The sequence below is a fragment of the Phaseolus vulgaris genome, chromosome 6, assembly GCF_051622355.1.
Source record: "Phaseolus vulgaris cultivar YP4 chromosome 6, ASM5162235v1, whole genome shotgun sequence".
Lineage (NCBI taxonomy): Eukaryota > Viridiplantae > Streptophyta > Magnoliopsida > Fabales > Fabaceae > Phaseolus > Phaseolus vulgaris.
In genome coordinates, this window is record NC_143503.1 from 15,115,800 (window position 1) to 15,187,888 (window position 72,089).

Consider the following 72,089-nt stretch of genomic DNA (forward strand, 5'->3'; position numbering starts at 1 on the left):
ATCGCCAGATGATGGCACAAAAAGTCGGGATCGATCCCGGGCATGTCCGAAGCGGACCAAGCAAACGCGTCCAGATGCCGCTCAATCACCTTGGCGATCTGGTCCTGGAGATCGACCTCCAGAGATCTTCCGAGCTTGAAAACTTTTCCCCCGATCTCCTTCTCAAGCCATTGCTCGACGGGTTTGGGCCTGGATTCTCTGGCGATCACCGCCTTGGCGATCCCCAGTTCCCTTGCTTCCTCAGGGCGATTCCGCGGCTCTTCTTCCTCCAGGCCAGCATTTCTCTCCCCCAGCTCAGCATCCACCATCTCTACATCCCTTCCGGCGGCCTCCTCTATTACCGGCGGTCTGGGCTTCACACCGGGAGGCGGGGTGGTCGTTGCATAGCTCACTGATCTTTTATTTTTCAGGCTATTTTCATAGCACTTTTTCGCTTCTTTCTGATCAGACTTTATCGTGATCACCACCCCTTCCATGGACGGCAGCTTCACCTTCATGTGCCGAGTCGATGGAATTGCGCCTATCCTGTTAAGAGTGGGCCTTCCCAGCAGGATGTTATATGCTGAAGGGGCGTTTACGATGAGGTACTTGATTTTCTCCGTCCTCGACCCAGCCTCATCGGTAAACGTGGTTCTCAGCTCAATGTACCCCCTGACCTCCACCTGGTCGCCAGCGAACCCATACAAGCACCCTCCATAGGGCCTTAGCTGGTCAAGGGGCAATTCCAGCTGCGTGAAAGTCGGCCAGAACATTACGTCTGCCAAGCTTCCTTGGTCCACCAGAACTCTATGGACCTTCCTTCCCGCCGTGATCAACGAAATAACAATGGGATCGTTGTCATGAGGCACAACGTCCCGAAGATCCTGCTTGGTGAGCGTGATGTCCACTTCCGGCGAGTGATCTTCAAACATGTCCACTGACATCACCGATCGCGCGTACTTTTTCCTCTGCGATGCGGTGCACCCACCACCTGAGAAACTCCCTGCAATGGTGTGGATCTCCCCATGGATAGGCATCTCGTGTTGCTGGGCTTCTCCACCTGCCGGCTGGGAACTCGACGCTCCTCCGGTCCTTCTGTCCAGTAGATAGTCGTTTAGGAACCCGCTCTTAACCAGATCGTCGAGCTGGTATCCTAAAGACAAACACGAGTCCAGGTTGTGGCCAAAGCACTGGTGAAACTCGCACCAAACGTCCGGCTTCGACCCCAGCACCTTGTTGCCCACCTTCTCGGGCGCCTTCAACCTAGCAGATATGTTAGGGATAGCGATCAGGTCCGCTAGTCCCATGACGAATTTGTGCTTAGGCGGGCGATTGTACTCTCGGCGTGCTGGTTGTTGGCGTGCTAGCGGTTGGCGCGCTTGGCTTCTTCCCTTATTTCTCCTATCGTAAGGATAGCGAGTCCTTTGGTCTTTTCTGGCCGCCGCTGCCGTTTCCAGCACCCTCTGTGGCTGGATCCTGGTCTGGGCGCGTGGCCTGGCGGGAGCCACGCTGCCTCTCTTCTCGGCGACTTCACTCTCGTCGGCGATATGGGCCACCGCAAGTCGCCTGACTTCAGCAAACGTCGCTGGGTGAGCCCTGATCAAGGCCTCGCAGAATGGCCCTGGCTGCACGCCCTTCTTGAAGGCATAGACCAGCATTTCTTCATCCTTGGCCGGCGATCTGACCATCTGCGCTCCGAAGCGATTGAGGTAGTCTCTGAGGGACTCCCCATGGTACTGCCTTATATCAAACAGATCATAGGACACCCTGGGCGGTGCCTTGTTCACAATATACTGCTCGACAAAGATTTTCGAGAATTGTTGAAAATTAGTTATGTGGCCATTAGGCAGGCTCACAAACCACTCCATCGCCGTTCCCTGGAGCGTGCTCACGAACATCTTACAGTAGACGGCGTCCGACCCTCCCGACAGCATCATCTGCGTGTGGAACGTGGTCAGATGAGCCTTTGGATCCTCCACGCCCGTAAAAACAGCTTTAACCGGAACCACGCTCGTGGGAATTGGCGTGTCAGTAATTGCCTGAATAAAAGGCATTGGGAAAACACGAGGTGGCGTCGACGATGCCACCTCTTCAGCTGAAGAACGACCCTGCTGCTCCTGAAGAGCTCGACGCAGCTCCTCAGTTACCTTGCTGAGCTCCTCGTTCCTGGCGCGAGAGGCGACCAGGTCTTCATGTATCCTTGCCTGCTCGACGCGCGAGGCTTCTACAGTCGCCTGCAACGAGCGCATCATTTCTGCCATCTGCGCCATGGTCATGGCGGCGTCGCCTTCAGCTGCGACGGGAGCCACGGGACTGGAACGATTGCTCCTCATCTTTCTCATTAACTTCAGCGAACCACAGAAATACAACAAATAACACTTCAACCACGAACGAATCAGCGATCAATCGGGGAAAACTCAAGAAACTGCGCAAGAACCCAAGAACACCGCAAACCTTCGCAGAAAACCACCAAAGAACTCGAACCTCCACCAGACGGATTGCGCGCAAGCAACAAAAGACCTCACTCCACCGATTGAAAGACAAACGAACGGCACAAAACACAAACTCACCGAACGAAACTCAAAGAAACTGCCGACGACGGTTGCACCAGCACACAACTGCGCAGAAAACCTCGAAAACTTCCACGAACTCACGCTGTGGATGGGAGCACGTTTTACACGGCCCCACGGTGGGCGCCTGATGATCCTGCCTGTTGACCGGAGCGCTGGAGAATGCCTCGTCAAGGATCGACGTGCGCGCCGCTTCTCACTTTCCGCTCCTCCTCTGGATCTATCTCAAGAACCTGCAAAGAAACGATACGGCGCCGCTGCGGCCGATCGCACTCCGACGCTCAAGTCAGTGACGGTATCACCAAATACTAAGAACTGGAACCGTGCAAACTCTCTCTCACAAACAGCTCTGTCACTCGCAAGCGTAAAGTGTATGAACTGAACGCGCGTACCTTAGAAAATCTGTTAAGAACTCTTATATACCTGGTGGTTTTCTCTCTCCTGGCAGTTACAGACCTGGACACGTGGCTCGCATCCATCTGTACACGTGCCATCATCTGGAGGCTCCCTGACTTGGCGCCGCTTCTACTCTCATTTTGGGCTAAGTTACTTATGCATGGTACTGCCCAGTGCATAGCTAACTTAGGAGTGCGATCTCTACTGAAACTGGCGAGTTAGGGCCTTCATACACCTTCCCTGTGGTCTCGCCGGTCGCCTTCATAATCTGCTTCTCCTTCGTCTTCGGCGATGTGCTTCTTCTGGCGATCTCCGACTGCTTGGTCGCCTGAGTCTACATCTGGCGACTTCATCTTCAACCTGGCGATCGCCTATTCTGGTAAACTGAAAATCGGAACACGCCAACTTAACAATCGACGACTACACATGCCTCCCGACTTCCTTCCTAACTGCCAACCTGGCGCCTTGTCAACACGCCTACACTGTAGCAGGGTGCCACGTCATCGCACCCGACCACCAGGGCGGTACAAGACTTAATACGACTTGGTCCCCAAATGTCAGAGTGAACTAAGGCAAAAGGAGATGAAGCACGTTGTGAGACACTACTAGGAAAAGAACTACGAATGTGCTTCCCTAACTGACATGACTCACACGATAAAGTAGACACATTGGACAAACTTGGAACAAGCTGCTGCATCTTGGCAAGACTAGGATGACCCAACCGAGCATGAATGAGAGATGGAGAATCCATAATTGCGCCAACATGTGCAGAGATCTGTAGTTGATAAAGTCCATGAGACTCACATCCGGTGCCAATCATCCGTCCCGAACTCCGGTCTTGTAAAGTAACAGAATCTTTGGTAAAAGAAATAACACAATCAAGGGAACGAGTGAGACGACTAATGGATAATAAGTTAAATGGAGACCCAGGGACATAAAGAACATTATCAATAGATAAAGAAGAAAAAAGATTTATTACCAGTAATGTGATCAGTGGCACCTGAATCTAGAACCCAAGGGCTATGGGAAGTGGAGTGAGTGAGGCCAACAAAAGATGTACCTGAATGTGCAACAGAAGCCGTGGAACTAGGGTTCTGACGATCCTCATACCATTTAAGAAATTCATTGAAAATAGGAGGCTGGTCTGGGGTATCAATTGAAGTATGGTCCTTGGTAGAAGGTTGCACAGGGGCAATTTGAGCAACCGCAACAGATCTAGGAGGACGACCATGTAAGGCATAACATTTGTCAATTTTTTACCTGGCACGCGCAAAAGGGTAGAACAAGTGGAAGTAAAATTGGGCACAATAGGAGATCCCAAAATTTGATCACGAACGTGAGAATAATCATCAGGAAGGCCATGTAAACCCAATAACATGAAGAACTTGGATCTTTGTTCTAGTTCTTGAGAAGGAGTAGAGGCAGGAGGTAATAACTCATTAAAATCATGAAGAAGAGCATCAAGTTTACCTAGATATTCTGCCATTGTACCATCAAGACGTTTGGGAGCAACAATTGTGAGAAGATTTTGACACACACCATAAAGACGTTGAGTATCATTGGTGTATAATAATTTTGCTTGTTCCCAAACTTCTAAACATGTCTCATAGGTACGAAAAATTTGTTTTAAAGACGAGTGAATGGTCGATTTGATAACAATGCATAATTGAGCATCAATTTTCAACCAACGGAAAACCTCATTTTCAGCAAGAGTAGGATGAGTAAGATGATCAACATAACCTTGACTCTTAAGCCATAATTTAATATCTGATGCCCAAGTGTCATAATTGGTTCCATCCAATTTGTCAATGGAAAGATGAACATTGACGTAATTAGTATAAATAGATGAATCCGACATAATGACTGCGGAAGAAGCCACAGTGGTAGCGGCAGCGGAAGAAGCCATAGTGGCAGCGGAAGCGGAAGAAGCCATAGAAGATAAGGACAAATCCAGTCACTGGTTAATTGGCAGGAGCAACAAAGATGAAGGCTCCGACAGAGATTCCGGCAACGTCTCTAGCGGAGGCTCCGACGATGGCTCCGGCGAAATTCTGGCGAGTTTCCGGTGACGACACGAGATTCCGGTGGCGGCTCCGGCGAGATTTTGATGGCGGCTCCGGCGAGGGTCCGACGGATACTCCGACGAGGTAGTGGTAGCTCCGGCGAGAGAGTGAGGCGGTGGCTGGAAAATTCTAATAAATAGTGAGTTCACCAATAAAAATTGAATCCTAAACCCTAAACACTAACCTTATGCTCTAGATACCATATTAAAGGAAAAGAAAGAATAGGGTAAATCCCTTGTGTATATTGAACACATAGGGTTATGTCTATATAGGAAAAGAAACATATGGGCTAAGCCCATTACATAAATATGAGATATCTAACAATATCTATAATATATCATAATATCTAATTATATATAATAATATCTAACACTTTTAAAGAGCCTTTATTTTGGTTCAAGATTGGTTGTTGGGTACATTATTTTGAAGTGACTAATTAATATAAACTACTAGAATTTTACATTTTGTCGGGCTGTGAATTTTGTATAAAAATTAGTAAGAAATGAGTTTTCTAATTTGTCAGTGAATAAAGAGTTATTTAAGAATTTTTCCTCTTGCAACAAAATGTGCAGAAAATCTTCCAGTGACTTTCTTGCAGAAAAGATCCACGGTAATTTTCCTGCAAAATTTTATGCTGCAAGTTAGTTTAATGCGAATTATGAAAACGCGGTAAATTTTCTTATGAAATTTTTATTCGTAGGTAAGTTTTCCGCTAGTTTAATTTGAAAACAAAAGTTCACATGAGATTTTGCATGAATTTTAAAGTATAAATATACATAATACTTGCTTTCAAAATAATTTTATTTTGTAACAAATAATTTTATATTTCTCCAATTTTTATTTTATTTATAAATTCCACATGAAATTTTTTGTATGAATTTTGAAATATACATATATATAATTTTTTCTTTCATTTTTTTTATATTTGACCAAATAATTTAAAATTTATCTAATTTTTTATTTAATTTATACATAATATTTTCATTAATATGTGTTTGAAAACATAAACACTTTAGTTGAAAATAATATATAAACTAATAAATTATATTTTTTGTTCTCGCCGGCTGACTTCGGTTGGGTTTGGAAGTGAACTCCTAGCTGAAGTGACTTTGCTTGGGTGTTGAACTGAGTTGAAGACGTTTTGTGATGAAGGGGACTCCATCTATTGATCACACTCCGACGATCAAGTTAGTGAGAGCATTCAAATTAAAAATTTGTATCAGTATCGAATTCAGAAAAGCTTACCTTTACTCGGGGTCTTAAACCTCTTTTATAGACATTCTTTCAACGATTTTCATCAACCAGAATATTGTTTCAACAACAAGAATATAATCTCAACAACAAGAATATAATTTCAACCATAAGAACATTCTCTTAACGTGCACCTTTATTTTCGGGTGCAATGCCACATCATCCCTAACAACTTTTATTTGTGTTTAAAAGATATATACCCTTTTACTAATTCAGCTACTCCTTCTGTTATTTTTTCTTTAATTATCTTTTTCCTATAGCATACACAACATCTGGGTCGACCCTATAATGTGTCATTGGGCCCATACCTTCCCTAAACCGAGCTGGTTATAACCTGTCTAACCGAGCTTACTACGCTTAAGTGTTTGGGTTGAGGACCCGAGCACGTTCGACCAGTACACAAGCTCCCCAGGCTCAAGCCGAGCTTAACAAGGTGAAGAGGCTCTCCAGTACTGGTGGTTGACATGAAGTTTACTCAGTGGGTAGTTGGGCGCAGTTGCCAAAGCGTCTCGCGAAAAGACATCTTACCTTACTAACGTGGAGTGTACACGTGACACCTGCATCAACAGTGGGGGAACATTGTCGCTTCATCTTCCTCTTTCGAATATACATTCCTTTCTTTTCATTTTCATCACATTACCCCCAACTTTCTTCATCGTTTTGCCTCTAAACCTTCTCTGAAACTTCCGCACATCACTGTCACACCAGGTATTCTTTTCCCACCTAACTCTACCGATAATCATCATTTAGCTTATTGATTGCATTACGAGAAATGCATTTTTAATTTACGTCGATTCCATTCATTATGTCTGCCTTGAATTGCATTTGTATTCTGCTCATGTTTATGCTTTAGTTGCTTCCGACGATGGATTATAGTTCTGCATACCCTTGGGCTAAGAAAGAAATCCTTAAAGAGACCTCTTACTATACCACCCGTTTACATATTAAAGAGTTAAGGGAAGGTGGGTGTGTTCTGACTAAAAACATGAGGGTCTCGTAAAAACAATAGAGTGTAAGGAAGGGGAACCAATATATTGTGACGAGTCATCGGACCCTGATGGTCCCTTTTGTTTTTTCTATGCTACGCTCTTCAAAAAGTGTCCATTTTTGCAAAGGAACTATTGACCGAGCTAAATGTAGCTCCTGCCCAGCTACATCCAAATAGCTTGACATTTCGCCAACTGTGGAAGTCTTCTTATACTTTTTTTAGGCCAAGCACTCAGGACACCATTTGTGGGTTTCCCTAAACGGTGCCCCAGGGAGAGGTTTACTTACCCTCTTCCAGTCGTCCTACAAAAATTGTAAAGGTCGATTTCTCAAGATCTGAGCTTCAACAGGAGATTCGTCCCTACTGAACGGTTTTCCCTTATATTGGACACCAAACCCTAGATTCTAGAGTGCTCGACAATTGGAAGATCTGTGTCCAAAGGACTAAGGAATTTGCGAATTTTTGACAAGTTTAAAAGTCATCTTTGATACCTCCACTCTATTAACCCAAAAATACCTCTTGGTGTCCTGAAAGCCCACACTTGTACTCCTTTTTTCCTACCTTTGGCGAAAAAAAACATATATCATTGCCACTAATCCTTTTTTCGTTTTTGCAGATGGCATGCTCTCCAACATCAGTCAGGCTGAGCTGGCTGAGCTCACTAGGAAGATGAGGGCGGTTGCTAGCCTGCCTAAGGAGTCTTTGGTGTAAAAAAGGAAAGCTCCAACTGTGATTACCCAGACTCCAACTAACCCAGACGAGTAGACTACTTCAGGGCTTGTCTTTAAAAGGAAAAGACTCGCGACCACTCCATCTACTGAGCATTCACATTCTAATGGTCGAGCTCCACACCAAGAGGTTATCACAATTCAAGAGTGCGAGGTTGAGAGCTCGCGGGGAAAAAGCTTGTGGAACCCTGATTTTGATGTCCCAGCCCATGGTGAATCCTTCTTCTTACCCAGCGAGGATAGAGTCAGGCTAATGGTTCATGATGAAGATCACCTTCGTCATGATACATTGAAGCTACTTGGACAAGCATTTGATATGGCTTTCCCGGTCGACGTTAAGGATAAAGATCGCAAAATATCTGAGGACCACAAGATTAAGGAGAACATGGAGCTCCACAAAGAGGTAGAATGCCTCCAAGCTAAGATTAAGCGCTTGAGTGACCAGCATCAAGAAGTCGAATGACTCTGAGCAGAGAAGACCCAAGAGGCATCAAGCTTACCTGAAGAGAAAAACAAGCTTTTTACTGAAGTTGAAGAGTTGAAGAAGGAGGTGACCTGCAAAGGGGAAAACCTCATCAAGGCCATCGATTCCTTCAAGCAAGATGGTTCTCAATCCTACCTCCTAGGACTTGAGGCTGCTTTGGAAAAAGCGGTGGTCATTCATCCCACCAATGATCTTTCAGAACTTGACCCGGGTAAAACCGTGGTTGATGGCTGACTAATGGGGGATTAACTCAAACTCTTTATGGACTGTAATAATATTTATATGACTGTCGAACTTGTTTAACACTTCAAACTTTTTGCTTATATTTATTCAATACTTTTAAATTTTTGGGTGCATACTACTTTTGAAATTAAAAGGTTTTACTTGCATCACTACAAATGCATGCACCAACGCTTGACCAATTGAACTAGCTCACCCTTTCCAACCCTAAACATAATATAATTAACACAACTGGTTCTTGCTAACTTAGGTGAAACTAAGTGTAGAGAGTAATAAAATACTTCTCTTAATAGAAAGTCTAACCTTTGATGAATGACATCCTCATGGTTATGACAACCTCTCACTTAATTCGATTTAACGGGAAACCATGACCTCCGTGTTGGGTTGTCTTACAGTGTAAATACTAGATCTATTCCATGATGTCTTACCTCGCAAGGCGCCTACTCGAATAGTTGCACCTACATCGTCTTATCATGCGCTATCTCAAATGATTCACCTTGTTAACTAATACTTATTGTAGGGTGCCTATACTCGGGTAGTCGCGCTTACCTTGTGCCACATCAAATAATTCATCAAATAAACTCATCTCACAGGGTGCCTATACTCAAGTAGTCGTACTTACACCGAGCTAGGTCGTCTTACCATGCGCCAAATCAAATAACTCATCAAATAAATTCATCTCACAGAGCGCCTATACTTGGGTAATTTAACTTACATTGAGTTAGGTCTTCTTACCATGTGCCAAATCAAATAACTCATCAAATAAATTCATCTCACAAGGCGCCTATACTCGGGTAATCGTACTTACATCGAGCTAGATCGTCTTACCATGTGCCATCATTGCTATTCAATTCGAGTTGTCTTATTTCATACATCATCTTCCAAGAACAAATTTATTACTAGGTGACCTCGTTAAAAAACTCCTTTAAGGGAAAAAGAGTGTCACCTCAAACATCATAATGTTCAAAGGAAAATAATGAAAATCTAGGTGTCTTAACTGAAATAAAACTTGAGATTTGCCACGTTCCACGTTCGTGGAGTGGCTCTTCCCTCCAGGGTTTCCAACTTATATGCAATGTTTCCTAGCACCTCGACTGTGCGGAACAGACCTGTCCACTTTGGAAACAAATTGTTCTTAATCTGGTAGGGGTGGGCCTTCCACATCACCAATTTGGCAACCTTGAACTGTCAAGGTTTTGTCTTGGTCTTGTGCTTTAATTCCACCCTTCTCATTAATTGGGACCCTTACATACCTGAGATACAAGGCCAGTTGTGGGTCCTTGGCCTGATAATCACCTGTGACTTGCCCGATTACGAGCAGTGAGTCACTTTTCACCAACAAGCTTTGAGCTCCCAATTCCTTTGCCAGCAACATTCCTACTATCAAAGCCTCATACTCAGCTTGATTGTTGCTTGTCTTGAATGCAAACTTGAGGGCTTGTTCGATTAAGATCCCATTTGGTCCTTCTAAAATGACTCTAGTTTCACTCCTTTGTTGGTTGGAAGACCCATCCATCGAAAGGACCCATTGAAAATTATTAGGATTTGGCTGGGATTCCTTGGATGAAAGCTCTATCATAAAGTCTACATATACCTGACCTTTAATTGGCCCTCGTGGTTCATAATGTATGTCAAACTCGGACAACTCAACAGCCCAACGGACCATCCGACTTGCAATGTCGAGCTTTTGGAGAACCTTACGGATGGGCAGGTCGATCATTATGATCACAGTGAAGCTTTGAAAGTAATGGTGAAGCCACCGAGCTATGAACACCACAGCTAGGGCAGCTTTCTCGATAGCTTGATATCGAGTCTCTGTTCCCTGCAGCACCTTGCTTACAAAATAGACTGGATCTTCTCCTAATTTTGCAAAATGACCGAGTTGATAGTCCAATTTGTTATAAAAAATAAAGACGAATAGGGATTCTCAGGATTGGTTTACCGAGAATGGGAGGACTAGCCAGGTATTCCTTTAACATGGCGAAGGCTTCTTCGCATTCACTAGTCCATGCAAAGTGGTTGTTTTTCTTAAGGCATTGGAAATAAGGATACCCTTTATCTCCACTGACTAACAAGAAACGAGACAAGGCGGCCATGCGCCCAGTTAGCTACTGCACTTCCTTTACAATAGTCGGGCTTTTCATGTTTATGATCACTGCGTATTTGTTAGGATTTGCCTCTATACCTCTTTTAGTCAACAGAAAGCCAAGAAACTTCCCTGCTTCTACCCTAAACACACATTTATTAGGATTAAGCTTTAGATTGTACCTTGTTATAGTTGCGAATAGTTCTTCTAGGTCATCAACATGTTGGTCTTCCCTTTCTGACGTGACAACCATGTCATTCTCATATGCTTGAACGTTTCGTCTGAGTATTGGTGAAAGGATCTAATCTATCAGCCTTTGCTAGGTCGCCCTAGCACACCTCAACCTTGTAGCAATAACTAGCGACCTCGACCATAAAAGTTATCTTACTCTCGTCCTTCGGGTGCATACGAATCTAATTGTACCCCGAAAATGCATCTAGAAAACTTAACAGCCAATTTCCCGAGGCGCTGTCTACCAGGATTTTATGATCGGTAGAGGGTAGAAATCCTTGGGACAAGCTTTTAATTAAATCGGTGAAGTCAACACACATCCTCCACATTCGCCAACTACTGAGGGTAGTGTATCTCCCTTATGTGGCCAGCAACAAAAAGTTTCTGATTTTCTTCTCAGATGACAAGGTGTTTCTCTTCATTAAATTTCCTTTGTCTCTAAACCATAGGCTTGACATTTTCATCCATGGTAAGCCGATGGTATAAAAAGTTTGGATTTATTCCAGGCATGTGTTGGGTTTATTAGTGTCTAAGTTCAAGAGGGGGGTCAATTGAGCTTATAAAATTTTCAAACAGATTCGGGTTTTTAACAATACAAAGCAAAAAAATTGATTTATTTTGGAAATAACAGATTTATTTTTTCTGCTTACTTTATCAAGACAGTGTTTTAGTTATATGCTTTTTAGATATTAAGAGAATTAAGCAACAAGCAATGTATCACATTAATATGCAAAAATGAAAACTAAGAGTTGAATCGAGAAACAATCTTTGATTATTAAACCACACACTTGAATAGAACGTGTCACTTAATTGGCTTTGTTTTAACTGAGAAGTTTACTTCTGATACAACCAAAGTAGAGACTCAATTAACTAAAAGTTATTTAGATCAGCTTTAAAATATAAAAAACAGTATGAACAGACCCAGAAAGAACAGATTCAATTTTAATTGAACAAATTTATTTTCTGGTAAATCAACACAAGAAATCGTAAATGAGTGCAGAGATTGATCCTTCATCTTTCACCATGAAACACAAGTTTGTTTCTTCATTTTCTGTTGAGGAAACTTCATTCTCTTCCCAAGAGATATACGCTCTTTTACCCTTACTCCTTTCAACCTTCTTGCTGGTTGGTATTTCTTTTGTTTGATTGTTTGCACAATCAATCTTTATGTGACCTATTTTACCACAACCAAAACAAGTGTAGTAAGAAGAATTAGATTCATTTGGTTTAGGATACCTCTTCTTTTATTGAGTCCTATCTCTGCCTTTCTTCTTCAGAAATCTGTTGAACTTTATTGTGAATAGACTCAATGTTTCGTCATGTTCAACATTCTCTGCTTCCTCACGGCTATCATTCTGTACACTTTTTTTCAAGGCAAGTCCTTTAGTTTTCCTTTCCAATGTCTCTTGCTCTTTCAGCCTTTTGAGTTCTAGCTCATGCTCCATTAATTTTCCAAACAATGCAGCAGTGGACAACTTAGACAGATCTCTACTTTTTGAAATTGCAATAACTTTGGGTTGCCAACTTCTATCAAGGCACTTCAGGACTTTTATATTGAGTTCTTCTTTCTCAAACACCTTTCCAAGTCCAGTAAGATGGTTTACAAAGTGGGTAAACCGTTTATGTACATCAACAATGCTTTCTTCAGGTTGCATCCTGAAAAGCTCATATTTTTGGATGAGTGAATGTTTCCTTGCTCTCTTCACATCATTCGTGCCTTTGTGTGTTACTTCCAAAATTTCCCACATTTCCTTAGCCGAATTGCACTGAGATATTCTGAAGAATTCATCCATTATCAATGCAAAAGTTATGATGTTCTTAGCTACTGAGTCATATTAAGCCCTTTTTTCTTTCACTCTCACTCCATTCAGACCATGGTTTCCTCACTGTTTCTTCTTTGACAACCTGCATAGGCATGAAAGGTCCATGGACCACAGCATCCCAAATACCAAAGTCAATAGATTCCTTAAAAAATTTCATTCTTATTTTCCAGAATGCATAATTCATTCCAACAAACATAGGGGGTCTATTAATAGACGAACCCTCAACAAAAAGCATGTTAAACTCAGATATATTGCACACAAACTTGAGTAAAATACAAAGTCCTAGCTCTTGATACCAATTGTTGGGTTTATTAGTGTGTAAGTTCAAGAGGGGGGGTGAATTGAGCATATAAAATTTTCAAACAGATTCGGGTTTTTAACAATACAGAGCAAAAGAATCGATTTATTTTAGAAATAACAGATTTATTTTTTCTGCTTACTTTATCAAGACAGTGTTTTAGTTTTATACTTTCCAGATATTAAGAGAATTAAGCAGCAAGCAAAAGAGTTGAATCAAGAAACAATCTTTGATTATTAAACCACACACTTGAATAGAACGTGGTACTTAATTGGCTTTGTTTTAACTGAGAAATTTACTTATGATACAACTAAAGCAGAGACTCAGATAACTACAAGCTATTTAGATTAGCTTTCAGAATATAAAGAACAGTATGAACAGACCCAGTAAGAACAAATTCAATTTTAATTGAACAGATTTATTTTCTAGTAAATCAACACAAGAAATCGTAAATGAGTGCAAAGATTAAGAGAGATTGAACATCACACGTTTATACTGGTTCACTCACTAAGAGCTACATCCAGTCTCACCTTACCCAAGGTGATATCCACTAAAAATAGTACAAATCAATTACACAACCTTATGTTCATTAACCCTACAAGAACAAGGCACGCCAAGCTAAAAAATATTATTTCAGCACTACCAACACTATCAAGAAGTGTCTTACAATCACTGTTACAAAGACAAGAATGATGGAATCGAATACACCTGGAAAGAAAATGCAGGAAACTGAAAAGACCAGTAGAACTGATTGCAGCACACTAGTGACAACACCTCCACCAAGCTTAGGGCACACAAGAACAAGCACACTTTTATTTCTTTTGAAAACTCTTTCAAAAACACGTGTAAATCCTTTTCAACTCACTGAAAAAAAATTAATCTCTGTTTAAAACTTGATTGCTCAGCATACTTTTCAAGTGAGATGTGTCTCTCTTTATATAAGAAACAATTTATAACAAACTTTCAAAAAACAGTAAAAAAAACTGTTATAAAAAAAACAGAATGAAAATAAAATAAACAGATTTATTTTCAAAAGAAAAGCAAAGAGAGATTTTCAACTGTGCTCACTATTTTGATAGCATAAGAGACTAAGCCAAGCTTCTTGGTGCAAAAACAAAGCTATTAAAAAAACTTTAAAAACAAGGCACTAGTTTAAAAAAAAAATTATTCTTTTAAGGAACAACAAATTCATTTTTTGTGCAGTAAAGCATATTTTGAGAAAAGACATGAGAAAATTGTAAGAATTGATGGCTTTAAATAAGAGGGGGATGAATTGTTTTATCAAATATTTTTGCAAATACTTGCTTCAGAATGAATCCTTACCAAACAACTCAGATAAGCACTTAAGGAAGGCAATCAAACAATCCAACAAAACAGTTATCAAAATTTCAACAGGTTAAAGTCACTATTTAATCGGTTGTTTATAGCAGCGAAATATCAAACAGTTAGAGAGTTTGAGGGAAAGAGAGATTTACACATAGAGATTATACTAGTTCACTCAATCCCTAAGCTACATCCAATTCTCAGTCAAACCACTAAGTTCCACTAGCAATCAATCACAGATTACAAGTACACACCACAAAGAGGTGACTTTGAATCCCACAAAGCCTACTCACCCCCTTTGCACACATAACACCTTAAGACAGAACACCCTCTGTCTTTACAGGATTTCAAACACAAACGATATGTAAAAGATGTACAATTACAAGATACTAAACAGGATAGAAAGCACCTGGATTTACAGAACCAGAGATCCTATGATCAGCACTTGTCACCACAACAAAGCTTAAAGCAATCTTGCTCTTTTTGAAAAAAACTTTCAAAACCAAATCTCTTTCTCAAATCTGAATCAATACTTGTTGTATTTCTCTTTGTTATTGATTTGAAAACGAAGCTATATTTATAACCTTTGAAAAGCTACCGTTTTAGGAAGTTTTGATTCACTAAATCAGTTAAAACATGTTTTCAAAATACTGTTATGAAAACACACATTTAACCGGTTGAAACTACGATTTAACCGGTTGAATGAGTCAAACAGTTACACAACTGATTCAAAAAACTGTTCAAAACTTCCAGCCAGCTAAGTGACAAACAACCGGTTATTTCGATAAATCAATTGGTTGTTTTCCCTTTGCTTGGAAAAACACTTAGTTGTTTAAAACATATTTAATCAAGCTTTGTGTAGGCTTCAAGGAGTGATCTTACAAAGATTCTAAACACCCTAATCTAAACCCAAACCTAGAAAGCAGCACAGCTTCAGGCTTTATATGGATTTAATAGATCAAACCTCCCATCTTCAACAAAAAGGATTAAGAAATATTTGTGCTTGATCTTATCACCTTGATTAGTGTCATGAGGTGGGTCACGAAGCAAAAAGCTACCTTAAACACACTTTACCCTATATATAAGACCACCCAAATACAATTTGACTAGCTTCAAAGCAAAGCACACACTTTGCTACATCAAACACATATATGGTCTTCAAGGAGCATCATCCATCTTCAACAGCATGCTTGCGGACGACCACACGAAAGCGTTCATATTCTCTAAAATGACGTTGGCTATTTTATCCTCTATCTTTTTGCACAACGAGGTGTCAAGCTTGAATTTCTTTCCCTTTATCTCCCTCTTCTGAACCTCTCCAGTAGGCGCAGGTTGTCTTTCATTGCTGATGTCTGTCTTTGCTATCCACCCTGGCTCTCCTCCTTGGATTGTGACTGCGTAGGTTCCCCTACGTTTTTTCAAACAACATAGCACTTTCGTATCATCTTCTGGACGACCTTTATTTTAAGTATCCCTCATTCTAACAAGGACAACTTCATCTTCATATGGGTGGTTGAGGCTACAACACCCATCCTATTCAAGGAGGGTCACCTCAGAAGTAGGTTTTATGCAAAATATGCATTGACGATGATGTACTTTACAGTAATCGTTCTGGTTACATTTTCGTCTGAGAAGGTTGTCCTCAACCTAACGTATCATCGTACTTCCATCTGGTCTCTTGCAAAGCCGACCAGACAACCATCATAAGGCCTTAACTGATCAAGGGATATTTGCAAAATTGTAAACATTTCCCGGAACATCACGTCGGTCGAGCTTCCTTGGTCGATCAATACTTTGGGCACATTTCGTCCTACCGTGACAACAGATATCACCATTGGATCATCCTCATGGGAAAACACATTTTCCAGTTCGGAACTTATGAAGCAAAGGGAGGGCTCTATAGGGCAGTCAAACCTCCTTGTATCTAGGACATCACCGCTCGCGCATATCTTTTGCGTTTGGAGACCGAGTTTCCACCTCCATAGAATCCTCCTGCGATGGTGTTCCAATCCCCACGGATTGGAGTTTCATGTGTTTGGTCCATGGTCCTAGCCTCTCCTTTTGGTTCCTCCTAGTTGGCCTCGAGATATTCCTTCAAGAAGCCCTCTTTGACCAAACTAACCAGTTGGTAACTTAGGGCATGCATCATTTGATGCTATGATCAAATGCCCTGTGAAAGTCGCACCATGTATCTCTTTGTGATCTCAAGAATCGATCTGTCTTTTGGGGAAATTTTAGCTTATGCGCTACCCATAGCATGCTAAAAAGCTCTTTACAGGATACACGGAATCTAGGTTCATCCTTCTTAGCGACATATGGGACATACCTCGGATCCGTTCTCCTCCCTAACCTTTATCTTAGGTTCATCCTTCTTAGCGACATATGGGACATACCTCGGATCCGTTCTCTTCTCGGTGGATGTTTCATTTCTCCTAATGGAACAATCTAGGCTATTTTCCTTGTGCTTGGGTTGCTTCAACCGCGAGCTGGCATTTTTCCTGAGCACGACCTCTTCAGCCTTGATATGGGCGGTAGCTCCTTCACGCACCTCGAATAACGTCTCTGCCAGATTCTTGATTAGTGAATCACTGAATGGGATTGTTGTTATCCCTTGTACGAAAGCAACGACCACCATCTCTTCATCCTGAGTTTGAAGTCTTACTGAGACTGCACAGAATCTATTCAAGTATTCTTTGAGCGACTCCCCTTCGCCCTGTCTGACATTGAACAGATCACACAATCGTGGGGGGTTGACCTTATTGTTAGAATATATGGCTTTAAACTAGAGGAGGGTGAATTTTTTAAAGAGGGTTTTCGAAAACTTTTAAGTCAAGAATGAAATTTCTTCGAGAATCAATTGATAAAGAAAATCAGTTTGCCAAACACAAAGCAAAAAGCAACTGCACCAGAAAAACAATCGGTTGTTTCGCAGAAACAATCGGTTGTTTATACCAGTTTGCAAATATAAAACTGAATTTAAAGAGTTTAAGGATAGAAAGAATGCACACAGATGTTTATACTGGTTCACTCTAAACCTAGAGCTACATCCAGTCTTCTCAGAAATCACTGAGGAATTCCACTAAGCAATCAAACCTAGATCACTTACACCACAACCAAGAAAGTGGCCTTGATCCCCTCAAGACTCACACTTCTCTTGGCCAACACACCAACACTAAGAATGCTGATCTTGATCCCCTCAAGAACACACAACACTTCTCAGCAAACACACAAAGATACTTGTTCAACAAATACAAGGATTACACTTGTTACAGAAGAAAATCTGAAATCAATACAAGCATAAATCCTATCTCACACACTTTGATCAATCTCAATCTCTAAGCAATCTTAACTCTTTGAAAAACTCAAAAACTTGTGTTAATTGTTATTACTCAAATCTGTTTTTCTGAATATATTCAAAGATGTTGTTTGTTATCAAATCTTAACAAACTTATTCATTGCATTTAAAAGATTGGTCAAAGCATTAAAGACTAGAGCGTAATCAGTTAAAACATTTAAGGCTCAGTCAAAAACAAAAACCACTTTTTTGTTATGGTACCAAAACAAACAATCGGTTGTTTCCTCGAATCAATCGGTTGTTTTGGTTTTAACAGCTCAACCATTTGAAAAACAGTTTTCAATCTTTTCTAAAAACACCTAAGTATAAAACAATTGGTTGTTTCGACAAAACAATCGGTTGTTTTTCACTTAGTTTGAAAAACACTTTTCTTTTAAAAAGATTGAGAATGCCTATGCTTTGGATTCGATCAAGGGTGAATTACAAAACTCAAACTACCCCAAATCCTATCTAAGACAACACAACAACAGCAAGCACAGCCCTTCAACATCCTTCAAAGGGTTTTGGATTCTTCAAAGCTTGAGCACCACTTGGTTCAACACTTATTAGTTGAGAACTACTCTTTAAACATTCTAGAGAAGTGAGGAAAAGAGGTGATGTGATCATCTAAGATCGCACTAAACCATTGTAGAGTTGTCCTTGTGAATGTACCCATGAGCATCTTACATCGAATTGCATCAGACCCCCCAGAGATGATCATTTGAGCCCTGAACGCCTTTAGATGACTTTCAGGATCTTCTACACTAGAGAAAAAGGCGATATTGGGTGTGATGTAATGGGGTGTCACAGGCTCGTCTATGATTTGCTGAGAGAACGGCTTGGGGTCATCCCTATATGACAAATCTGGGGCCCGAGCGGGATGTCGGCCTTGTCGGTGCAAGCTCCTTCGCAGTTCCTCATTGGTCTTATGCAACTCCTCAATGGCTTGTGCGTGCTCCTCCATAGTTATCTAAAGGCATCAATTTCTACCATAAGGCGGTCTGGCTCAACCGCGTTTTCTCTTGAAGACGCTCTTGGTCGGCTCGGGCTTCATCTTGTAGCCGTTCTTGCTCGACTTTGGCTTCTTCTCAAATTCGCTCTTGTTCACGTTGGTATTCTTCGTTTTCCTCCTGGACGGCCCTCATGGCCTCCATAAGTTGTTTCAAAGCGGGATCCTCGCTTCCTTTAGATCCCATCGGTACTTGCCTCGTGTTCCTCATCATGAGGAATGCTCAGTCACAAATGTGGGTGAGATCAAGTTTTATCAGACCCCATGGTGGGCGGCAATTGTTCTCGCCGGCTGACCTCGGTTAGGCTTGGAAGTGAGCTCGTAGCTGAAGAGACTTTGCTTGGGTGTTGAACCGAGTTGAAGACGCTTTGTGACGAAGGTTGGCTCCACCTGTTGATCACACTCCGACGATCAACTCAGTGAGAGCATTCAAACTAAAAATGTATCAGTATCGAATTCATAAAAGCTTACCTTTACTCGGGTCTTAAACCCCTTTTATAGACATTCTTTCAACAATTTTCATCAACTAGAATATCGTTTCAACAACAAAAATATAATCTCAACAACAAGGATATAATATCAACAGTAAGAACATTTTGTTAACATGCACCTTTATTTTCGGGTGCAATGTCACATCATCCCTAACAACTTTTATTTGTTTTTAAAAGATATATACACGTTTACTAATCAACTACTCCTTCTGTTACTTTTACTTTAATTATCTTTTTTTGTATAGAATACCCAACATCTGAGCCGACCCCGTAATGTGTTATTGGGTTTTTACCTGCCCCAAATCGAGCTAGGTATAACTTGTCTAACTGAGCTTACTACGCTTAAGTTCTTGGACTAAGAACCCGAACACGTTCGATTTGTACATTTTAAAAAATAAGTGCCATCAAATTTATTGTAATGATTTTTAAAAAAAATTTAACTATTTCATTTTAGTTAATAATTGAAGGTATAGATTAGAAAAGTATTCTCAAATCCCACACTTCTTCGCATACCAACAATTTTCACGTATACATTATGTTTAATTTTATTTAGATGTTCTAATAGAGAGAATATTTTAGTGTAGTTGATGAGTTTATAAATGGACAAAAAAATAAGATGAGTAAGAGCATATCATTCCTAAAAGAATCACAAAAAGCATGACAAGAGAAATTGTGTGTGCTCAACAAAATATTCTTTCTTCTATTATTGTATTTTTTTTTTTACTTGTTAATGGTAGGTTTTTTATTTATTATTTTTGGAGGTATAAATAGTAGAAATATAATAAGGTTGTTGGTTTTCTCAAGCCCGAGAATATAATAGAAGGATATCCAAATTTAAAGTGAGGAGTGCAAATATAAAACAATAAGGCAAAGCCTAGATTGGAAGTCAACATAGAAGGAAGGCGTGTCCAATGGGAATCATGCCTTCCTTTTTTGCTAATGAGAAAGCTTCCTTATTTTTATTTTCTTTTATCAATTTTAATTCTCTCTCCTTTTTCTTTAAATTTTTTTGTCAAACATGTGTGAATTCAAGATCCATCATTTGCATGTAATTAAAGGCAAATTTTAGCGTTATTAGGTTTAAAATTTTTTACTAATAGGCATGGATGACAAATAAACCTATCAACGTGAATATTTTCTGAACATATCTAGATTTTGATGAAGAATTCTTATATGGATTCAGTATGGATATGAGTATGGATTATATCCAAATTTTAAAAATGAATATGCTATCATACTCCTCTCCTGTCTTAAATTATTAAAACAACCATAATCTATTATGTAACCTAGAAAAAATTATCTTCATTGTTCTCTTTAGTTTTTAGTTCATTTCATTTTGAAAAATTCTTATTTTTTTTCTTTCGCTACAAAATTTTTGTTTTCTCTCTCTCAATTGTTCTACTTGTTCAATATTCTCAAAAGTTCACTTTAATTTCTTAAATATTTTTTTTATCACGTAATGCATTTCACAACACACAAACATAAATTTCATTGAATACACATTTCATCATTTCTCTTCCTTTTTAATATTTGTTTTATTGTTTATTTTTTCAAGAATATCTAATTCTCAATTTCAAGTGTTCAATAGCGTAAATCCTTAGTTTACTAGGTAACATAAAAACTTATAATTTTTGTTCTCCTTAACCCTTAGTTTTGTTTTATTTGAAGAACATTTGTTTCAGAACAATTTTTTTCATTCTCTCTCTCAACGGTTTGACACCTTTGATATCCACCAAATTTATTTAGATCTTTAAGATATTATTCCACTCATCACAACTTTGATTACATATTTTTTCTCTTTGTGTGATTTTGTTTAAATGGTGTATTGCATTTTAAGAAATGCAATCCTCATGATTTTGTTTCTAGGGCATCCATTACTAATTTTTGTTTGTTATTTATTTTGTATCATGTACGAATGTATGAGTGTCAATTTCTAATAGAATAAAATTGAACTGTTTATGGTTTTATACAACCCACCTTACAAATAGTTCAATCTTTTGATATAATTATTATTGTTTTCATAGTGCTTTGCTTGGATTTTGCAATGTGTGATGGCTTTAGTTTTCTTTCTAACCTTTTTCTCGTAAGTGTTATTATTATCATTACAATAGTAAGGATGTTTCATTTACCACAATATAATAAGTTATTGTTAAGAATCACTTTTATCAGCATTGACATAAATCTAAGTTCAAAAGATGAAAGACGAATTTCAAAATTCTAATGATTTTTAGTTTAATTTTCCACTTCGTGATATTTTATTTAGATAGTGTGTTATAATATTTATTAGTATAAAGAACAGCAGGTAAAGGTAGATATGGGTATACTCTTTAGCAGATGAGGACGAGGATAACACAAAAATTTCATATTTATTGAGTATAGAGATGAGGATGAATTTTTACTTTGGATACAAGGATGGAAAAAGTCAAACCTACACATGCCCTACCCAATTGTCACCCCTACTCATTAGATATAAAAGGAAACACTCTTACTTGTAATATTAATTTGAAATTTATGAGAATTTGAGCTTGTAAGAAAACTCTTATATGAGTAATCATATACTTGTGATCTTATATTGAAATCCTACTAGGCAAGTATAGATTCTTCCTTGAGCTTATCATGAAGATAAAGACATCTTCAAGTGATACTTTTCTTTCATTCCCATTAATCTCTTCCACCATTTGCTTCTTTGTTTGTTCTTAATTGTCTTTCTTAGTAATAAATATTTTTTTTATGTTCTTCTAATTTCTTACAATTGTTATCTATCCATGTTCTTTTGTGAAAAATAGATAAAACACAAGAAGGGATGATTAATTTTTGTTTTAAAAAAATTTAGTAGTTTTTTTTGCAAGTATTGCATGAGTATGTGCAATCAGTTTATGATAGTCATACAAAATTGACAAATTTTTCACAAATTGAGTTTGAAAACTTCATCTTCTTAAATTAGTGTAGAACATACAGCATGCAATGTAACAAGATAGGGAAAGGAAAAAAATTACTCAAGATGTTTTTATACTTTCAGTTCTCAATCAACCGATTAAGTTCCACTGAGCATATTATTGCTTAGTGAAAACATTACTCTTAAACCCTACAAGAACAATACATTACACCAGTAACACCCTGTTACTGAGCTAAGCCTAGAAACACTATCCAGAAACAACAATCTTACAAAAAAAAAATGGAGAAACACAATTAAAACAATGTCACCTAAATCAACACGAGTACGAGGAAGAAAAGTTGTAGGTGAACACATGGATTTCTCATTTAGCCAAGAATGATCTTGAAAATCCTAAAAGAAAGCTTTAAGAAAAAAAATCATTTTGACTCAGTGCAATTTCTCATATTGAAAAATATATGAAACTTAGATTTTAAAATTTGTTAAATGAGATTAAGACGAGTTATATAGAATATACTCTATTAATTTTAATGAATTAAAAATATATTTTAATATATCGATTCACTTATTAATGAAAAATAAATAAATTAAATCATACTTTCAACTTCTTAAAATAAATTAATAATATTTTTCTAAATGCATAAGAAATTCTAATATATTAAAACCTCATTTTTAACATATTAAATTCTCATGATTTTAAGTAATATTAATCAATTAAAATAATAATATAATCGATTAAAATACTTAATTTACTAATTTTAGACTTCAAATAAAAATATTTTAATGGATTACAACATATTTTAATCAATTAAAATTATTTTTAACCAAAAATAAGTTCTAAATAAGATTTAAAATAGTTTTCATGTAAGTACTTAAAGATCAAACTAATCAAAGAAAAGTAAACATACAAATCAAAATTACAACACACACCAAACACATTTAAGTCTTCAATCTTTAAGGATTTTTTAAGGATGAATTCATTAAATAATAGTAGCACCAACAACTTTAACTTTATCCATGTTAGAAGGATAACTTTCAGTCATTGCATGTTGTTTGTCGTCCCTTATTTTCTATATCTATAATGAGACATAGATTTACTCCATCTACATTTAACTCCAAGGTCTAATCTTAAGTTTGAATGATCTTATTGCTCATTCAAATGTTTCTTCTTTATCCTTTGGACAACTTCACTTCATGCGTCCTAGTTTTTTTTTTTTTTTTTTTTCAGCAAATGACCTTCTTCTATTTACGATATGTTGTTTTAAGCTTGTTGTGTTTAATTTATTCCTTTAGCCATTATAAGGCACTCAACCCTTTAGAAGTTAGCTCTGATACCAACCGTAAAAAAGCAGGAAAATCATAAGGAAGGATTGAATTGTGATTTAATTAAATTTTAAAAAACTTCACAAATATGGTTTGAATGGTGATATTCAGTTGATGGTTTAGTTTATCAAACAAGTTGATGGTTTAGTTTATCAAACAATAAGACTGTAACCCCTTTCGTCTGATGTATTATGTCAGATGCAACTAACTGACTCTATTGAATCATTTGTCTATGATATTTTCTCATTGACTCTAACATATGATCATATTGTTGTAGTTTTTACATTTGATAGATCACAACTAATGAATGTTTGAGTTGCACAATCACTACAAAAAATCGTGTATGTGACGGTTATTTTCGTATAAAGTGACGTTTATAACCGCCACAATATACACTTGTGACGGTTTTTCAAACCGCCATAGAACCAGCCGCCACAAAGTTTAATGTGGCGGTAACACCCGTCATTTTAACACTTTGTATTAAGTGACAGTTTTTATATAAAAGTAGTGTTATTTATAACTGTTGCAATTTACTTCATTGAAAAAGATTTCGACACCATTATATAAGGTATAATGTAACGTATTTAACAATGAATATTATAATAAAATTATAAAAGTAATACGTCAGTTTCAACTGGCGTAATTTTAATTCTAAATAAATGAAATTTAGCCACCACTTTTTTATAATTTGGTTTGCACAATTAAACTAAAAATGATATATTTTCATAATAAAAAAATAAAATACTAATAAAACGAAATAATATATAAACTTATAAACATCCATTCATTGCATTAAAAATTAAAACAAACATAATATTGTTCAAAAGTTGATATATAACTGAAAATTAAAACACAAATAATTGTTCAAAAGTTGATACATAACTAAAAATTAAAACACATCATTGTTCAAAAATTCATACATAATTTAAAATTAAAACACATCCCTAATTAGTTTTTCTTCCAGCACTTGATCCTATTATTTGATAAGGTGATGGAGCACCATTTCCAGTATCTGATGCCTGAACTAAATAATTTTAACTTAATGAATTTGAATGTTTATAATTATAAAATAAAAAACACCAATAAATATTTAAATATATTAATACCTCATTGATGGATGCATGAACCAAATTATCTGTTATTGCAGCAAAATGTTCTAGAATATCTTTTCTCGAAGCTATATATGCAAGCAAAGTGTTCATTTGATTTTTCACAATTGCAAGCTCAGTTAAATTACTTAACTAAAAAAATAGTTAATTGGGTTGTAAAAAATAGTTTATTCAAACAAGTAAGCAATAAATAGTTCAATAAAAAGCAAACTTACTTGAAGTGACGATTGTCAAAACTGAATAAACATATAAACTGTGAAGTTGCTAGATGATTGTGAAGCTGGAAAATGTCCATTAGACACACCAAAGATAGATGTTATCATTAGATTACTTCACCGAAAGAAAAAAGCATACTGTAAAAAAAAACAGCTTATATATTGACTGCTGCTACTACATTTTACACTCTACAGTAATATGAAGCGTTAAAGTGGATGTAGTATATTAAAAATTTAATACACTCCTACTTCATTTCACTCTCTAATCATTTAATATTATAATAATTTAAATGGTCTAGTATATTAAAAATTTATCGTGATATATCAACTTCGTGTTACATAATTCTATATATAAGTGTGTTTAGATATTTTCCACCTTATTTGATATTTCTAGACACTATTAGTTTACACCTTGATTTAGTTTACACCTTGATTTGAGTTCATGTAATACCAAAATTCGGTTTATAAGGTTATATCATATGTTGTCCTAAACCTTCTCAAATTATATCGTACAGTACATTAACTTGACAGTGTAATACGATAAGTTAAAAAAAAATCTTTATTAAACAAGACAATTTTGGGTCCATGTTTGAAACCAGTGAGTGTAGGAAGCAAAATTTGTTGACATCGGTCAAGGTGAGAAAGGAATAAGAGAGAGAGTTGTCACATAATTATTAAATATTACAGTTGAAATAATTGTGTTCAACAAAACGTATTAAATTAAATCAATTTTCTGTTTCTCTACTTATATTGTCGTTATACATAATAGATTATTCTTTTTTTCTCTTTATTAATAATATTATTAATATTAAATTGAAATTGCTATGTTCGTTTATTAAATTTAAAATGTTATTCATCTAGTATCTATACTATAATGTGTGAGAAGCAGATTTGAAGTTTATTTGAAGTTTTTAAAATGGTATAATTGATAGAAAATTCAAATTTACAATAATTATGGGATATAAACAAGTGCTCTTAAACATATTTAATGAAAATTAAATTACAGAAATTAATATTATTTATGTATAAGCTTAAATAATTAATTTTTAATATTTACTTAATAAATTTAATTTTATTGCATGATTTTATTTTAATTATTAACTCAAATAAATGTTAAATAATTACTATATGTTTATATTATTAATATTTTTATTTATTTAAATTATAAATAATAGGAATTGGTAAGTGTACAAACAAAAGCTAGAAGAGTAGAAGCATACAAGGTTATGGTAGCTGAATCCTATGATCCAAACAAAAACAGAATTAACCTATAACATTAACTTATAAATATGCTTCAACTTATAATAATCAGAGGATTGCTAATTGTCATAATGCAGTTAAGCAAAAATTTTGCTACTGTTTATAGCAATGCAAGATATAACACATTTAAATTACCAAAAACTTTGCATATAAGCTACTAACCAGGTAATTACATACTTCATATCGCAGACAGAAAATGCAAATTTATACCTTTACCCATGACTGTAAGGCATTATATGCAAATTTAGAAATGATGGTATGTGGAGGCAGCCCCCAATCCCATAGGGAAAATGTAGGATGAATTGATTATGTTGAAAGGTGAAGGAAAGAAGAAAACAAAAACTAGAAACAGCCCTACACCTGTTGGTCTATTCAGTTTGTGGTTCTCATTATTTATTATAAGCATTAGGATTGAAACCATTCTATGTTGACACAACCGAAGTACAGAACACTGAAAACAACACAGCTCGATAAGTAAATAAAATAGTTATGTTTAATGTTGTCTTCAAGTGAATATAAAACAAAATGCAAAAGAATCAGAAGAAAGATGAAAGCTAAAAGCAACCAAACTTGAACAAGTCACAATCAAATAGAGGTTTAAAACCACCCCAAACCATTACTGAATAGTTTATGATAATAAAATGTTAGATAAAGATACCTGCATAAATTCACAAGTTAAAGATCGACAACTATTCTTATAATGGATTCGGAAGAAATAACTTTAGCCAGCCACAGGAGTAATAAATATGAACATGTAGATAGCCAAATTTTCCTTTCCGAAAAGAGAAAATATATATTAGACTCAAAAACCCTGTCCCATTGAATGAAACTGCATTTTGCAAAGTAAACTGCAAAAAGCATTATGTGTAATAATATTACCTTAACCAAGGTTGACATGAGAAATTCAACCAGTTCTGGCACAACAATTATCTATGCACCCTGTTCTCCCTGGATAACAAAGGTAAACAAAGTCTAAGTTTCCTAAAATATGTGTGGGCTGCTGTACATGCACACTAGAGTCAAACAACACAAAATGGTAAAATAAAACTTAGAATGAATGCAAATAAGAAAATGTAATCCAGGTCATGTTTATAAACTTAACTTGCAATCTACTAGCCAGTCAAATTAAACAGAACTACAGAGATCACACTTGTTAATATTGTTTTCTTTACAGATTTGACTCTTTTTCTTTTTGACACATGATTTGATTCATTGTAAGAATAATCTTTCTATTAAATGCAGTCCATTGATCTAATTAGGAAGATAATAAAAATATTGACTCATCAAACAACAAAGACAAGTTATTAACTTTAGAGATCAAAGCAGCATTAAACAAAAATCTTTTAATATGTACAGGCCAAGAGAAGACAAGGAAATTAGAGCAAAATCAGCAAATTGAAAAACCCATACGATGAAAATGTCATGTAACAAATGGCAGATTATGATGTACAAGTCCATCAGAAGCAAATAATGTCTATACAAAAACCTTAGCACTCATCTGTGGACAGAGCAAACTTTTAAACAGAACCTTCCTGAAATAAATGTAATTAAAGGAATGCCTACAGTATAATATCCCCAAGTTTCTCCCTAACATATCCTGTACCAAGGATTGAGCCAAGGAAGTCACCGTGTGAGCAAGGTTCGAACTAGAAGTTCCCTTTAATGCTGAAAAAAGTCATTTTATGTAAATATTAGAAAACACTTCTAGAAACATCAATAATGAATCTAGAGAGTTTGGCAATGAAATTAGAAGATTTAACCTCAATGCTGAAATAATATCTGGATCACTAGTCAGTTCTTCTGGATGTCCAACAAAAATCTGACAATGTTCAGCCTACAGAAAATACAAGTTTTATGTCAACACAAAAATTCAGATGATTTTAGTATCGAAGGACTGAAAAGCATTTATCTGGATATTTTACTTGAGGGTAACCTCCTTGAGAAATTGCTTTCACATCTGGTAATTTTTCCAAAACTAGCATAGATTCCTTTAGCACTTAAGGGGTTAGCAAATCTGTATGGAGAGTCTCCCGCTTCAGTGATGCCCATCTAGTCTACAACAAATGGACAACAACCATGTCAAGGATTAAATAATGATATATAGGGTAGGATTTTATGACATGCAATGGTCCAAGGGCATCTATTTTTGACAGAGAATCAACATCAAACTTCTTTGTTATCACCCATTTAGAATGATACAACATGAGCATTTTGCAAACAGCATAGATTCCAAACAGCATGAGCATTTTGCAAGTAATCAGGATGCTTACTCAAGAGGAGGATTTGATGTATGCAGGGTTATGATCAAGATATGTATGCAAGCAGTCCAATATATCATCATGATCAATACATCATCATCAAAGCAGGAAAAAAAACATATAGAATATGTAAAACTAATTCATGTTATGTAAGCAAGATCAATGATTACGATTAATACAGATGCACATTTTCAATTATGTTCAGTGATTCTAAATCACAGTAATTTGTAAAATTCATATTACCTAAGTTTAATGAATGAGTCTTGTTGATGGTAACTGATGCATGTAACCATCACTAATATGATACAGGTATTAAATCAGTATTCTGATAAAAATTATATGTACAAATAAAGAACCATCTTCACTTTATTTACTAGCTTTTAAGATTAAGTTAGATTTAAACTTGATATTGTAGTATAATCAAAATAACATACACAAATAAAAGATCTTCTACTTTTCATTTAGTAGTTTGTAAGTTTAAATTAGATTCAAACTTCAAATTTAGTATGACATCAAACTTACCGCAATGGATGTTGTTTGGTCAAATAATTTGGAAATCTCCAACTTCTTCAACAAACCAATGAGCAAACTTGGAAGATTGGAAAGCATGTGGACTCCATGTCACATCAGCTTTATGATCAGGCTGCTATAAGAGACAGAGCATAATTAATCAAACTCATAATAAAATTGTAGTGCAGAAGCAGAAAATAAAACACTTGTCCAAACAACTATATTTTGAGTCAAGCAAGTATCTCTCTTTCACAAATATTCACCAGTTGTGGTATATCTATTTTTATAACCCCAAGGACACGAGACATGGTTGAATGAAGATGATAAGTTCAGTTAACGTGTTCTTGACATTGCTAGAAAGAAATTCAGTAAGTTCCACAACAATTACCTCAATAATACTAGTAGATTTGTCACTATCTACTGTTGAAGCATTACCAAGGTAAGTATCTCTTTTTCACAAATATCCGACAGTTATGGTTTATCTATTTTTATAACCCCATGGACACGAGACATAGTTGAATGAAGATGATAAGTTAACATATTCTTGACATTACTAAAAGGAAATTCAGTAAGTTTCACAATTACCTCAATAACACTAGTAGATTTGTCACTGTTTACTGTTGAAGCATTACCAAAAAGCTTGTATAGAATAGAATTTGAATTGTCTGGATTGAAAGCTCCCACAGCCTCCTTTCCTTTTACTTCAGCATTGAGTTGAGATGCTTCCAAGACTTCTGAAAGAGCAGATCTCTTCCTCAATTGATCACCTGTTCCAATTGTAATGCCGGGAATATCCAAAACTGATGATAAATTTAAAATGTTATCTTTCACATGGTTAATTGAAATATTAAGATTTGTGCTTTGAAGATTCTGTTGATCATTATCCATTTTCTTGGTTAATAATTCTCCTTTATTTCCAGAATTTATACTGAATACATGGTTACCTCCAGTATCACTAGGTGCAGGTTGTCCAGCCTATGCAAGCATCAGGATAAGAAAAAAAAAAGTATTAAAAAAGAGTCAAGAATAATAGCACATTAAAGCACACTTCATTTGTAAGTGATAAAGTAACATAGCAAGCAAAAGAACTATAGGCCACGTTTTATAAATAACATGTATGATTGTAAATATTAGCTAAGTAAAAATCTAGGAAGAAATTAAACTTCTCATGTTAAACTGAGTTCTCAAGTTCTAGGCTTTCAGTCTTTAAGGAGAGAATTATGTCTGCAAGTAAGAAATAATGCAGCAAAATCCTACAATATCCTCCTTCATATCGATACAACATCCAATAGGAAAAAAGAGGCAGAACCCTAAACAATGAAGGTAGAGACTGTACTTATGTACCTTTCTGGTTATACAAATTTTGAATGTTAACATTGGAGTTTGATAATTGGACATTAAAATTTTCAGCAGAATGTTGTTTTAAACAGAATATCCCAATCTAGTATCTTGTATCATCTCTTACAATGTTATTAGGGACAATCAAATTGCAGATCAGTACCATGCACTCTTCCTTGATAGGAGGTTGCTGTATAAAAATCTTGAAATCTCTAAAAGTATTTTGTATTTTAACTAATAATTAGACATGAAACCAACATTCAAACTAGATAACATCAAATCAAAATTGGTTGCAAAGACGGAATCTAAGTTGTGGTGTCTTGAATAAAGCCATCATTCACTTCAAACTATTTAAGTTTATTAGACAAATGTCACTCTTCAAACAGCCAGGACATTTTATAACCACAACAGTCCAACCATCACTTTGAAATAATAAAGTCCTTTAGTGATTTCTAACAATTTTATGTCAGTAGAGCAGTTATGGTTAATTAAAAATACAAAATTTCATCTATGATTCCCATCTCAAAATATCACATAATAAAGGACTTAGTTCTCAAACAAGAAATACCAACTTTATATCATAACATTAACAGCAACAAAAACAACAGATTCCCTACACAGAGAAAACATTTAAAAGAAAGATATCAAAATTAAAATTAAAATTTACAAATAAAATCAAGTTGAATGCCCAATTCAAGAAATTAATCTTTTCGCTTAATATTTGAAATAAAAGCTTCTAAGAATAGCTAGACTACAAAAGATTACAAGTAAAATATGAATAAAAAATGTTAACTAGTTACCTCTATTGAATGACTGCTAAGGGATGTTTTGGTTGCAAAATTTCGTTCCAATTTTGTACTTGCAAAGCCAGGGGTACAAGAGGTCTAGCTGCTGAAGGAGTCTGTGAAAGGGAAGAAGATTTCTCATCATTGCTTAAAGATGCTAGAGTCACATGAAGCTCCACAGACTCATTGCTCCTACTAACTAGCCTTTTCTCATCGTCTTCAACAAGTGAACTTATGTCAAAATCATCGTTATTCTTGTCCGAGTTCAACTTATGCTTATCTTGGAAAGCTTTATATTGTTCCTTTCTCATCAATTCAAAAGAAGCTGGCAAAAAAGTAGTCATCCATTTAATAAATAATTCACTAAACATGAACTTAACAATGATCCTAATAAATGATTCACTAAACATAACCTCGAAAGACATAAATAATAAGAAAAAATACTGAAAACCATAGTATCTTCTAGAAAATAATAGTTTACCTCTTATTTTTCTTTCCTCTTCAGCCCTGTCCTCACTTGTATACTCCAAAGAACCAAATGTTTCATCAGTAGTCTCCCGCTGTGAGTGAGGTGCCTAGAAAGCACCAAAAGCAAACGCAACACCAGGCGTCGAAGTTAATAAAATTAAATATGAGTTCAATATTATCCATGGTCACATAATCGGTCAAATAGCATTAGATCACAAACTGATTATTGTTTTGGCAAGTTGTTAGGATTAGCTTTTTTGTTATTTATTAAAGGAAAAGAAAGAATAGGGTAAATCCCTTGTGTATATTGAACACATAGGGTTATGTTTATATAGGAAAAAGAAACATATGGGCTAAGCCCATTACATAAATATGAGATATCTAACAATATCTATAATATCTCATAATATCAAATAATATCTAATTATATCTAATAATATCTAATTATATCTAACACTCCCCCTCAAGCTGGTGCATATAGATCATATGTACCCAGCTTGTTACAAATGTAATCAATCCTAGGTCCTCGTAAGGGTTTAGTAAAAATATCTGCTAATTGATTATTTGAATTAACAAACTCAGTCTTGATATCTCCTGATATAATCTTTTCTCGAATGAAATGACAATCAATCTCAATATGTTTTGTCCTTTCATGAAAAACTGGATTTGAGCTAATATGAAGAGCAGCCTGATTATCACATATCAGTGTCATTTGAGTAACCTCTCCAAATTGCAATTCTTTAAGTAACTGTTTAAGCCAAATAAGCTCACAAGTAGCCGAGGCCATAGCTCTATATTCTGCTTCTGCACTAGATCTTGCCACAACACTTTGTTTCTTGCTCTTCCAAGAGATCAAGTTATCACCAATGGAGACACAATAACCAGAAGTTGACCTTCTATCAGATGGAGATCCTGCCCAATCAGCATCTGAATAACAAACGACTTTAGTATGGTTATTATGACCATATAACAAACCTTTTCCAGGAGAGCCTTTAATGTACTTCACTATACGAATGACTGCATTCCAATGATCTTCACATGGAGAATTAAGAAATTGACTCACCACACTGACTGCAAAGGAAATATCAGGACGAGTAACAGTGAGATAGTTCAATCTTCCAACTAATCTCCTGTACTTCTCAGGATCTGAAAGAGGCTCCCCCTGATTGGGTAGAAGCTTGACGTTGGGATCCATGGGAGTATCAACAGATTTCGAATTCATCAACCCAATTTCCTCCAAAATATCTAATGCGTATTTTCTTTGAGAGATAACAATACCAGTATTGGATTGTGCTACCTCAATCCCCAAGAAATATCTGAGTTTGCCAAGATCTTTGGTCTGAAAGTGTTGACAAAGGTGTTGTTTTACTTGTGAGATGCCATGGTGATCACTGCCTGTAAGAACAATGTCATCAACATATACTACAAGATAGATACACCCAGCACTCGAGTGACGATAAAAAACTGAATGATCGCCTTCACTGCGAGTCATACCAAATTGTTGAACAACATTGCTAAATTTTCCAAACCAAGCCCTAGGAGACTGCTTGAGGCCATATAAGGATTTGCGAAGACGACATACCAATCCAGAAGACTCCCCCTGAGCAACAAAACCGGGAGGTTGCTCCATATAAATTTCTTCCTGCAAATCCCCATTAAGAAAAGCATTTTTAACATCCAGTTGATAAAGAGGCCATTGTTGAAGAGCAGCCATAGCTATGAATAAGCGAACAGAGGCCATCTTTGCTACTGGAGAAAAAGTATCACCATAGTCTAAACCAAAAATTTGGGTATAACCCTTAGCCACAAGACGAGCTTTGAGACGATCAATAGTACCATCAGGACCAACTTTGATAGCAAAAATCCACCTGCAACCAACAACAGATTTCCTAGATGGTAAAGGAACAAGTTCCCAAGTTCCATTATTCTGAAGCGCATTCATTTCATCAAGCATGGCCTGACGCCAACCAGGATGGGCTAAGGCATCACCTACAGATTTTGGAATGGATACAGAAGAAATAGACGAAAGGCAGGTATAAAAGGGTTGAGATAGTCTATGGTAACTCAAAGCAGTATAATGTGGAGAGGGATTACGAGTAGAACGTATACCTTTACGGATAGCAATAGGAAGATCAGGTTCAACAGTCGGAGGTTCAACTATAGGAGCCGGAGGGGGATGAGGTGTTGGCACCAGAATAGAGTCTGCTGATGGACGATGAGACGGTTGACGACGACTATACACCTGAAGAGTTGGCGGCGGTGGTGAATTGTTAGGTGCACTAGGCACAACAAGAGGAATATTAACTTGATTAGATGAAGAAATTGAAGGAGAAGGACAAGACTTAAAGTAAAGGGAAGATTCACTGAAGGTGACATCTGCTGAAATAAAATAACGGTTTAAAGACGGTGAGAAACATTTATATCCTTTTTGTGATCTAGTGAACCCTAAAAAGACACATTTGTGTGACTTAGGAGATAATTTATCAAGACCAGGACTAAAATTATGAACAAAACATGTGGACCCAAAAACTTTGGGAGGTAAAGAGTGGAGAGGGTCATGTGGAAATAAAATAGAATGAGGAATTTTATTATCTAAAACTGAAGATGGCATGCGATTAATGAGATAACATGCACTAAGAACAGCATCACCCCAAAAACGCTGAGGAACATCACCATGGATTAAAATAGTACGAGTTGTTTCAACAAGATGTCTATTCTTGCGCTCAGCTACCCCATTTTGTTGAGGTGTATAAGCACATGAAGTTTGATGAAGAATACCATGAGAAGCCATAAAATTTTTAAAAGAATGAGAAAGATACTCACGTCCATTATCACTGCGCAAAATTCGGATGGAAATTCCAAATTGATTTTTAATTTCATTGTAAAATATTTGAAATATAGAAAACAACTCAGAACGGTTTTTCATTAAAAATACCCAAGTACATCTTGAATAATCATCAATAAAAGTAACAAAATACTGAAATCCTAAATTAGACTTAATACGACTTGGTCCCCAAATGTCAGAGTGAACTAAGGCAAAAGGAGATGAAGCACGTTGTGAGACACTACGAGGAAAAGAACTACGAATGTGTTTCCCTAACTGACACGACTCACACGATAAAGTAGACACATTAGACAAACTTGGAACAAGCTGTTGCATCTTGGCAAGACTAGGATGACCCAACCGAGCATGAATGAGAGATGGAGAATCCATAATTGCGCCAACATGTGCAGAGATTTGTAGTTGATAAAGTCCATGAGACTCACATCCGGTGCCAATCATCCGTCCCGAACTCCGGTCCTGTAAAGTAACAGAATCTTTGGTAAAAGAAATAACACAGTCAAGGGAACGAGTGAGACGACTAATGGATAATAAGTTAAATGGAGACCCAGGGACATAAAGAACATTATCAATAGATAAAGATGAAAAAAGATTAATAGTACCAACACCATGTGATGGTACCCTATATCCATTGGCCATGGTAACTGAAGGTAAATAACCCGTAGTAGATAGGGAAGAGAAAAAAGATTTATTACCAGTAATGTGATCAGTGGCACCTGAATCTAGAACCCAAGGGCCATGGGAAGTGGAGTGAGTGAGGCCAACAAAAGATGTACCTGAATGTGCAACAGAAGCCGTGGAACTAGGGTTCTGACGATCCTCATACCATTTAAGAAATTCATTGAAAATAGCAGGCTGGCTTGGGGTATCAATTGAAGTATGGTCCATGGTAGAAGGTTGCACAGGGGCAATTTGAGCAACCGCAACAGATCTAGGAGGACGACCATGTAAGGCATAACATCTGTCAATTTTGTGGCCAAGTTTGCCACAATGGTCACACTTGTGACGCCCTTTGCCCGGCTTGTGAGGGCGAGTACGATCATTATGCTGAGATACTAAAGCAGAAGAGTCATCAACATGAGACGTTATATCAGCGGTGTGTTTACCTGGCACGCGCAAAAGGGTAGAACAAGTGGAAGTAAAATTGGGCACAATAGGAGATCCCAAAATTTGATCACGAACGTGAGAATAATCATCAGGAAGACCATGTAAACCCAATAACATGAAGAACTTGGATCTTTGTTCTAGTTCTTGAGAAGGAGTAGAGGCAGGAGGTAATAACTCATTAAAATCATGAAGAAGAGCATGAAGTTTACCTAGATATTTTGCCATTGTACCATCAAGACGTTTGGGAGCAACAATTGTGAGAAGATTTTGACACACACCATATAGACGTTGAGTATCATTGGTGTATAATAATTTTGCTTGTTCCCAAACTTCTGAACATGTTTCATAGGTACGAAAAATTTGTTTTAAAGATGAGTGAATGGTCGATTTGATAACAATGCATAATTGAGCATCAATTTTCGACCAACGAACAACCTCATTTTCAGGAAGAGTAGGATGAGTAAGATGATCAACATAACCTTGACTCTTAAGCCATAATTTAATATCTGATGCCCAAGTGTCATAATTGGTTCCATCCAATTTGTCAATGGAAAGATGAACATTGACGTAATTAGTATAAATAGATGAATCCGACATAATGACTGAAGAAGAAGCCATAGTGGCAGCGGAAGCGGAAGAAGCCATAAAAGATAAGGACAAATCCAGTAACCGGTTAATTGGCGGGAGCAACAAAGATAAAGGCTCCGACAGCGTCTCCGGCGAAGGTCCGGCGAAGTTCCGACGAAGGTCCGGCGAAGGTCCGGCGGAGGTCCGGCGAAGGTCCGGTGAGACAGTGGGGGTGGTGGCTGGAAAATTCCAGTGAATAGTGGATTCACCAATAAAAATTGAACCCTAAACCCTAAACTCTAACCTTATGCTCTGATACCATATTAAAGGAAAAGAAAGAATAGGGTAAATCCCTTGTGTATATTGAACACATAGGGTTATGTTTATATAGGAAAAAGAAACATATGGGCTAAGCCCATTACATAAATATGAGATATCTAACAATATCTATAATATCTCATAATATCAAATAATATCTAATTATATCTAATAATATCTAATTATATCTAACATTATTGAATAAATCTCCAAATTATTAGGAAATTAATTAGTTTTGTTTTAACTACTGGTTTGTTACCAGATTTCTTTCCTGTTTTTTAGAACAATCTTTGTTCATTCTGTGTATAAATACATAGCTTTCCAGCTTTAATAAATTATCTTCCTCTGATTTATTCTAAAAAACCAACAATTGGTATCAGAGCTATCTTCTTGAGGGATCTGTGAGGTTAGTAGAGTGCATCAATGGAAGGAGGTTTCAATTTTTCAGCAATGGCACCACCTGTCTTTGATGGAGACAATTATTAAATGTGGTTTGTTCGTATGGAGACCTACCTAGAAGCATTGGATTTATGGGAAGCTGAGGAAATTCAGTCCCTTCCAGAAAACCCTATTGTGGCACAAATAAAATCACAGAAGAAAAAGAAGATGAAAAGATCAAAGGCAAAAGCAAGGATAATGTCCTTGAAGTCAGCAAAAGAAATTTGGGATTACCTCAAGGCTGAATATGATGGTGATGAGAGGATCACAAGTACTGAATCTAATCAGGGAGTTTGAACTGCAAAGAATGAAGGAGTCAGAATCCGTAAGAGAGTACCCTGACAGACTTCTAAGCATTGCCAACAAAGTGAGCTTGCTTGGATCTGTGTTAAAAGATTCAAGAATTGTGGAAAAACTGCTTGTAATGGTTCCAGAGAGGTTTGAAGTCACCATAACAACCCTAGAAAACACAAAGAACCTATAAAATTTCTCTTGCAGAGCTCTTAAATGTTTTACAAGCACAAGAACAAAAAATAGCCATGAGACAAAATGGAGCAATAGAAGGAGCCTTATGAAGGTGGCTAGATCTAGCAGAACCAGCAAGAAAATGGAGAAGTTGTTACACACAATAACAACAATGGAGTAGTTCTGTTTTAACTACAAGGAGTGTAATTTCTCCTTTTCTTGTTATTGTGTGCAACAACTTCTCCATTTTCTTGTTGGTTCTACTGCCACCTTCATGATTGGCTGTTAAGGCTCCTTCTATTGCTTCATCTTGTCTCATGGTTCTTCTTCATGGTTCTTCTTTGTTCTTGTGCTTGTAAAGCGTTTAAGAGTTCTGCAAGAGAAATTTTTGATTGGTCCTTTGTGTTCTCTAGGGTTGTTATGGTGGCTTCAAACCTCTCTGGAACCGTTACAAGCAGTTTTTCCACAATTCTTGAATCTTTTAACACAGATCCAAACAACCTCACTTGGTTGACAATGCTTAGAAGTCTGTCAGAGTACTCTTTTACGGATTCTGACTCCTTCATTCTCTGCTGTTCAAACTCCCTGATTAGATTCAGTACTTGCATTCCACGAATCCTCTCATCACCTTCATATTCGGCCTCCCAGATTTCTTTTGCTGACTTCAAGGACATTATCCTTGTGAATACCATAGGAGATACAGCTGCAAATAGACATGCTTTTGCCTTTGATCTTTTCATCTTCTTTTTCTTCTGTGATTTTATTTGTGCCACAATAGGGTTTTCTGGAAGGGACTGAATTTCCTCAGCTTCCCATAAATCCAATGCTTCTAGGTAGGTCTCCATACGAACAAACCACATTTAATAATTGTCTCCATCAAAGACAGGTGGTGCCATTGCTGAAAAATTGAAACCTCCTTCCATTGATGCACTCTACTAACCTCACAGATCCCTCAAGAAGATAGCTCTGATACCAATTGTTGGTTTTTTAGAATAAATCAGAGGAAGATAATTTATTAAAGCTGGAAAGCTATGTATTTATACACAGAATGAACAAAGATTGTTCTAAAAAACAGGAAAGAAATCTGGTAACAAACCAGTAGTTAAAACAGAACTAATTAATTTCCTAATAATTTGGAGACTTATTCAATAACAAAAAAGCTAACTTGCACGATGTTAAACACATTATCTATGGTCACATAATCGGTCAAATAGCATTAGATCACAAACTGATTATTGTTTTGGCAAGTGAAGGATCACAAACTACATATTAAATTTATTATAGCAACAAAGTCATACACAATATTTGTTTCACAAATTAAGAACCACAATATATTGCACACGGTTTCGAACGATAGGTTTCAAAGACAGAAATTTAGGGTGCGCGAGCACAAACCTGAACAAACCTTGAGCGGAGGCGGCGATGGCAGACAGTGAAGGGCGCGAGAGTGAGCGTTAGGAAGGCGATAGTGATTGAATGGAAGAGTTAACTTTGTAGCAACAAACTGACATGATGGAGTATATTTTCATAAAATATTTTCAACATGTTACGTCGAATGTAATACCGATGATAAATCCCAACAAAGAAAGACAAATATTGTCAGATGGAGATATTTCCAAAATATGATTTTGGACTCAGCTTCTTTGTCTGATAGGTCAAGAAAGACCCATATTGTGCAACTCATCTAAATCACATGATTAATGATTCACATGTTATCAAATCATGGTTTCTGCATTTGGTCAAACACTACAAGTCAAATTAATAAAAAGTTAGAAGAAGTTTTGATTAAAACATTTTCAATATGTGCTCTCACAATGACTCTCCTTCTTGAGTTAGTGCAAATGACAATAACATGCAAAATAAAGGAGATAAGGGAAATAAAATTCACACACCACTTTATACTACATCTAGTACTTGACCAACAAGCCAAGTTCAACTAGGCAGAATAATGTTGCGAATTACACTAGAGTATTCTTTGGGCTCATAGTCACTCCTAGCTAACCCCTTGAATATTCTTTCCTCAAGCCACTCCTATTCTTGACTTCAACCACTTCTGGCTTAATGAGTATTTGACTCCAATCACTCCTAGCTTAATGAGTATTCTTTTAGCTCTCAACCACTCTTGATTGACCCCGTCAAGGAGTATTTTTTCCCAAGTCACTTCTGACTTGACTGAGTATTATTTACCAAGTTATGGCTTAACCAAATATTCTTTAACAAGAAACTCCTGACTCGACCGATTATTCTTTGGGCACCTAACCACTCCTAGCTACTTCTTTGACTATTATTTGCCAAACAACCGTTCTTGACTAAGGTTTGAAGGTTAGGCTCGTTTCAATGATTAACAAATCATTGGGTTTGATCACCAGGGAGGATTACGTCTAATGAGAAGTACAAGGTTTAAGTTTTCTCTCTTAGTTCAAATCTTTTTAAACTCTAGAAAGGGATTACATCTTTCAACGAATACAATATAAAGATTCACTTTCCTAGGTGATTAAACAAACACTTTCAATGTTCTCTTTTAGGCTCTAATGGATCCATATATTTGATAGTGTTCTTGAACTAAGCTTTAGGAACCTTTTATGAAGCTTTGAGGATTACTCTCTATCTAAATGATGTTTTGGCACGATGCAATCTTTGCTCTCTATTTCTACTTCTTGATGGTAGAATTTATATAGGTGCTGGAAGAAGATAGTCGTTGATAAACCGTTTATAGCCGTTGAACAACTTCAGTTCTTCTTTCATGTCCACCTTGCATTTGTCGAGCTTGAATATGATTGTTACATTGCATGTACTCCATGCAACTTTAAATGCTCTACTTCTTTATGCAACATCCTGGATGACTGGCAGTACACATTTCCCTTAGTAACAGATCCTTTTGAACCATCTCATGGTAAAAGTGCACACCGTATAGGACAAGTAACTAGGCCAAATTGAAAATAGTTATGTTAGGAGTGTTGGTGGTCATTGCAACTTTAGCTCACATCCCAAGAGGTATTTGAACATTGTTGTTTGGTGCAGATCTTCTCGGGGATAGATGGTATAGATTCAGGCTTTAAAAATATTCTTTGATCTTATGTCAACGTAGAGTCTGTGTTGAGCTTATCATGTGATCATCATCACTTATTTATCAGACGATTTGGCTGGTCTTTACGATGCTCGTTTCATCTAACGTTCATCAACACTTATCAAATGAAGTGAAAGATCAACTTAGAGCTCTTTTGTTTGTTCTTCACTCCTTAATTAGCAAACATTGTGGTTGGTCAGTAAGCTCTTATCATCTGACAGATGATACGTTAACTTGATTTGATCTTTGTCTTATTAGACACTACTTCATGTCATATTGGTTTAAACACTTAATCAAAATAATATCAAGGTGTTAAACTTTTGCTCTAACAAACACAAATTCGTACGAAACATTTAGACTTTTCCAGGTTGACAAAGCAAACACATAATAGTTATCGAAGCAAAGTAGCTTTAACTCACTTTCCAGGAGATCATTGATATGACATATGCTTTTGTGGATTCTCTTGGTTAGACATAAGAAATGGACATACCTTGCAACATAAAATAAGCATGTGAATATTCATGAAATACGATGTTATCCCAACACTATGTGTATATTGTTTGAGAATATCAATTCGTAACAAAATGTAGAAGCAAAACTACACACTGCTAAATCGTTTAATAAATGAAACAGTTGTGTCTTTCATGATTTATTGTTTGAGCAAAAACATTCGTCTTTTGGATAAAGTATGATCATATTTTATGTTATGTTATTTTCAACACTTAATCAAAATCATGGGTGTTAGATTTTTCTCTAACAACTTTCCATACCTCTTTTACATGTGTTTTCCTTTCCCTTATTGACTTTCCTTGTGGTCGAGATTTGACTTTTGAAATTGGGTTTCATTTTGCCTTGCACAAAGACATGTTTCCTTCTTCTCTACCCCATCTTCGTTTTGAGTTTAACCAATATTTTTTAACAATAATTGGGCTTGAAAAGGACCAGTTAAACCTATTTCTAATATTACTAATTGCACCTCAATACAATTATTGAATTCCACAAATTACAAGTCCAACAAGTACAAAATAAAGATAAAGAAGGATTATTTTAGTGAGCAAGAACAACTTATCCTAACATGCTTCTTGTGATTCTTCTGCATATGGTGTATTCTTACTCATTTCCTTTTTATCATTCATGCACTCATTAACTATATCGAGTGTGAATCACACCAAAAAGAAATTTTGAACAAAGAACACACTAAAAAAGATAAAAGCAAATAAGTGTTACAATTTGATACTTTATTGATTCGCATACAACAAGTACAAGCTACTTTTATATAACGTTAAAAAATGGTTGTAAAAATACCTGAGTTTTGAACTTGACTGATAATTACTTTTTGAGAATTCAGTATTAAGTAAAGAGATCCACAGAAAGTTATGAATTCACCCTGAAATAGTATAAAAAAAAAACCCTTCAAAATAATAATAGCAAAAAAACTAGAAAAGGATCCTTTTTTCCTACACTGCATCATGTCAACATATAAATATGCCCCGATTACAGCAAATCGCAATGTGTTCACATGGATCAAGCTACAAACATGAAAGTATCATTGCTCAAGAGAAGATAGAAAAAGTCAAAGGGTTGTTATATAACAACTTAAAAAGAATGGGTAGACCCAACCGGGTTTGAGCTTGATGAAGATTAAAGTGGGAAAAAAGGTAACATTCTTATCCACATCTAAATGAACTCAAACATGCAATGCGATGCCCGGGTGATATTGAAATGTGATTGCACTAGCCCACCCACCACAATGCAAAGCCAAAGACATTATTTAGATAATCTTTAATATGATTGGAAGAGGATTGTCAGCATAGCTTCATGATATAAAGTTAAAAGAGGAAGGAAGATGAAACTACCCCCCGCCCCCCCTCCTCCCCATACCCAATATAGGTATTGCAAACAGTTGCATAAAACTAACATTGTTATGAGAGCAATACATATCCAGAACTAAAAACAATTTCCTAAACAGCACCAGCACCATGCTACTAGTGATCCTAATATTCAAAAAAATGTTTGAAGGAAAGACGTGACCACAAATACCTGCAAGTTCCTTTGAAGTTCTTGAGTCTTTCTTTGAAGAGCTGATAATAGCAAACAAATCTTCTAATCTTTTCCGCTGCTCCCATTCAAGCAGATACCATTCTCCCTTGGGAGCTTTGATACTAAATTGACAAAAAACCGAATAAAAAAATAGAAGAAAACAAGAACTATGTATTGATAAATTCTGTGGTACAAAGAACGAGTCCTCTTTACAAGGAAATATCAGTAGCTATGAAGGAATTGAATAACAATTGAATGGATCTATGCCCCATGTAAAATGATTGAAACAGAGAAATTTCACAATTCTGAGATAGACACTTCTCTACTCTCAACCGAAACCAATCACCAATTGCTAATTCTCTTCCCTTCTTTCAGCTATCCCTCACCCCCTAATAATTTTTTCAGCCTGATTTGTTTTAATCCCTTCAACCAATTTATCTAGACCACCCGCCCATTCTGTTATCTTTGCTGTCTCTCCTCCCTTTCCACTTATTCTGCTGTCATCTGCCTCTCCACTTGCATATACTCAAGAACCTTGAGCGTCCAGCAGCCCATTTATTTCCTTCACTTCTCCCTCTTATTCCTTCACTTCTCCCTCTTATCCTTTTCCCTCTTGTAGGCTTGTAAATTGGGCCTATCAGATGAATTCACATTTCTCCCCAATAGATTTTTTTTCCCCCCACTGTGATAGAAGTTATAGTTCAGCAACCTGAAACATGTACCTTAGCATGGAAAACATCAGAAAGCAAGACTACCATACATTATTTGCATAAATACACCATCACTGAAAATGGTGTAAAGACCTTGCAATGCTGGTGTAAAAGCATTACCTTTTCCACCTGCTAAAAGCCACATAATATGCAAGAAAGGATTTAACAACTAAAATATGTTAATCCTTGACAAAACAAAACTGTTTATCAACCCAAGGGCTAGGATATTAATGATTGACCCAGTGAGATTAACAAAACAAATTCACTATAAAAGTTTAGATTCACGTAAACCCTTCTGCAACAGAAGAATATCAGTACACGTGCAAACAGAATCAAACTCATTTTCCTTGTCTTCGCAGTACATCTGAAAAGCAGATAACAGCAAAATACAAAATTAGCCGTAAAAAATCACTATATTATCAACGACTGATAATCCCTGAGAAATTAAGGGAAAAATTGGATAGTGTGCAAGAAAATAAGATTAGAAATTATCTCATTTAAGTCCCCCTAATTCCTGACTTGAAGCAACCTGAAATTTGTCTGCTGTATTGGGATTATAAACAGTTATTTTAAAATGTGTTTCATGTTTAGATCAATTATAAACAAAATGCTTTCTACAACATAAGACAGTGCTCAGGATCACCCAAATCTGAACAGCCATGGCGTATTTTCTTCAAATATCATATAAACACCATTCCACAAAGTGAAATTTGGCCATTTTTCTCATACCAAAGCACTTCACTCACCCAGTGTCCAAGCTCTCCATAACATTCATTGACCATCAACCGTTCCAACAATAAAAGACCAAGCACACACACCTATCCAAAGATCATCAAAACTTTAACCCTTTAAAACTCAAACTTCAATTATTACCATGCCACATAAAAATAAACTAACAACAAAACATAATAAAAAAGAGAGAGGGTAAAGCATATAACTTGTCATTTATCATTAATTACCCATAAGCAGGCTTCAATGATTCTACAGCTAACATAAAAAATCTAGAGTACTATAACAGAACTTCAGAATCACTCCAACACAACAGCAGCACCCAACCCCTTGAGTTTCTCCATAATGGGATTAGCCTCCTCCTTAGTGAGCCCCTTCTTCAAAACACAAGGAGCCTTTTCCACCAATTCCTTTGCTTCCTTCAACCCCAAGTCAGTAAAGGATCTCACTTCCTTGATGATCTTGATCTTGGCAGCAGCTTCATACTTCTCCAACTTCATATCAAACACCGTCTTCTCTGCCACAGCACCGGCCTCCAGCCCAGGGGAACCTGCAGTCGCTATGGATGGTGCGACAGCGCCGGCAATCGGAGCGCCATAGCGGTGGAGACCCATCTTGAGCCGCCAGAGGACGGTGAAGTCGTGCCTCTCAAACCTGTTGAGATCGAGAAGCTCGTTGGCAATGCGCTCCACCTTCTGCGCACGCGCCTCCGTGGAGAGAGCACGCGTGAGGTTCACAAACCCTCTGGCACACCTTGCCGCGCGGTGAGACATTGCTTTACCCTTCGCCACACCAAATTTTCACTAAATGCAAATGAAAACACAAATTCGCACCCTAATCGTATGAAACAACAAACGAAGAAGGACATAAAATGGAAGACTTTTCTATTAGTTGATTTTTGTTTTGGAAAATATATTGATAGAATTATTAACTTTGTTCTTCAAAGTGTGTGGAGATTTTAATTTAGTTTTAGGATTTTTAAAATTAAAATATTTTTTTCTAAAAGTAACTTTGATATTTTTGTTTTCAAGTAGGTCTTGATTATAATTTAACTAGAATTTAGGTCTTGTATGGTTATCATTAAAATAGAATTTTTAGTTCATTTGTAAGGAATAAATTGCATTATAATGATAATACGTAGCATATTTGAAACATAAAAACATATATAAAGGAGGAAAGGTATTTTTTTTAGGTATTTTTATTTATTTATTAACATTAAATAACGAATTTGAAAATAAAACACCATTCAACCTAAATTATTAGAGGGCTTTCGATAGTAAAAAGGAATTATTATTTCTTAAAATTATAAATATTTTGAATTTAAATTTTTAAAAATGATTAAATTGTGTTTAGTTGATAAAATTTATTATCGAAAATATCTATTTAAGCTTTCTAAAAGTCAAGTAGTAATTTTAAATTTGTTACCATATTAAATAACTTAATAAGAGTAATATAATTTTTATTAATAACTTTTTTAGTTTAAGAAAGAAAGATAGATTCCCACATTTTGTGAGTGTTTTTGGGAAAAATTTGTTCAAAAATTATTTTTTATAAACATTATTTCCTCATAACCTTTTTTTTTAAGAGGGTATAAAACTAAAGATACAAAAAAAGATTTTCACAAGTTCAAATTCCTGCAAATTTGAAGATCCAATGTGTTTTAAAATTTTGATTGATCGCAATTAACTGCTACTAGTATTAACCATGCTAACTACGTGAAAATAATTGCTTTTCAAACCAAAAAAAACTTAATCACAAAACTCGAATTCAACGTATAGTTTAGAACCAAATCTAGTTTCTCTACTAACATTTCTTTCTACACATTTTATCATTTCAAATTTTAAATCTGGAGCCAATTTCCAAACCATTGTAATATTTATAAACGCTCTAGCCAAACAAAGTGTGAATAAGATGTGTTGGAAGCAAATGGGATTGTGTTTAGTGTGAAAGCGAGTTTATGATCACAAAATGATTTGCTTTGAAATCAGCATTCATAACCTTGGTCGTATAGTGATCTTGAACTCTTATTCACACTAAACACAATATTTGGTGCGTATAATACCTACGCTCATCACAATCAGAAGAAGTTGAAAGCAATTAATACAACCATTGAAGATGTCTAAAGGTATTTTGATGTCATAGAATACTTTGTTCATCCCAGTTTCTTGTGACGCCTACCATAAAAAATATGAAGTTATAAAGGTACTGCATAAACCAAAATGTACATATTTAACTATCACAAGACACATTCTAAGTTGTTGTTTATGGTAGACAATCTAATGTTGTCAATATTGTTGTAATTTATCTATTTTTTGTTATAGTTTTTTAAACTCGGCAACAATATTGCATTTATTCACTACTCAATTATAAAGTTATTAATTACATGTTGTGCATTCTTTCCTTTTACTCATTACTAAAGCAAAGTGAACAACCAAAGAAACAACAAACCAAACAATTCTTAAAGTTATAGATTATTTACATGGTGTGCATTCTTTCTTTATAATCATTAATGAAATTGTTGTCTATGGGAGATATATAAGTTGTTGTCATAGTAGATGTTCTAAGTTGTTATCATGGTAGAGGTTCTAATGTTGTGATTAAAAGAAATATATTAAAAGATTCAAAGTCTAACACCATCTTACACAATCTAAGTTGTTGTTCATGGTAGACGATCTAATATATTGATTATTGATTCAAAGAAGTATATTAAATGATTTAAAGTGAATCAACAAAAAAAACAACAAGACAAAGAAATCAATTTATTGATTCATTATATGATGTGAATTCTTTCTTTTTATCGTTAATGAAACTAAGTTGTTAAGAAAATTGACAAAAATGGTGGAATCTATTTAGAAAATTACACAAATAAGCAAATGCATAAAAAAATACGAAAATGGTCATTTATGAGTTAAAGTTGTTAATGATGTATACAACATTGATTAAATCCATTAATTGTCACTTATTTTTTATTTTAATTAAAGTAGTCAACCAGATTGACAACTTCAGTTTAAATAAAATGTAAAGAAATTGTACATTGAATTGGCAACTTCAGTGTATTTTATTTAAATTGAAGTTGTCAATTTTGTTGACAACTTCGATTGAAATTTTTTGTTCAATGAACTTTCATTTTTGTTCTATGTTGAAAGTGTTCATCACTTGTTGATAGGTTTTGATCTCAAGGAGAGATTAAAACAGGTTGCTTGGAGAGGTGTAGAATACTTGTATCTGGAGAGGTATAAAATACTTTTACTTGGAAAGGTGTAGAATATTTGTACCTAGAGAGGTGTAGAATACCTTTATGCCCGTAGAGGTGTTAAGTATTTGTGTTAGTGAAAGCTCTTGAGCGGGTTGCTTGGGAGGACTGAATGTAACCTAGGTCATTGGGTGAACCAGTATAAATCATGTGTGTATTTCTCTTTGTCTTTTCTCTTTTAGATATTGTATTTGCTTTGATAATTTTTCAAGTAAGCATATTGAATTTAGGCTCTAGTCAACCCCCCTTCTAGATTCAACTATACCTTCAATAAGAAATCTCGATCAATTCTTGGCATTTCGGTTGCCGACCAAGCAAAGACGCTGAACTTTTTCGTGATTACTTCTAGTAACTCTCTCTCAACAGTTTCTGAAAAATCAACGCTTATCCTAATCTTCCTCCCACTGACTATGTCCACTTCTTTGATATCTCCATGGGTTTTGGCTGCCCTTCTTTTTGTGCCATACCAACATCATGATGACTATTTTACAGCAAGTGTACCGTGTCAAAAGTGATAAATTTGTCCCTAAGGACGGATATCAAACCCACAAGGAACAATTGAATTCTCAAGTATAATATTTACTAAATAGAAAACAATATGTAAAAGTTTGTCGAAAAAGTTGTTGTGTATGATGAATTTGCAATAATTTAAATAAAGCAAAGTAATTCTCGTGTTTTTAAAAATGCTATTAGTGGAACTTGCTTAAGCATGTAATTCTCACTCAGGCAATGTTGACATGTCATGTATATAAGTGGAATCTCGCATGAGCAAGATTTATCTCACTTGGGCGAGATTGTTTTAGAGAGCATCCCTTTTAAAATGCTTAACTTGCCTAGGCGAGTTTCCCTGTACGAAAGTTTATAACTTACCCAATAACATGGATTTTATTAGTAAAAAAATCAAAACAAAAATTAAAATAATAAATCAACCATAAAAAAAATATTGGGTTACCTCCTAGAAAGGCGCTTTGTTTAACGTCATATAACTCGATGACTGTTTTTATCAAGGTTGTTGAGCTCATTGTTGTAAAATATTTCTCGTTACAACCTTAGATCATCTAGATTATGTTTTTTCAAGTTCAATAGTTCCATTCGTTCTGGTTTCTTTGATAACCCATAAACTTGACCCTTTTGTTTTCAACCTTCTAGGTTGAAATTTTAACTTAGCATTATTGGTTGCCCAAGTACAAGTTCATCTTTCACTATAATTTTCTCCTGTCGAAATTTGTCTTCCTCTTTTGTACCTAATGTAGATGACTCTTTATTAGGGAGTTGTTTTTCTACAACTTCTAGTACAAGCTTTTTCTTCTTTTCCTTTGGTTTTGAAATGCTACAATGATGTGTAACTTTCTCAAATACATTTGAAAGGTCCAACTGCTCTTTAGTTTCAGGAAAAGTTTCCTTTGCTACATCTATTTGTAAGCAATCTTTTCTTGCATTAGAAATTTCAAACCATCAAGAACATTTAAAGTCACCTCAACATTTTGAGCTCTCACTTTAAGCTTTCCCTCATCAATATCAATAACAAATTTAGTTGTTTTCATGAAAGGTCTGTCAAGTATCACAGGAACCTCCTTGTCTTCTTTTATGTCCATTACAACAAAATCCACTAGAAATATGAATTTATCCACCTTAACAAGAACATCTTCAACCACACCATACGAATACTTGATTGCTCTATCAGTTAACTATAATGTCATCTTAGTAGGTTTAGTCTCCAAATCACCCATTTTCTTCAGCATAGCCAAAAGGCATTAACTTTATACTTGCCCCTAAATCAAATAAAGCCTTGTCCACAAATAAAGCACTCATGGCTACTGGGATAATAAAACTTCTTGGGTCTTTAGATTTTAGGGGCAAGTTTTTTTTAATGCAGCACTACAACCATCCTCCAGCTCTATATTTTTTTCATCAATGAAGCTCCTCTTTTTTGTTGCCAACCCCTTCATAAATTTTTCATAAGTTGTCATTTGCTCCAAAGCCTCTGCAAAAGGAATATCAAAATGCAAATTATCAAAAATTTGTTTAATTCTAACAAATTGCCTCTCTTCATCTTTTCTCGAAGGAACATGAGGATAAGGTAAATCTTTTAAAGTAACACCTCCCTCTTTGTTTTCACTCTTTTTCTTTTTTCCTTTTTCTTTATTTTTTTCCTCCTCAATCCTATTCTTTTCTCTTTCATCTCATTTTTCTTTCCCTCAGTCTCATATTTTCTTTCTTTTTCAGCAACTAAATTATCACCACTCCTTTCTCCTTCTATTTTACCACTTTGAGTAGTAATTACATTGCAATGTTCCTTTGGGTTGGTTTGTGTGTTGGCTAAAAACTGACTACTCTGTCGCTCTACCAATTGTTTAGCAATCTGTCTCATGCGCATTTCTAAATTTCTGACTACTACTTCATTATTCTTTTGATTGGCTAGAGATGTTTGCATAAATTTTTCTAAGGTATCTTCGACTTTTTTTAGTCTTCGAATTTCAATGGGAAGGGAAGAAATAGTTGAGGATTCTTCTGTACTTTCTCCTTGTTTTTCTTTTCTCTATGATAAGTGTCTAATTTCAGTAATATTTTATATTAAAATATAGGCACCTACGAGGATTTATTTCTAATTTACATATAAAATAATCCCCAATTTATGAATTTACACCTTTTTACATTTTTTATGAGCTTTATTTGAATAAGAGCATTTTATTCCCAAATTTGGTGTTAATTGCAGATTTTTAGGGAGGATTGAAGATTTGGAGTAAAGGAGAATAATTTGAGCTAAAAAGAAAAAGTTGGAAGGTCTCAGAATGGAGAAAGATGCAAAGAAAGATTGGACATTTTTTATGTTTTATCACTTAGCCCATTAGCGCGACACAGGAAGCGAACTAACCCTAGAAAAATAGGATAAATAGGGGGCTAAAGGCTCAACCCTAGTGTGTCAAATTGAGAAGAAAACACCATAAAGTGAATTGTAACCCAATTGAGAGAATGGAAGGTGCTAGAAGTATGCGTGGCTAATTCTACCCTTTGGGATTGGGAGTAATCTGCTCAAACTCTTATGTATTAAGGTGATATCTTATAAATTAATATTCAGTTTTTAATTGATTATTGGTATTGTTGTTTTACTTTTAACTTTCCGTGACAAATTGAGAATCTTAAATCTGACCGGGAGGTATCTTTAGGGTTCGGACCTAAACAACAATACTTAACATATTTGAGTGTTAGGGATAGACTTGAAATATTAATTGCCATTAACGCCTATGTGTGATTCTAAGTTGTTTTTATAAATATGCCAGAGATCGATATTTAGGAAACATTCTTAAGGATTTTATATGCGAGGGATTTATATAAATGAATTTTCTACGGACATCAATTTCAATCAAAGAACTTAATATTGACATGCTAATCAAAATACATAAGAGTGAGAAAGATGAAACCTAATCCCTATTTTTCCAACTTGAAGCAACCAATTCTTTGTTTGTTTTCTTATTGATCAGTGTCAACACAATTAATTGAAAACTCTTTTTATTGTTTTGTTTTTATCTTTAGCAATTATTGTACTCAATAATTCACTGTTCCTTGTGGGATCGATATCCGTCCTTAGGGACAATTATTACTTCTGACAAATGTGATGCACTTGCCGTAAAAAGTCATCACTCTACTTTACCCGAATCTTTTGAGCTACCTTTTCAATCTCTGATTCAAATTGAAATTGGTCTTCGGAAACTTGACCTCTTAATATCATATAAGAGAACTCACTCAAGGATTAACATAAGGGTAACTAGCAAAAAAAAATTCAAAAAAAAAAATTAAGACAAATCTACAAATAAAAATAAAATAAAATAAAGAAAAATAAAAACAAATAACAATTAAAATATTCACAATATTTAGGAATTTGTACTCAAGAATTAAAATATTTACCCTGCAATGGCGCCAAAAAATTGATGACTATTTTACGGCAAGTGTACTGTGTCAGAAATAATAAATTTGTCCCTAAGGACGAATATCAAATCCACAAGGAACAATTGAATTCTCAAGTATAATACTCACTAAATAGAAAACAATATGTAAAAGTTTGTTGGAAATTTTTTTGTGTATGATGAATTTGCAAGAATTTAAATAAAGCAAAGTAAAATATTTGTGTGATTCAATTGGGAAAATTGGGATTGGGGTTCATCCTTCTCACTCGTCTGTATTTTTACAAAAGATTATAATATTCAGTCTTGATTGATATTGATGTGCATATAAAAATCATTCATATCGATTCCTCACATACAAAATTATTAAGAGAGTCTCCTAAATATCGATTTCTCACATATTTATACAAAATCCTTATCATTATGAGCGGATGCTATAAAGGAATTACATTTCAAATATATTCCTAGAAATGAAAGATGTTAAGCATTATCATTTAGGTCAAATTCTTTGAAGTACTTTCCACTCAAATCTAAGGATCAAAATCATGAATAATTCAAGCTTTAAGAATAAAATGATAATACTAATCATCAATCAAGAATTGAAATATTATAGACAAATATCACCTCAATACATAAAAGTTTGAATAAATTACTCCCAATCTCAAAGGGAATAATTACCCACTCATGTTTTCCATTACAACATAAAAAGCAAGAAAAGAATATCTAAGATGTTTCTCCTTAACGACTGCCTCCTCTAGAGTTTTCTATCTCTCTGTATTCTTGCCATGATGTATAAGGTTATGCCTCACACCTTCTATTTAACCTTGTTGGGTTTGGTCTAAGTAACATCTCGTTTAAGCGAGATATTACTTGCTTAAGCGAGTTTAACGAGAAAAAACCCAACTCCACTGGAGGGAACTCACTTGGACAAGTCTTGGGTTAGTTCCTCTAGAGTGATCTTGCTTGAGCAAGTTTGGGCGAGTTTTGAGCGAGTTTTCAATGTTCACTACAACATTTTTTTAGTTTAGACCACGCTAAAATAAACCATAGGTATAAAAGTGTTGCCTAAACCTACTAAATGCCACAGTTTTATAAATGTGGCCTAAAACTTATAAGAAGCTACGGTTTTTAACCCGTTGCCACTTTAAACCACACTTATCTATACCCGTAGCCTTTTGGTTCTAAGAAAAAATTGAAATGAAATATAATTTTGCGGGAAAAAGCTTTTTTTCTTCCCTCTTTACCCAAAAAAACGAATGCACTCAACACCCAATACCCTGTTTTCCCGTCTCCCTCGAGTTCTTCGTGTTCTTTGTGTTCTTCCTCTCTCATGCGGTCTTCCTGCTTGCTTTCTTCGTCAATGTCTTACGTTCCTCATTCGCGTTCTTCCTCACAATCTCTCCTCACTGTCTTGCATTCTTGTCGCCATTCCTGTCTGATGTTCCTCCTCACTTAACACCGAGCTTTGGTAAGTCTGTCTGTCATATGTCTCGCTCTTTCAACTATATAATTTAGGGTTTTTTTTCTTAGACTTGTTTGGATGAATTTTGTTTTATTATTTGTTTGGGATTTCGAAGATTTTTAGGGTTTTGAGTGTTTGGAAGTCTCTAGCCTCACAACACCGACGAAAACTTCATATTCACCTTTGATGCTTAACGCGCCGCTGTTGGTGCTCGGTGTTGCTGCTGGTGCTCAATAGAAAATTCAAAAAATGTTATTAGACCATGTTATCCTACTTCTCAACATTCATGAAAACTGGATGAAACACACTTTGGGTAAGTCATGTTTCAATTAATTTGCTATTTACATCAGTATATATTTGGATTGAGTTAGTTCTCTTCATTTCTAGTGGGAATCCTGATACAATCCTGTTTATTCGTAAGTGCATCAGAGCTTGCGTCTTGATTCTCTTGTATTAGTAGTCAAACAATCAATAAACCAGTGGTGCCAGAGGAATAATATTTTTAATGATAGTATCTGGTACGTATTTCAATTGTTGTTATATCCGTGGGCATGGTATATATATTCTGGTTAGTGATCCATTAGGCTTCTTGCTTTGTCAAGGCAGAATTATACAGTGCAGGGCTTGTTGGTCAACTAAAACAAAAATGAATTTGGTTTGCTTGATTTACCACAACACTTTTGATGATAAAAATACTTGTGCATTGATTTGCAGATATTGGGAGAATGATAAGATCTGGTTAGATTACAGGCCAGTGCACATGAACACGTTGAACAGGTGGAATCATTCCCTCCTAAAGCTCGTGTTTATTGATATACTTGTTTAATTACTACTATGGATGATTTATACGGATTGTTTCACCCAGTATGAAATATGAAATGGCAAGTGCAAGTGAAAAAAGATTCAATAAAAGTGTTGTAGATGCATAATCGTTTCATTCATCATCACTCAATAATATACGATGTCTGTATTGAAAGCTAAGAATAATACCCTTAAATCCCAATAAAAGAGATGATTACCTGCACAATAGTAGTTTTAGTCTGTTTTGAATTCATTTTTATTTTTCTAACCTAAAGTTGCAAATGAAAGCCGGATTTATGTTGTGGAAAATAATTAAAGTGTTATTTTGAATGTTACTGACTTGATGTGCTGCAATTTGCAAATGCAGATGATCTAACAATGGATGTCTAACTGATTTACAAGATTATAATTGTTCAAGATTTATGGTTCTACTTAAGCAACATCTGTAGTAAATTTAAGGTTGCAATTAAGACAAACCCAAAGGGGCAACAACTAAATCAAGCTAGAGATGACTGCAATTAAGACGACTTTTCAACAAGTATTTCTCCATAATTTTAGTTTATAAATTTTTATATATTCAATTTCATCATTATTGTAGATTATTACTTCAGCTATTCTAGGTACATTGGGAGCGACACTCATTGGGCTTGTGACTTCAAGAGAAGATATTCCATATCTGCTCAAGGCAAGTAAAATTCCTAAATTCCTTTGTTTGAAAATTCATAACTGGGTTGCCATTTTTCTGATCTTTCTATGTTATAGGTGCTGCTACTAGTTTTTTTGCCAATATGCTGCTACTAGTTTTTTGCCAATATGCTGCTCTATTTATATCCTCTGTTTTTGGTGCTACAGAACATGTTTTCTGCATAATTATGCAGCAAAATGTTAGTTTTTGTAGGGTCCTTAGGTGCTGAAGGTGTCTAGCTCTGGTGTCTATAAATGCCAAGTAATCATGAACTTATGATCCACTAGTTTAGAAATGAAGTTGTGTGCAGGGAGCAATGTGTTTTTGCTGCTGTAGGGATGTTTGAATTGGTTTTTTGTTGGTTAGATGATGATGGACAGGTTGAGGAACTTGTAAAAAAAAAATCTTAAGAACTTCAAAAGTAAGAAACTAGTAAAACAACTTATGTGTGTAGTAAAACAAGGTTGTTATGAGCGAGGAGCAATTAACAAGTAGTTGTATTATATTTGACACAAAGACCTGGTATTGAGTTGAAGATATTTGTTTGATTTCTTGAATTTTCCTGTTAGATTTTTTTTTGGTATCACACATACTTGAATTATTCACAAGAGTCTGTGACTGTTGGGTTTATTAGTTTGTCTGGGTGGTTATTTTAACTTAAAATGAAACTATAGTATGTCCTTGCATAGATGATATTTTATACACAATTACACATTCACACTGAAGATTAAATGCTACGGGGGACTAGGTTCCATGTATGAGATTAAATATTTGTTTGCACTATGCTATAAAGTATCATTTTAACCAATGAAAGCTCAACTTCTTGAAAAGTATGTCACTTCATTTTACTATTTGAGATATCATATATCTATTTTTACCTTATGCTAAATTCAATGAAAGTCTTCAAGATTTAAATTCTAATAAGTAATTAGTTGACTATTTAAGTGCGTATATTGGTGCAGAGGGTGCTTGGAAGCATGTAAACCAAGCACTAGTACTTATCACTCTTAGAGGCAATGATTTTGTGAACAATTATTACCTGCAACAAGATCTCGCCAGTTTTCTCTTCCAATACGTGAACTATATCATATCTGAGTATCGCCTAGTTTTGAAGGTATCAATAATATTTCCCAATAAAATCTATATATCGTTGAACCATGCATGCCCTTTCATGCCTATAGTTCAATTAATTTGTTAAGAGTTTTGAGAAATTTAATAACAGAGATATGTACTTCAAAGGCTAATACTACTGAACCAGTAAAGTTAATGCTTGCTTGACTCAAGTTAGCAAATGAGTGTGACTATGCAGGAGACAAACATTTGGTTGGTGAATTGTACTAAAATTGTTTGGGATCTTGTTTAACAACATTTCTTCAAGCAATAATCAATAATATTAGATTATGTTGTTAATTACTATTTTCATTTGTTTAAATAGATTTCCCAAGTCATTATTAATTAAAACTTCTAAGGTACTAATAATCCCTTCTTCAATTAATAATATTTTATTTTGTGAAAAAAATTTATTTTGATAATTTGGATTTTAAAAAATTCTAAATAAAAACTATTAACCATTTTATTATTAAAACTAAAATTAACAAAAAAAATTATTTTATTATTTGTTGCATATTTAAGTTATAAATAAAATTTTATATATATATATTGAATTTTAATGGAGTAAGTATAGATAGCATGATACTCATGTACCTACCTATTAAAAAATAATTAAAATACTCATATTTTTATTACCATATAAACTCCAAGTATAAAATTAGCATTTTTAATAATTTATTTCCTTGAGATTTTTATGGTCCAAAGAATTAAATATTTTGGTAGTGTTATATTTATTTAAAGTGTTACATCAAAGTTTAAGACATGTTACTGATTATTTTTATACAATTATATTTTGGTAGTTTCTATATTTATTTTGTTTGAATTAGATTTAATTAGTATATATTTATGTATTTTTTTTGCAGTTTGAAGGCAATGAAGACTATGAAGAATGAACTTATTGATATGTAGTAAAGAAATAATACATTATGTTTTTTTACTGAGTTTGTAGTTTTAATTTTGAAGACTTGATTGTTATCGTTATACTTTAAGACAAATTTTTTGATTATGTAATTTGAACACATGCATTAAAATATATTAGATTTCTTGTTGGGTTACTTATATTTCAATACACATTATCCTTTAACACTTAATTCTTTTCATCTTGAATTTTTGTATGAGTAATTTATCTAAAATTAAAAAATGTATTGTTGTTTTTGTCAATACTTTAAGCAAAGCTTTTAAAATTGTGGCTGTTATAAATATTTTAGGCAACGGTTTTAAAATTGTTGTCATTATAAAAATTGTGGCCTATTACAAACGGCCACGCTCACCTAGATCACGGCTAAAAAATCGTTGCCTAAACTTTAGGCCACGGTTTTTATGCTTTAGACCACAATTTTATGATGTTGCCTAAAGTAATAATTGTTGTAGTGGTTCCAACTTTTCCTTTTCATCTTGTCTATTCTCCTTTAGCCCTTTCATCTCCAAATTAACACAAATTTGAAAAAATATCTTTCTCATTCATCTTATAATCACAAAATATGTAAATAGGTTTAAATTTTTAAATTAGGGGTTACATTATAGATATTTTATCAACAAAAAATTATAAGTGTTTATCTTTTAATTTGAAATATCATTGAAATATGACACTCTCAACAACTTGAACTTCAAGAGCCATGGAGATCATGTAAGTGCCTCGACATATGTAAAGACTATTTTTGTAGCAATTTCATACTAATCTACTTTCATTTTAGAGGAGAACTTAATTTTAAGATGTACCAAAGAGACCACCGTTCTTAATTTATTTAAGCCGGGTTGCCCCAATAAAAGATTATATGGGGAGAGCATTAACAACTATATATCTTATTGTAATAATACTCATTTATTCTCCGTCTGAAAAGGTGGTTCTTAAGTCAACATATCCTCGAACCTTGACTAGTTCTCTAGAAAAACCTACCAAAACACCATCAAACCGCTTGAGTTGGTCATAGGGTATTTGAAGTCCTACGAAGGTTTCCCAAAACATTATCATCCAAGCTTCTTGATCTACCAAAACCCGATGTACATTACATCCCATCATGATTAATGACAGTACCACAAGATCATCTTCATGAGGGGTTACTTCTTCTAAGTCGGCGTTTGAGAAGAAAATGGTGGGAGCATGTGTTGCTCTGAATATTTTTAGCGAGAGTATTTCTTGCAACTTGAACTAGTCATCCCTCCACCGACAAATCCGCTTGCTATAGTGCTAAAATCTATGGGTATAGCTGTTTCATGATTAGTCATAGTAAGAGGGTGGTAACCAAATATTTCATCAGATATTCTTGGAGATTCATATTTATGCAAACGAACCTATTCGGCTGACCTTACTAGTTGAATTGTCAAGGAGTAACATCTTTCTGTGTCATGACCTCGAGCCTAATGAAACTCACACCAGGCCTTCTTAAGGTGACTTAGGATTCTATCGATCTTTCTAGGAAACAACAACATTTTAGACACCTCATCATCCGCTAAGATTTGTTTCTTTTAGGCATTAAAAGAGGGACAATGGAGTTTTTCTCTCTCATTATGTTTTTTTTAGCCACATATGGTACATAACTATAAATGTTTCATCTTTGATGAGCGCCTCCTTTCTCAATCTCTAGTCTGTTGATCAAGATGCTTTGATGTCTCCAAATTCAAGAGGAATGCTTGAAGACCTTACTGCTGGGTGTGTGTGTTGTCTAGTTCTTTGAAACTTGTTAATTCACTCCTTAAGATGATCCAAGTTCATTTGAATCTTTAACCTTTTGAAAAAGATGAGTTTTCTAAAATGCTGTTGAAATTTCAACAAGTTGCTTTTTGAAACAACAGGTTGTTTTACCTTAGTAGTTTCATCAGGTTGAAATTTCGAAACAACAGGTTGTTTTACCTTAGCAATTTTTGAAAAGCTTGACTTTGCTATCAATTCAATTCAACCGATTGTTTCGACAAAACAATCAATTGTTTTTCTGAAAACCTTAACAGAATTCTGTTAAGTGGTTTTAATATGTTTTAAATTATCCTAACTAACTTGACTCCTTTATTAAATGTTTTTTACCACTTGGTTGGTTCATATAAAGGTGACTTTTCGCTCCTAATCTTGGAGTAAGAGAAAGAGTTTATCAAAACAGTTTTTCCAAGATTTGAAAGAGCTTTGCATCATTTTTAAGTGTGTGGAATAAATTGGGTTGTAATTTTGAACTTTAAGCTTTGTAATACCCAGGTGTATTTTATTCCCTTCTTCCTTGATTACTGTATTTCTGTATTTGTGTTGCCAAGGAGTGTTGTGTGTTCTTTAGGTGTTCAAAATCAACATTCTTGGTGTGGTTTGCCAAAGGTAGTGTGTTTCTTGAGGGGTTCAAGGTCACTGCTTTGGTGTGTGGTGTTTGTAATCTGGTTTTGATTGCATAGTGGATTACCCAGTGGTTTCTAGGAACTGGATGTAGCGCTTGATGTAAGAGTGAACCAGTATAAATCTATTTGTGTGATTCTCTCTTTCCCTTATCTCACATATATCTGTTTTAAGTTGTTTTTATTAATTGCTGATAAAAACAACCGGTTGAATCGCAAAAACAATCGGTTGATTTTCTGGAAATCAACTAAAACAACTTTGTTCATTGTTTTCCTTAGGTTCTTTCTCTATGATTCTTCATTGGCTTTCATTATACCTTCAAAGTTTGCGGAAATATTTTATAAACAATTCACCCCCCTCTTGTTTAAGGCCATATATTCTAACAATTGGCATCAAGATCTTGGTTCTTGAAAGATATTCAAGTTTGATTCTAAAAACCTTTTTTTATGGCGAAAAATTACCTTTTGGGGAGGGTGCCTCAATAAACAGGACACCTTTATTTTGTGGTTTGAACTATCAATTTTGGAAGGTTAGAATGAAAATCTTTGTTGAATCACTAGATAGAGAAATTTGGGATGCAATAGAAAATGGTCCTTTTATTCCTATGTTTGAAAAAGACAATATTTTCTTTGAAAAACCTTGGTCCTAATGGATTGAGAGTGAAAGTAAAAGAGCAAAGTTTGATTGCATTGCAAAAAATATTATCACCTCTGCCTTAAATTCTAATGAGTTTTCCAGGGTCTCAAAATGTGGATATGCTAAAGAGATGTGAGATACACTTGAAGTAACTCATGAGGGAACCAATGAAATGAAAAGAGCAAGGAGAAGAAGTCAAGCAAGAAGGAAAAGAAAGCAAAATAAAAAAGAAGCCAATTTGTGTTTGATGGCCAAGGAAGAAGATGATGCAAGCAGTGTAAGTTCAAGCACTTCTATTAATGTTGAAAATTATAGCCAACTTCTTGAGGCTTTCAATGAGACTCATGAATAAACTAATAGGTTGGCCCTTTTGAACAATCGGTTGAAAGGTTTAAACATCTGGTTGGAAAATCGAGTCAAGACTTTGGAAGAAGAGTTGAACCATTCAAAAACAAATTTTGAAAGTTTGGAAATGATTTACAAAAACTCTTCTTGCAAGTGTGATTCTAGCTTTTGTGAAAATTGTGAATCACTTGAAAAGAAAGTCCACTACCTTTTAAAAACCATGGACAAGTTTTCCAAAGGCCAATCCAATCTTGAAACTGTTCTTGCTTCTCAAAAATGTGTTTTTGGCAAGGTTGGGTCGGGGTTTAATCCAAACAGCAAGAATAAATCTGTTTCAATACCCTTTTCAAGTTTCTTTGAAAAAAACCTGTTGTTTTATCGAAACAACCGGTTGAAATTTGTCATTATTGCATGAAAATGGGCCACACTATTAGATTCTGCAGAGTAAGAAGGTTTTCTGTTGCTAAAGGTATTTTGAAATGGGTTCCTTAGGTTTCTAAGGTTCCTAAGACTCCTACTAACATCATTGGACCCAAGTTCATAAGGGGACCAAATCTTGCTTCTTAATCTTTTCTTGTAGGTATCCTTGGTTGCCAAGAATCACTTTCGGGCTTGAAGAATGACTGCTAAAGGGAAGAATATCAGGAGCAAAGACAATTTTGTACCTACACTTTTCAATTGTATATGTTTTGCAGGGTTCTTTGAATGTCAAGAGACATCCTTGGCACATGCATAGTGTTGATCAAAAGAAACTTCAAAGAAAGTATGTGTGTTTTCATTTCTCAATTTATGTAAGTGTGCTTTGTGACCATATGAACATCTCAAAGTCTTCTTTTTGAGTGAATCTATTGGGGATCTCTGTGCAAAGGTATGAATAAATTGCATACTGCATTTTCATAAATTTAAAAGGTAATTTTTGGTTATGAAAAATGTTCTTTTTGCTGTCACAGTAAAACAACCGATTGTTTTTCCTTTGGCACCTCTGTATAACGCTGCCAAGTTTGCTTATGCATGATTAAACCTATTTCTCTTTTTCAAATCTTGCTTTTGGACAAATATACATTGAGTGTGCCTCAGAATTTGATAATAAAAGATTATATCCACTTGTTTTCTTGAAAGCTTTATATCATTTTCTATTCTTGAAATGTCAACATTGTTTGTACCGCTGATCTACTATATTTTCATTCTGATTTCTGCTTTGTACAACCCTTCTCATTGTCTATTTGTGAGAGAAAATAAGGGGAGCTGTTTATGCTTGATTTGGTTGTATAAGATAGTTTTAAAATTGATGCATTATGTTGTTGCTTCTCTGCACTTGAAAACACTTGATTGCTTCAATTTTTTGGTTTTTCTACTAATGTTGTATATGCAGAAAACTGGTTTGTGTGTGTCTTCTTATCTTGCTGCTATACCTGCTTTGTATATGCATCAATTTTATGATGCAGGACCTTTCAAGTACAGGTGCTATGTTGAAGACTAATCAAAGTGATGCTTCTTATTATGGTTCAAGAGCACCTTACTCATATTCTTGACAAGTCAAAATTCATGACCTATGTAAAGAAACTTCAAGAATAAAGAGTCTAATATAGTGTTGTTGATGGCTTATAACTGTGGAGGAGTCTGTCCATGTGGTGTTTGATGAAATCATTCATAGTGATCCAGGTTCTACAAAGGTTTATGCAGAAGAAGATGAGTAGAACATCACCTTGGAGAAAGTTGGAATCTTGTCCAGAAAAACAACCGGTTGATTCTTTGTGAAATTCTGCAACAGAGAGAACTGCCAAACGAATGGAGAATTCCAAGGAATCTTTCAGTGGAGAACATCATTGGATGCAAATGGGTTTTCAAAAACAAGTTGGATGAATCTGGAGTAATTACAAAGAACAAGGCAAGGCTTGTGGCTAAAGGTTATAATCAAGAAGAAGACATAGATTATGATGAAACCTTTGCTCCAGTTGCAAGATTAGAAGTTGTAAGGTTGTTGCTGACCTTTGCTTGTATGAGTGGATTCAAATTGTTTCAAATGGATGTTAAGAATGCTTTCCTCAATGGAATCATCAATGATGAAGTCTATGTTGAACAACCACTAGCTTTGATGATCATCAACATCCTAACCATGTATACAAGCTGAAAAAGGCCTTGTATGGGCTTAAGCAAGCTCCAAGGCAGTATGGTATGAGAGGCATAGTAACTTGTATATGTTCATCCTTTGTAAAGTAAGTTGTATATGTTCATCTTATGCTTTTGGTTTCATAAGACCAAATGAAATTCTAAACATGCTTGAGGTAATGCAAAGGTATGAATGTATTTCATTATGCATTTCTCATCACTTTGAAAGATGATTTGCTTTGAAAAATAACATTTTCTTGTTGTCTCAGAAAAACAACCGATTGTTTAACCTCTGGCACATTTGAATAAAGCTGTTATGATTTCTTATGCATAATTACAACTGTTTATTTTCTTTCATAATCCATTATGAGTCAAATATGCATTCTTTGTGCCTATGAATTAGATCATAAAGAGATATATTCTTTGTTTTCCTTGAAATTTAAAACTTTTTATGAATGGCAACCACATTGGTGGTCATGGGGTTGATGAATATTTGTGAATGTATCTTTGGAACGTCTGGAAGGTTTGCTCTTAGCAGAAGAAAGAATATTTTTACCAAATTCACCTCTTGAGCAATCATTTGACCAACTTGAATTGCTGGATGAAGAAAAGATAGGGCGAGAAACTGTGGTCTCCTTGCTGAAATTTCTGGGGTCTATGGTACTTTGATTCTGCTGCTGTCATAGCTTTGATACATCATATACTTTTCTGCAATTCTGATATGGTATCAAAGATTTGTTGTTGCAATGGTGCTGCTACACACATTGGTTTTCTGGTTTATTATGTTGCTGCTATATGATGTTTTGCAATGCTGGAAAACACTGATGCAAACATGTTATTCTGTTTTTATTCCTTCTTTCATTCTATCTGTGAAGACAAATATGGGGAGAATGGTGTGGTTTTATGTGTTGTAGTGTTGCTGCTACACTCTGGTGTTATCTGGTTTTATCATGGTTTAAATTTTGTTGTTGCCATGCTCTTATTCACCTTAGTTTTTATGCACACAAGTCTCATTTTTGCACTAGTTTTTAAGGCTATTTGATTGGTTTTTCTGCTTAAAGGCTTATGTAGAAAATTGGTTTTGTGTGCCTTGGTATCCTGTTGGTATACTTGCTTTGTATATGCACAAATTCTGTTTTGGAGGACCTTTCAAGTTAAAAAACAACAACACAAACAAACCAGGGATTTTTCTTCATCAAATAGGGGGAGATTGTTGAACAAGATGCTTTGATGTCTCCAAATCCAAGAGGAAAGCTTGAAGACCTTGCTGCTGGGTGTGTGTGTGTTGTCTAGTTGTTTGAAACTTGTTAATTCACTCCTTAAGATGATCCAAGTTCATTTGAATCTTTAACCTTTTGAAATGATGAGTTTTCTAAAATGTTGTTGAAATTTCAACAAGTTGTTTTTTGAAACAACAGATTGTTTTACCTTAGTAGTTTCAACAGGCTGAAATTTCAAAACAAGTTGTTTTACCTTAGCAGTTTTTGAAAAGCTTGACTTTGTTGTCAAGTCACTTCAACCGATTGTTTCGACAAAACAATCGATTTTTTTTCTTCTGAAAACCTTATCAGAATTCTGTTAAATGGTTTTAATATGTTTTAAATGATCCTAACTAACTTGGCACCTTTATTAAATGTTTTTGACCACTTGGTTGGTCCATATAAAGGTGGTTTTACGCTCCTAATCTTGGAGTAAGAGAAAGAGTTTATCAAAACAGTTTTTCCAAGATTTGAAAGAGCTTTGGATCATTCTTAAGTGTGTGGAATAGGATTGGGTTGTAATTTTGAACTTTAAGCTTTGTAATACCCAGGTGTATTCTATTCCCTTCTTCCTTGATTACTGTATTTATGTATTTGTGTTGCCAAGGAGTGTTGTGTGTTCTTGAGGTGTTCAAGATCAATATTCTTGGTGTGGTTTGTCAAAGGTAGTGTGTTTTTTGAGGGGTTCAAGGTCACTACTTTGGTGTGTGGTGTTTGTAATCTGGTTTTGATTGCATAGTGGATTACCCAGTGGTTTCTGGGAACTGGATGTAGCTCTTGGTGTAAGAGTGAACCAGTATAAATTTGTTTGTGTGATTCTCTCTTTCCCTGGTCTCACATATATCTGTTTTAAGTTGTTTTTATTAACTGCTGATAACAACAACCGATTGAATCGCAAAAACAACCGGTTGATTTTCTGGAAATCAACTAAAACAACTTTGTGCATTCTTTTCCTTATGTTCTTTCTCTGTGATTCTTCATTGGCTTTCATTATACCTTCAAAGTTTTCAAAAATCTTTTATAAACAATTCACCCCCCTTTTGTTTAAGGCCATATATTCTAACATAGTCGACCTCCTTTGAGGGTCATTTTCTTTGTGTTTGGTCAGTTTTTGCAATTTTTCTTCCAATCTCTTTCGTTGCATGACCTCTTTCGCTTTGATGTGCGAGAAGGATCTTACTCAAATATCGACCACTGAGTCAGCCTTTTTTCTGAATAACAGACTTACTAAAGGATTCGCCTAAAGTCCTTTTACAAATACTTCAACAAAAATCTCCTCATTCAGGGGTTGTATTTGTACAGAAGTGTCACAAAATCGACTAAGATGTAAAAAAAGTCAGCGATTTTGGGAGGCTTTGCTTTGTTGGCCACAAATTGTTCCAAGAATTTCTACAAAAAAACGTGTGGAAAGATGTGATGACCCTATCAGGTATTCCATTGAACCATTGTAGAGTTGTTTATGTGAAAGTGCCAACGAACATCTTACATCGTACTACGTCAAATCCCCCTGAGATAAGCATATATACACGGAACACTTTGAGATGAATTTTTGGATCTTCTGTTCTAGAAAATGGCATAATTTTTTGAACCATGTAGTGTGGCGGAACCAGTTTGTCCATCATGGCTTGAGAGAAAGGTTATGGGTCATTTTGTGCCTGAACCACGTAGGGATCTGAATGTCCATGTCGCGCTATCTTCCTTCGAAGAATTTGATATTATTCTTCATTTATTTCTTGTAATTCTTCAAACACCCTCAAGGCTTCTTCCATCAAGTTTCATGTGGTGTCTGCTTCTTCTCGTAATCTCTCTTCTCGTTCACTTATGGCCTTTTTTTCTTTTCTTCTAGCATCAACACTGTCTTGTTATAGTTGTTGTACGGTTTCCAGGATCTTTTGCATGGTCGAAGTACCATCTTCTCCCTCCGATTCGAAGGTTTGTCTCATGTTTCTTATATTGATTGTGTTTGTCTTGCGAGTCAAGAGGAGATCAAGCTCAAGAGAACATGGAGGCCAATCATCAAGCTCAAGAAGAGGTGGAGGCACAAATGGAGGACGCCCATGGAGGTCAAAGTCCACCTCAAAGGATTACAAGAAGCATGTTCAAAGCTTTGGGAGCTAGAGGACATTTATTTTCTCTTTTTGTAGTTTCTTTAGTTGAAGGTGCTTAGAGGGAAACTTTAGAAACCTCTTTTGTTATAGCATCTTTTAGGCTTTAGTTAGGAGCTTTAGGGGGGTGTGTTAGTAGATAGGTGTAGAAGTAGAATAGGAGGTGCCAAAGTGAAGGAAGGAGTCACACCTTCCTCATGGCTTGAAATAGGCGCCGGTTTTAGCTAGCTTTGGGAGGGAAATTTGAATTGTTTTAGCTTGCATTTTCAGCACCTTAGGCTATAAATAGAGGTGCTCTCTTTGTAAAATTCAGATTGGAATTAATCTAAGAAAACTCTACTCAAATTTTGAGTGACCTTTGGAGAGCTTTTGGAGCCTTCTTCTCTAGTCTTATCTTGATGGATCAATGGAGTCCTCAAGTGGCGGCATCACTCTCATCTAGGAGCATTCCACACTTCTAGTGGCGAGATCATCCATCCTCCTTCCATCTTCATGAGCATTCTCTTCTCCTTCCTTTCTTCTTCTTCAATTGTTCATGTTGCTTTGTGTTCTTGAGTTTTTCAGTTTCGGTTTTTCTATTTTCCAGCACTATATTCTGTTTCTGTTTTTAATTTCTGTTTTGGTTCGGTTCATTTGATCATTTGTTCAATTCTGTTCGGTCAATTCCAGTTTTAATATCTTTGTTGATTCAATTTGACAATATTTGGTTCATCCAAATGAGTTTGGGATTTGGTACTAGTTATTGGTGAGTTCTTGTCTTAGAACCATGATCCAACTCTAAGAAAAGTGCCTCTATATTTTCCAGCTCAAGGTGATTCCTAAAAATGTCAAGAATCTTGTTCTATGTGGCTATTGGAATCACATCATGTGGTATCATGAGTCTTAGGTTCTTCTTGTTTAATTGTTGAGTTGTGTGCACTTTAATTTCAAGAGCTCTTTAATTTCTTGCTGTTTTTTTCTTTTATACCAAGTGTTTGTGAAAAGGTTTATGGCACTCATTCTTCTTATGAGTATGGTTGCTCTTTTGGAATGGCATTATCCTTCCTAGAGTTTACCTTAAGCTTCCTTTCACTTGTTGTTAAAATTTGTGTTGTGTCTTTTAATTTTGTAATCATGTCAAGTTTTGTCTTAGTCATGTTATTCCATATATGTCATTACTTCTAGTAGTACTTTTATTGTTTTGATTGTTTCTTGCTTTGGTGTCATATAATTTTTCTGAATTGATGTTGATCCTTTGTGCATTTTCTTTTTAGATTTGAGTTCATACTTGTATTCTAGACCTATACAAGTTCCAATACATCATTTTCTATTATGTCTTTGCTAGTTCATCATCCTGTTTTTTATTCCTATTAGGATTCCTCTGTTTCTGAAAAAAGTGCTTACTGTTTTTCCTTATTGCAATTGATTTACGTACTGTAAAATTCTGAAATTCTGTATTTGAGATATTCAAAGTGTTAGAAAAGAATAGAAAAAAGAATTATTCAAAAATATGAAGTACACAAAAAATGATAAATAAAATAAAAAAAGTGTACATTCCTGCCGAAAAAAATACGGTAATCTGGCAGCGATTTTAAAAAATTTATTTCTCTCAATTGGCTTACTGTTTTTAATTGATTCCAGTGCCATTTTTGAGTTAACATCTTGAAGTTTCTGTGGTATAAATTTCATAATCCAGTTCGCTGTACAACGTTCCAGTTAAGTCAGTGAATATCAAGCACAATTTGCTTTTTTAAAAAAAAAATTCCAGTAGCTAAATTTTTTTGTTTTCTTCATCTACTCTAGAGCTTTTCCTTAAGTATTATTTTGTGTGCCTACTTTTCTCATTGAGTTCTTTATTTTCTTGATTGTCTTTCATTCTTACTCTTTGAGTTTGTCTTACATATAGTATTCCTTTTGCAATTACCTTTCCTTGCTTATACCTTTTCTTGTTTGTCTTTATTGTTTCTTTGGTTTTGTGGTGGTTTGCTCTTAAGATTGGTGTGCTTGCTTTGACATATTTCATTTGAGGATTCCAAGGCCTCAACATCAGATTGGTGCAAGAACATTATTTCTTTGAGAGTGATATCTTTTCAGCCTTAGTTCACTTCGGCAGTTTCATTGCCAAAAAGCTCACTGTTTTTGCTAATTTTTAACTTGTTTGCTGTTTTTGTGTGTTTGCTGTTTTTAATTACAAATGGCTGGATTTTCAAGTGATGCATCCTACAAGAAGAATTCTCCTTCCAAAGCTTCAATTCTTGGTGAATTACATGAAGCTCAAAGAACAATTAGACGGTTGGAGGAGAAAATGCTAAAGATGGAGGTACAACAAGCTAGACCATCTCCTTCTATCCATGATGGACATCATTCTCATAGACCATCTTCAAGAGCTTCTTCAAATGATGTTGGCCGTGAAGATGAGCATAGGAGAAGGAGACCTCCACCCCAAGTCCATGGACAAAGACATCATCACCAAGGGGAAAGAATTCACTACGGCAATGGCTTCTACCATGATGCAAAGTCCAAGCTTCCTTCGGTCAAACTACCTTGTTTTAATGGTTCTAGTGATCCAAATGTGTATTTAGATTGGGAGGCTAAGTGTGAACAAATTTTTGAGATCCATGAGATCCAAGATGAGCATAAGCTCAAGCTAGCCACCCTAGAGTTTAGTGATTATGCCATGAAATGGTGGCATGGAATTGTAAAGGACATTATCTATCACAAGGGTCCTCCCGTGGACTCTTGGAACTCTTTAAAGGATCATATGCGCGCTAGGTTTGTGCCCCCACATTTTAGGAAAGACCTCATGTTGAGACTCCAACGGTTTCAACAAGGCACGCTAAATGTGGATGAATATTATAAGGAGCTTGAGATGCTTGTGCTTAAAATTGAATTAGAAGAAAGTGAAGAAGCCATGGTTGCTAGGTTTGTGAGTGGTCTTAGGAAGGATATTCAAGACATTGTTGAGTTACAAGAGTATTCATCATTGGGTTCTTTAGTTCATCTTGCAATGAAGGTGGAAGCCCAACTTGCTAAGAAAAACTCTTTTAAAAATGCTTCCAATGATGGATACTACTCCAAGTCTTGGAGGAACAAAACTTCTTTTTCTAAACATCCTTCCAAAGATTCTTCTTTCAAACCCAAGGAATCTAAGCCATCTACTTCTAGACCTAAGTCTCCCACTAGAACATCTAACACTAAATGCTTTAAATGTATGGGTTATGGTCATATTGCTGCAAATTGTCCTTCCAAACGAAGTATGTACATGCATGAGGGCATTGTAGTTAGTGAGCATGATTCGGATTCTCCAAAGCATTCATTGCATTCTCATGCATCTAGTGAGGAAGAGAGCGAATGTCCACTTGAAGGGGACTTGTTAGTTGTGAGAAGACTTCTTGGACAAGTTTCACAACCTTTTGATGAAAGTCAAAGGGAAAATATTTTCCATACAAGATGTCTTATTCAAAACAACATTTGTTCCTTGATAGTGGATGGGGGTAGTTGTGCAAATGTGGCTAGTACAAGAGTAGTAGATAAGCTTGGATTGCCTACTATCTCTCATACAAAGCCCTACAAGTTACAATGGCTTAGTGAAGTAGGAGAAATAATTGTTAATAAACAAGTCCTCATCCATTTCTCCATTGGAAAATACAAAGATGAGGTATTATGTGATGTTGTGCCCATGGAAGCCACTCATGTTCTTTTGGGAAGGCCTTGGCAATTTGATAGAAAAGTTTTACATGATGGCTTTACCAACAAATTATCTTTTGAATTCCATGGTCACAAGGTTACTTTAAAATCTCTCTCTCCAAGAGAAGTCCATGAGGACCAAGTTATCATGAAGAAAAAGAGGGAGAGTGAAAAAGATAAAAAAGATAAAAAAGATAAGAGTTCTAAGCCTACACTCCTTGTGTCTAGGCGTGACATTGAAAGGGAAATAGTGGCTCATCATCCTCTTTTCTTAGCCATCCCTAGAACTCTTAGAGTAGAATCACTTGTTGATAGTCCTCATTGCTTGGAAAATTTGGTAGAAGAGTTCAAAGATGTGTTTCAAGATCCTCCAAATGGACTTCCACCTTTGAGAGGGATTGAGCACCAAATTGATTTGATACCGGGCTCTTCTTTACCAAATCGTCCAGCATATAGGACCAATCCAAGTGAAACCAAGGAAATTCGCCAACAAGTTGAGGCTTTGATTGAGAAAGGGTGGGTGCAAGATAGCATGAGTCCTTGTGCTATGCCTATCATCTTAGTGCCAAAAAAGGATGGCACATGGCGAATGTGTTCGGATTATAGGGCCATCAATAACATAACCATTAAGTATAGGCATCCCATACCTAGACTAGATGATTTGTTGGATGAATTACATGGTTCAAAAATCTTTTCAAAGATTGATCTTAAAAGCGGCTACAATCAAATCTGTATCAAACCGGGTGATGAATGGAAGACGGCTTTTAAGACCAACTTTGGTTTATATGAGTGGTTAGTTATGCCTTTTGGTTTAACTAATGCACCAAGTACCTTCATGCGCCTCATGCATCATGTTCTTAGACCTTTCATTGGTAAGTTTGTTGTGGTTTACTTTGATGACATTCTCATTTATAGCTTATCTTTGAATGAACATAGGTTGCATGTTAGGCAAGTTTTAGAAACCCTTAGGAAGGAACATTTGTATGCTAACCTTGCTAAATGTATGTTTGCTCTTGGTCATATAGAATTCCTAGGGTTTGTTGTGAGTTGTAAAGGGGTCCATGTGGACAAAACTAAGGTGGTGGCCATTCAAAATTGGCCTACACCGAAATCTTTGAATGAGGTCCGAAGTTTTCATGGACTAGCTTCTTTCTATAGAAGATTTGTCCCAAACTTTGGTACCATTGCCGCACCACTCAATGACATAGTAAAAAAGGATGTGGTCTTTCATTGGGGAGAAGCACAACAAAATGCTTTTGATACTTTGAAAGAAAAATTGACTAATGCTCCCATCTTGGCCCTTCCTAATTTCACTAAGACATTTGAGATTGAGTGTGATGCTTCAAGTATAGGTATTGGGGCTGTTCTCCTTCAAGGGGGCCACCCCATAGCCTATTTTAGTGAGAAATTGAAGGGAAGTCATCTCAACTATTCCACCTATGATAAGGAATTATATGCACTTGTTAGGGCTTTGTTTACTTGGCAACACTATCTTTTTCCCAAAGAGTTTGTGATACATAGTGATCATGAATCTCTTAAATATTTGAAGAGCCAAAACAAGCTTAACAAGAGGCATGCTAAGTGGGTGGAATTCATTGAGCAATTTCCTTATGTGATCAAACACAAGCAAGGCAAAATAAATATTGTGGCGGATGCTCTTTCTAGAAGATACACCTTGCTAAATCTTTTAACCTCTCAATATCTTGGTTTTGATCACATTAAGGAACTTTATCATGATGACCTTGATTTTTCTCCCATCTATCAAGAGTGTCTTAAAGGAGGACACAAAGACTTTTTTATTCAAGATGGCTTTCTTTTTAAAGGAAAACGTCTTTGTGTTCCCCAATGCTCTATTAGATTATCTCTTGTTAGAGAAGCTCATGAGGGGGGTTTAATGGGACATTTTGGGGTTGCTAAAACTTTGGATGTGTTGCATGAACATTTCTTTTGGCCTCATATGCATAAACATGTTCATAGTTTGTGTGATAAATGCATAGCTTGCCGCAAAGCTAAGTCTAAAATGCATCCCCATGGTCTTTATACTCCTCTTCCTATCCCTTCAATGCCTTGGGTAGATATATCTATGGATTTCATCTTAGGCTTACCCAAGACATCAAAGGGAAAGGACTCCATTTTTGTGGTAGTGGATCGTTTTTCAAAGATGGCTCACTTTATTCCTTGCCACAAAGTGGATGATGCATGCCACATTGCAAACCTCTTCTTCCAAGAAGTGGTTCGCTTGCATGGGATTCCTAGGTCTATAGTGTCCGATAGAGATCCTAAGTTCTTGAGTCACTTTTGGAAGACCTTGTGGGGCAAGCTTGGAACTAAGCTTTTATTTTCTACCACTTGCCACCCACAAACTGATGGTCAAACCGAGGTGGTGAATAGAACTTTGGGACAACTATTGAGATGCTTTATTTCGGGGAATCCTAGAGTGTGGGAGAATTTACTACCCCATGTTGAGTTTGCATATAACCGAGTAGTAAATTCTACCACCTCCCATTCTCCTTTTGAGGTGGTCTATGGGTTTAATCCCCTAACACCTCTTGATCTTCTTCCTATTCCCCTTCTTGAAGATGTCTTGTGCAAAGATGGGGATGAAAAGGCTTCTTTTGTGAAAACTTTGCATAAAGACATCAAGAAGAGAATTGAGAAGAAGGTTGGCAAGTATGCTGAACTTGCCAATAAAAGGAGAAAAGCATTGTTGTTTGATGAGGGCGATTGGGTTTGGCTTCACTTGAGGAAGGATCGTTTTCCTACTCAAAGGAAGTCCAAACTAATGCCTCGAGGGGATGGACCTTTCCAAGTCCTCAAGAGGATTAATGACAATGCTTATGAGTTAGATATGCCTGATACATTCTTAGGAAGTCATACTTTTAATGTCAGCGATCTAACTCCTTTTTCTGTAGGTCTCCAGAATTCGTGGTCGAATTCTCTCCAACTCGGGGAGTATGATGGAGATCAAGCTCAAGAGAACATGGAGGCCAATCATCAAGCTCAAGAAGAGGTGGAGGCACAAATGGAGGACGCCCATGGAGGTCAAAGTCCACCTCAAAGGATTACAAGAAGCATGTTCAAAGCTTTGGGAGCTAGAGGACATTTATTTTCTCTTTTTGTAGTTTCTTTAGTTGAAGGTGCTTAGAGGGAAACTTTAGAAACCTCTTTTGTTATAGCATCTTTTAGGCTTTAGTTAGGAGCTTTAGGGGGGTGTGTTAGTAGATAGGTGTAGAAGTAGAATAGGAGGTGCCAAAGTGAAGGAAGGAGTCACACCTTCCTCATGGCTTGAAATAGGCGCCGGTTTTAGCTAGCTTTGGGAGGGAAATTTGAATTGTTTTAGCTTGCATTTTCAGCACCTTAGGCTATAAATAGAGGTGCTCTCTTTGTAAAATTCAGATTGGAATTAATCTAAGAAAACTCTACTCAAATTTTGAGTGACCTTTGGAGAGCTTTTGGAGCCTTCTTCTCTAGTCTTATCTTGATGGATCAATGGAGTCCTCAAGTGGCGGCATCACTCTCATCTAGGAGCATTCCACACTTCTAGTGGCGAGATCATCCATCCTCCTTCCATCTTCATGAGCATTCTCTTCTCCTTCCTTTCTTCTTCTTCAATTGTTCATGTTGCTTTGTGTTCTTGAGTTTTTCAGTTTCGGTTTTTCTATTTTCCAGCACTATATTCTGTTTCTGTTTTTAATTTCTGTTTTGGT

General features: G+C 35.7%; 4 protein-coding genes across 27 annotated transcripts; 1 reads left to right on the plus strand and 3 right to left on the minus strand.

The window, feature by feature from the left end:
- Positions 1-9,834: 9,834 nt before the first annotated feature.
- Positions 9,835-10,795, minus strand: LOC137833324 (uncharacterized). The gene is made up of 2 exons (XM_068641681.2): positions 10,642-10,795; positions 9,835-10,559 (listed from the first exon to the last, which is right to left on the minus strand). The coding sequence occupies exons 1-2, from the start codon at positions 10,793-10,795 to the stop codon at positions 9,835-9,837; spliced, it is 879 nt and encodes a 292-aa protein (XP_068497782.2).
- Positions 10,796-24,280: 13,485 nt separating this feature from the next.
- On the minus strand, positions 24,281-37,827 carry LOC137831051 (retrovirus-related Pol polyprotein from transposon RE2). Of its 12 annotated transcripts, none has more exons than XM_090303347.1 (9): positions 31,467-37,827; positions 31,001-31,310; positions 29,448-29,837; positions 28,875-28,995; positions 28,017-28,148; positions 27,855-27,928; positions 27,722-27,759; positions 26,974-27,042; positions 24,281-24,899 (listed from the first exon to the last, which is right to left on the minus strand). In XM_090303347.1, the coding sequence occupies exon 1, from the start codon at positions 36,045-36,047 to the stop codon at positions 31,917-31,919; it is 4,131 nt and encodes a 1,376-aa protein (XP_090159473.1). In that variant the 5' UTR covers positions 36,048-37,827; the 3' UTR covers positions 24,281-24,899; positions 26,974-27,042; positions 27,722-27,759; positions 27,855-27,928; positions 28,017-28,148; positions 28,875-28,995; positions 29,448-29,837; positions 31,001-31,310; positions 31,467-31,916. The 12 variants fall into 12 exon arrangements, with proteins under 12 accessions (XP_090159473.1, XP_090159468.1, XP_090159472.1 ...); XM_090303342.1 differs by having other exon boundaries at positions 27,658-27,759; XM_090303346.1 differs by lacking the exon at positions 24,281-24,899 and having other exon boundaries at positions 26,665-27,042.
- Positions 37,828-43,932: 6,105 nt separating this feature from the next.
- Positions 43,933-44,645, minus strand: LOC137831049 (Ribosomal protein L12/ ATP-dependent Clp protease adaptor protein ClpS family protein). The gene has a single exon (XM_068638557.2). It carries the CDS (start codon positions 44,507-44,509, stop codon positions 44,036-44,038), a length of 474 nt encoding a protein of 157 aa, XP_068494658.2. The 5' UTR covers positions 44,510-44,645; the 3' UTR covers positions 43,933-44,035.
- Positions 44,646-52,074: 7,429 nt separating this feature from the next.
- On the plus strand, positions 52,075-56,004 carry LOC137828449 (GDSL esterase/lipase LTL1). 13 transcript variants are annotated; one of them, XR_011083885.2, is made up of 8 exons: positions 52,077-52,359; positions 52,469-52,666; positions 52,741-52,871; positions 53,068-53,130; positions 53,522-53,692; positions 53,775-53,839; positions 54,802-54,953; positions 55,813-56,004. XR_011083885.2 is itself a non-coding variant. In XM_090303570.1 (5 exons), exons 2-5 carry the CDS (start codon positions 53,114-53,116, stop codon positions 55,840-55,842), a joined length of 273 nt encoding a protein of 90 aa, XP_090159696.1. In that variant the 5' UTR covers positions 52,111-52,359; positions 53,068-53,113; the 3' UTR covers positions 55,843-56,004. The 13 variants fall into 13 exon arrangements, 1 of the variants encoding a protein (XP_090159696.1); XR_011083884.2 differs by having other exon boundaries at positions 52,775-52,871; XR_011083882.2 differs by lacking the exon at positions 53,522-53,692 and having other exon boundaries at positions 52,775-52,871; positions 53,753-53,839.
- Positions 56,005-72,089: the final 16,085 nt, after the last annotated feature.

Bases quoted from the DNA above. Each gene is read 5' to 3' on its own strand.
- LOC137831051 (XM_090303347.1), bottom strand. From the start codon at position 36,047: ATGGCTTCTTCCGCTTCCGCTGCCACTATGGCTTCTTCTTCAGTCATT.
- LOC137833324 (XM_068641681.2), bottom strand. From the start codon at position 10,795: ATGGCCGCCTTGTCTCGTTTCTTGTTAGTCAGTGGAGATAAAGGGTAT. The intron at 10,560-10,641 runs GTAAACCAATCC...TTGCAAAATTAG, and splicing joins GGCTAGTCCTCCCATTCTCG to GAGAAGATCCAGTCTATTTT.
- LOC137828449 (XM_090303570.1), top strand. The intron at 53,840-54,801 runs GCAAGTAAAATT...ATATTGGTGCAG, and splicing joins ATATTCCATATCTGCTCAAG to AGGGTGCTTGGAAGCATGTA. The intron at 54,954-55,812 runs GTATCAATAATA...TTTTTTTTGCAG, and splicing joins AGTATCGCCTAGTTTTGAAG to TTTGAAGGCAATGAAGACTA.
- LOC137831049 (XM_068638557.2), bottom strand. From the start codon at position 44,509: ATGTCTCACCGCGCGGCAAGGTGTGCCAGAGGGTTTGTGAACCTCACG.